This window comes from Eulemur rufifrons, chromosome 3 (assembly GCF_041146395.1).
Source record: "Eulemur rufifrons isolate Redbay chromosome 3, OSU_ERuf_1, whole genome shotgun sequence".
NCBI classification, from domain to species: Eukaryota; Metazoa; Chordata; class Mammalia; order Primates; family Lemuridae; genus Eulemur; species Eulemur rufifrons.
In genome coordinates this window covers 6964651-7035191 of record NC_090985.1, presented here as the reverse complement: position 1 = coordinate 7035191, position 70541 = coordinate 6964651, and the positions used below count along the sequence as shown (strand labels likewise).

General features: G+C 49.2%; 2 protein-coding genes across 2 annotated transcripts; both read left to right on the top strand.

The window, feature by feature from the left end:
• The first annotated feature begins 32468 nt into the window (after positions 1-32468).
• Positions 32469-41325, top strand: AEN (apoptosis enhancing nuclease). Its single transcript, XM_069465733.1, has 4 exons — positions 32469-32517; positions 36275-36878; positions 39440-39640; positions 40228-41325. The coding sequence occupies exons 2-4, from the start codon at positions 36339-36341 to the stop codon at positions 40462-40464; spliced, it is 978 nt and encodes a 325-aa protein (XP_069321834.1). The 5' UTR covers positions 32469-32517; positions 36275-36338; the 3' UTR covers positions 40465-41325.
• Positions 41326-48335: 7010 nt separating this feature from the next.
• Positions 48336-62357, top strand: ISG20 (interferon stimulated exonuclease gene 20). Its single transcript, XM_069465732.1, has 4 exons — positions 48336-48546; positions 48802-49051; positions 59301-59501; positions 62198-62357. The coding sequence occupies exons 2-4, from the start codon at positions 48824-48826 to the stop codon at positions 62282-62284; spliced, it is 516 nt and encodes a 171-aa protein (XP_069321833.1). The 5' UTR covers positions 48336-48546; positions 48802-48823; the 3' UTR covers positions 62285-62357.
• The last annotated feature ends 8184 nt before the right edge of the window (positions 62358-70541 follow it).

Here is a 70541-nt window from a genome sequence, read left to right as displayed (position 1 = left end):
TAGGTGAATGGACAAATAAACTGTGGTACATTCACAATATTATTTTGCACTGAATAATAAAGTTATAAAAAAAGAAGTGAGCTATCAAGCTATGAAAAGACACAGAGGAACTTCAAATGCATATTACTAAGTGAAAGAAGCCAATCTGAAAAGTATATATACTGTAGGAAAAGACAAAACTATGGAGACAGTAAAAAGGTCAATGGTTGCCAGTAGTTAGGGAACAAGGAGGGATGGACAGTGGAGCACAGAGGATTTTTAATACATTTGTCCAAACCCCATAGAATGTTGAAGGAGTGAAGGATGTGCCATCCCAAAATACGCTGACTTGGTATATCGATTATTGTGAGCAGAAAACATTGGAGAAATTGCGGTTTCAGAGAGGTCTAGCTGACCTGTCTCTTCCTGCATGCAGCAAGCCATAAAGTTTCCTCTGAATGGGACACCGTCTCCATCCCAGCGTGAGAAAATAGCCCTTATCACCAGACTGGGAAGTGCAGGCTGCAGTGGACCTGAATAAATGTACCTAGTGAAGTAACCCTTATCTTCCTCTGGTTTTACACCCTCCATAGATCTCCTAGTGACTCCTCCAGAAATGTACTGCCCCTGGCCAGACACCCTTTGTCCTGTCATTTCTTGTCAAGTTTATCATTCTTTGTCTAAGAATTATAAAAACATCTTGCTCCGGCCACTTTTTTGGACTTTCCCCTCTTACTAAGATCCCCATGTACATGTAAAACTAATGAAATATGTATGATTTTCTCTTGTTAACCTGCCTGGTGTCAGTTTGGTTTCTAGATCCAGCTGAAGGGGGCTTGGAGGTGATCTCTGGCTCCCCTACAATGCACATCACCAAGAGTGAACCCTAATGTAAACCATGGGCTCCGGGTGGCACGGGTGTGTCCATGCAGGTTCACCCATATAGCAAATGTACCCTGGAGTGCAGGATGTTGACGGTGGAGAAGGCTGTGTCCGTGCGGGGCAGGGAGTATATGGGAACTCTCCGTACCTTCTGCTTAAGTTTGCTGTGAGCCTAAAACTGCTCTAAATAATAAAGTCTATTTAAAAGGGGAAAAAAAAGATTTACTGTTATACATCTACTGCTAATTTTGAATTGTTGAATGGTGGCACTGTCATGATCGTCACAGCAGGAGTCCCCACCTCATCTTCTAAGAGATTACACGTAATGAGGGAACAAAGAGGGAGCAGAGGGGACAGATCAAACCGTGTCTGTGTGTGTGATTTGACATAAATTGCAAAGCTCCAGTTCACCCCTGGGTCTCCTGCAGTCAAAAACTCATGAAGGTCGTTGAGCCTCAGAGCCTGGAGCAACAAGACATTTTTTACGGAGAGGAAATGTTATTTTAGAATAAAATTCTAGCCAAGGCTGCTGGGGCTTTAGAACACAAACCCATAAAACTAAGGGTCCTTGGAGCACTTAACAAGATTTCCAACTGACGATGGGAAGACAATGATTCTATTGAGATTTCCCCAGGAAACTGGTTTCTCCCAATCAAATTGAAAGACTGAGATCATCTTAGTTATAATAGTGAGGCTCAGAAGCAATCAGTCTTCTCAGGACAGCCCTGCATCTCCTGTGCATATTAATTAACTCATCAATTACCTTCCCCAGAGTAGGAGAAGCTGAGCTGCTCAAAGGTGAGTCTTGCAAGTCTTCCCATCCCAGGACTGTCAAGATCTTACCTTTATCCTCTCTCAGATGATTTGCCTCAGTGACAAACTGACTGATGACTTTACAAGCTGCTTTTGGTTGCTGCCTCTGGCATTTTCCACTAAAAGGCTCCTCTGATGGATAGCATGGTAAACTGCCAAAGGAGTGATTTATGCTCACTGTTAAGCCCAGGACCTTCTCACCCAGCTCCATGGGCCAGCGGCCTTTATCTGCACTGCTTAGAACACCCTGGGGAAACATGAAGGGGAAATTGAGTACCTCCTCTTTATCTATAACCTAATTCAAAATTAGTGTGAGCCGTAGTTGTAAATCTCAGATTGAGCTGTTCTTAGCTCATTATGTTTTTGCCATTTCATTTTGTGTGATAACAATAGTATCAAGCATTAAGAAGAATTTATAGTTTTCAAAGTGCTCTCTTGTGGACAAGCATATTTGATTCTCACCAAAACCCTATCAGGTAGAAAAAGAAGGGTCACCATTCCCTTTTGAGTAAAGAGAATGTGTGAGGCAGAGGTTAAAAGACTCTCCAAGATCAAACATCAATTTCTACCATCAAACAAAGCAGAGATTGTGTCTCCTTTCTAAAATAAATTATTAAATATTTCAAAGTTATATAAGATACAGAAAATATAAAAAGATAGGTACCTATCTACCTCCCAGTTTTAACAGTTAACATATTTGCTTCGATTGCTTTTTAGGAAGAAATAAAACGATACAGATAACTGTTATCACCAACCTGTTTCCTCCCTTCCCTGCCAGAGATGATTACTATTCTGAAGTTGAAACATATCCTTCTATCAATGTTATTAAACATTTACTACATCTATATGTACCCATAACATCTATGTCAGTACTGTGTGTACTTTTCTTTTTCATATCCGTATCATAGTATTGTGAATCTTTTTGTAACTTGTTTTTCTCATTGTACATGATATTTTCTAGATATCCAAGTTAATACATGTAGAGCTACAGTTAATTGATCTATATATTTTTTCACTGAACTATGGTATTTTATTGCATAAATAGATCACAATTTATTTATCCATTCTCCTACCAATGGATATTTAGGCTGTTTCCATATCTTACTACTTACAAGCAGTGCTTCAGTGAACCTTCTTGCTCATGGAATATTATTCCATTTGACCATGGCATGAAATATTATTCCTGGTGACCGTATCTGAGAACTTCTTTTGGGTGTGTACCTAGAAAAAGGGTTGCTGGGTTGAAGGGTAAGCATACTTCCAAATTTATTGCCAAATTATTCTCCAAAGTGGCTTCAACAATTTATACTTCCAACAGCAATGTCTAAGAATTCCTGTTTCCCCACATCTTCACCAACACTTGGAATCATCAGTCCTGTCAATTTTTCCAGTTTGATAGATGCGATTCATTGCTATAATTATTTTCATTTGCGTTGCCCTCATGACTAGTCAGTTTGGGGGTCTTTCATAAGTTTATTGGCCATTTAGGCACCCTCTTATATGAATTTCTTGGTCATATCCCTTACTCAATTTTCAATATTTTTTGTCTTTTGTTTCCTTTTTTTTCTAGAGATGGGGGTCTCAGTCTGTTGCCTAGGCTGGAGTGCAGTGGCATGATCATAGCTCACTGTAGCCTCAAATTCCTGGCTTAGCAATCCTCCTGCCTCAGCCTCCTGAGCAGCTAGGACTATAGGCACATGCCACAAAACCCAGCTAGTTTTTTCTTATTTTATTTTTATAGACAGGGATCTCCCTATGTTACCCAGGTGGGGTTTTTCTTTTTTTTTTTTTTTCCTTTTTAAATTGATTTATATAAGTGCTTTAGGTATCTAGACAGTAGTTCCTCATTAATGATACGCTTTGCAAATATCTTTCCCAATTTTTAACTTTATTTTAACTTAGTCTATGTCTTTTGCACCCACTAAAGTTTTTAAGTTTAATGTTAATTGAATTTATCTTTTTATTTGTGCTTTTTGTGTCTTAAGAAATCATTTGTTGTCTGAGATTATAAAGATATTATCCTATATATTTTCCTGTTCTAAAGTTTTCTTACATTTTCGTGTTTAATCCAAAATGTGAATTTATTTTTGGATATGGTATGAGGTTAGAAACTATTAATAATTTTATTTGATTTTCTATGTAAATGTTTCAATTGCCAAATACCCATAGGCCAGTTGCCCTTATATCCATGGGTCTGTTTCTGGGCTCTCTATTCTGCTCTGTTAGTCCATTTCAACATCTCTGTGGCTGTTTCACACAGTATTAATTACTACAGCTTTATGACATGCCTTGGTATTTGTTAGGGAGACTCCCTACTTAGTTCTCGTAACTCTCTTGGCTATTCTTGTCTCTTTGTCTTCATATAAGGTTTAAATCAATTTGTCAAGGTCTCACACACACACAGACCCTGGCTTTCTATTAGAATTGCAATAAATTCCTAAATCAATTTAGGAGAATTAACATTGTAATATCATTGCCATAATCCACAGATATGCAACGCCTCTTCATTTATCTAGGTCTTCTTTTATGGCCTTCAATAAAATTTTAGAATCTTCTCAATAAGTAGTGAATCATAATTAGATTTATTTCTAGACACCTAAGAGTTTTTCTTGATGTTGTGAATAAGTTCATTTATTAAATTATCTTTTCAAGTAGGTGTTGCACAGGAATGCTATTGATTTTTTTAAATTGAGAAATAATTTTCATACCATATAATTCACCCTTTAAAGCATACAATTCAGTGGTTTTCAACATATTCACAAGGTTGGGCAACCATCACTACTATCTAATTCCAGCACATTTCATCACCCCAAAAAGAAAGCCTGTACCCCTGAGAAGTCATTCCCCATTTCCTCTTCCTCCTAGTCCCTGAAACCACTGATCTTCTCCCTGTCTCTATAGATTTGCCTACTCTGGAAATCATTTCATATGAATGAAATCATACAGTATGTGGCTTTTTGCATCTGACTTCTTTCACTTAGCATAATCTTTTCAGGGTTCATCCATGTTGTAGCATGTGTCAGGACTTCATTCATAAACATGGCTGAATAATATTCCATTATATGGATAAATACTTGTTCATCCATTTATCAGTTGATGGACATTTGAGTTGTTTCCACTTTTTAGCTATGATAATTAATGGTGCTATGAACATTTGTGTACAAATTCTTGCGCAAACATATGTTTTTAACTATCTTAGGTGTGTACCAAGATAAGACTGTAATTGTTGGGTCTTATGATAACTCTAGTTACATATTTGAGGAACTGCCAAACTGTTTTCCAAAGTGGCTACACCGTATTACATTCTTACTAGCAATGTCTGAGGGTTCCAATTTCCCCACATCTTCACCTTCACTTATTTATCATGCATTTTTTTGTTGTAGCCATCCTAGTGGATTTATCTCATTGTAGATTGGATTTGCATTTCCCTAATGATGAGTGACGTTGAGCATCTTTTCATGTGCTTGTTTTGGCCATTTGTATATGTTAGTTGAAGAATAGTATACTCAAATCCCCTTTTGAGTTGTAAGAGTTCTTTGTATATCCTGAACCCTACACCCCCATCAGATATATGATTTTCAAATATTTTCTCCCATTCTGTAACTTGTCTTTTCATATTCTTGGTAGTATTCTTGAAACACAAAAGTTTTCAATTTGGGTTAAGTTCAATATTTTCTTTGCTTGAACTTTAAAAACCACTGCCTAACCCCAAGTTCACGAAGACTTACACCTACATTTTGCTCTATCAGTTTTGTAGTTTTAGCTCTTACATTTTGGTCTTTGATCAACTTTGAGTAAATTTTTATATATGGTGTAAACTACAGGTCCAAGTTCATTTTTTTGTATATGGTTGTCCAGCACCATTTATTGAAGAGACTCTTCCTTCCTCACTGAATTGTCTTGGCACCCTTGTCAAGAATCAATTGACCATAGACGTATGAGTTTATCTCAGGATCCTCAGTTTTATTCCATTGATCTACATGTTTATCCTTATGTCAGTACCACACAGTCTTGATTACTATAGTTTTGTAATAAGTTTTGCAATGATGAAGTGTGAGTCCTCCAACTTTGTTCTTCATTTTCAACAATATTTTGGCTATTCTGGGTCCCTTACTTTTCCATATGACTTTTTTTTTTTTTTTTTTTGAGACAGAGTCTCACTCTGTTGCCCAGGCTAGAGTGCCATGGCATCAGCCTAGCTCACAGCAACCTCAAACTCCTGGGCTCAGGGCATCCTCCTGCCTCAGCCTCCCGAGTAGCTAGGACTACAGGCATGTGCCAACATGCCCAGCTAATTTTTTATATATATATTTTTAGTTGTCTGTATAATTTCTTTCTATTTTTAGTAGAGATGGGGTCTTGCTCTTGCTAAGGCTGGTCTCGAACTCCTGAGCTCAAACGATCCACCCGCCTCGGCCTCCCAGAATGCTAAGATTACAGGTGCCCAGCCTTTTCCATATGACTTTTAGGAACAACATGTTAATTTCTGCAAAAACAAAACAAAAGGCAGCTGGAATTTTGATATTGTGTTGGGATTTAGGATTGTGTCCAATCTGGAGATCAGTCTGGGGAGCATTGCCATCTTTACAATATTAAGTCTTCCAATACATGAACATGTGATATCTTTCCATTTATTTCGATCTTCTTTAATTTCTTTTGGTGATGCTTTGTAGCTTCCAATGTGTAAGTCTTGCACTTCTTTCATTAAATTTATTTGTAAGTATTTTATTTTTCTGATGCTGTTACGAATGGAATTGTTTTCTCAGTTTCACTTTAAGATTATTCATTGCTAGTGTATAAAACTAGAACTGATTTTGTATATCCTGCAAACTGGCTGAATTTGTTTATTAGCTCTAATAGTTTGTGGATTCCTTAGTATTTTCTATATACAAAACCATGTTATCTGCCAATAGAGAAGTTTTACTTCTTATTTTTCAATCCTTTTATTTCTTTTCCTTGAATATAGAATAGAATACAGAATTGAAGTCATGAGAATGTACATCCTCTTCTTGTGCCTAATCTATGGGGAAATTTTCAGTCTTTCACCATTCAGTATTATGTTAGTTGTGGGGTTTTTGCAGATGCCTTCTATCAGGTTGAAGAAATTCCTTTCTATTCCTAGTTTGTTGAGTGGTTTTGTTATGAAAAGGCGCTGGATTTTGCTAAAAGCTATTTCTTTTCTATTGAGTTGATTGTGTGGGTTTTGTCCTTTATTCTATTAATACAGGGTGTTATTTTATTGATTTCTAGACTTTAAAACAGGCTTGCATTCCTGGAATAAATCCCTCTTGCTCATGGTGTATAATTTTTTTTTAAATATTCTTCTGGATTTGCTTTTCCGGTATTTCATTGAGGATTTTTGCATTTATATTCATAAGAGGGCTATTGGTCTGTAGTTTTCTTCTCTTGTGATGTTTTTGTCTGATTTTGATATCAGGGTAATACTGGACTCAGAGAATGAATTTGGAAATGTTTCCTGCTCTTATTTTTTGGACGGATTTGTGAAGGATTGGTGTTAATTCTTTTTGAAACATTTGGTAGAATTCAACAGTGAAGCCATCTGGCCCCTCAATTTTCTTTGCAAGAAGTTTTTGATTACTGATTGAACCTCTTTACTTGCTATGATCTGTTTAGATTTTCTGTTTCTCCTTGAGTCACTTTTATTAATTTGTGTGTTTCTAAGAATTTGCCAATTTCATTTAGGTTATCTAATTTGTTAGCATATAATTGTTTGTAGTACCTTCTTACAGTGTTTTTTATTTCTATAATGTTGGTAAAAATGTTCCCTTTTTCACTCCCAATTTTAGTCATTTGAATCTTCTCTTTTTTTTCTTGATCAGTCTAACTAGAGTATTGTTAATCTGGATGTCTTTTCAAAGAAACAACTTTCAGTTTCACTGATTTTCTCAATGATGCTATCAATTTTTTAACGCTAATATTATATAAAAAACATTAGTTTATGGCACTTGTCTATAGATTCTCTTACATTTTTAGTAGATGATTTTATTATCTGAAATGAGGACAACTTGGTATCTTCATGTTCAGTACAGTACCACGTTGATTACAAGCAGTCACATTCCTGACTTCAGAGAGAACGCTTCTCATATTTCAGTGTTAAATGTGGTGCTAGCTGTGAATAGGTATCCTTTATTAAGGACAGGCAATCTCCTTTCATCCCAGATTTGCTAAAGGTTTTATCTTAAATCAATATTGAATCTTAGCAAATGCTTTTTAGATTTATTCAGTGCCCATAAGACTTTTTTCTTTTAATCTATTAAAATTGAACTAATTTACATGAATAGATTTCCAAATGTTAAAAATCCCTACATTTCTACAAGACTTACTTGCTTATTATGTACATGTGGCTTACTAAAAATTGATTTAGGATTCTTTACATCTATGTTTATAAATGGATTGGCCCATACATTCATTTCCCATATTCCTTGTGATTTGTTGTTATTTCTTTCTTTTCTTTTTTTTTTTTGTCATAGTTGTTTTGTAATATAGAGATATTCTGTTCCTCAAAGTTGTAGAATTTGTGTATAAAAGAATCTAAATCTGATTATGTGTGTGTTTTAGGGCAGGAGTGGTAAACTTTTATTAAAGATTTACCAATTTTTTAAATTTTTTTTTAGAGATGGGGTCTCACTCTGTTGCCCAGGCTGGAGTATAGTAGTGTCATCATACCTTACTGTAACCTCAAATACCTGGGCTCAGGTAATTCTCCTGCCTCAGCCTGCCAAGTAGCTGGGACTACAGGCATGCATGACCATGCCTGGATAATATTTTTTATTTTTGTAGAGACAGGGTCTTTCTATGTTGTCCAATCAGGTCTCAAACTCCTGGCCTCAAGCGATCCTCCCATGTTGGCCTCCCAAAGTGCTGGTATTACAAGTGTGAGCCACCATGCCTAGCCAAATTTACTATTTTTAATTGTTACAGGCCTATTAAGATTTTCTACATCTTCTTGAATCAGTTTTGTTAATTTACATTTTTCTACAAAATTGTCCATTTTATCTAAATTTTCAAATGTATTGGCACAAGGTTTTTCATTATAATTTCATATAATTTTTAAATCTTTACTCTTTCTACACATATGGTCTCTTTTCATTCTTAAGATTATGGCCGGGTGTGATGGCTCACGCCTGGAATCCTAGCACTCTGGGAGGTGGAGGCGGGCTGATTGTTTGAGCTCAGGAGTTCAAGACCAGCCTAAGCAAGAGTGAGACCCCTGTCTCTACTAAAAATAGAAAGAAATTAGCTGGACAACTAAAAAACATATAGAAAAATGAGCTGGGCATGGTGGCACATGCCGTAGTCCCAGCTACTTGGGAGGCTGAGGCAGAAGGATTGCTTAAGCCCAGGAGTTTGAGGTTGCTGTGAGCTAGGCTGACACCACGGCACTCTAGCCTGGGCAACAGAGTGAGCCTCTGTCTCAAAAAAAAAAAAAAAGATTGTTTATTATTTTCTCTCTTCCCTCTCCCCTCCATATTTCCAGAGATTTATCTATTTTAATAAGCTTATCAAAGACAAAGCATTCAGCTTGGTTGATCTTTTTGTTGGTTCTTTGTTTTTTATTTTGTTAATCTTTATTGCTAACATTATATCTTCCTACTTTCTTTGAGTTTACGCTAGCTTTTAAAAAATTAATTTAATGATTAGGCCAGGTGTGGTGGCTCACGCCTGTAATCCTAGCACTCTGGGAGGCCAAGGCGGGAGGATCACTTGAGGTCAGGAGTTTGAGACCAGCCTGAGAAAGAGTGCGACCCCATCTCTACTAAAAATAGAAAAAATGAGCCAGGCGTGTTAGCACATGTCTGTAGTCCCCGCTACTCAGGAGGCCGAGGAAGGAGGATCGCTTGAGCCCAGGAGTTTGAGGTTGCTGTGAACTAGGCTGATGCCACTGCACTCTAGTCCAGGCAACAGAGTGAGACTCTGTCTCAAAAAAAAAAAAAAAAATTAATTTAATGATTAGCTTTGTATTTTTAAAAGTTTTTACTTTAGCTTCCAAATATATGGAGTCCTTTGGTTATATTTTTAGTCTTGAGTTCTACTTTTAATACTGATTTTTTTGTTTTATCTAAATAATATTGATTCTTTGGTATTTTTTGAGATTTCCTTTATGACGTAGTATTTGACAATTTTTACAAATGTTCCACATGTGCTAGAAAAGGATATGCATCTTGTATTTATTGAACACAGATACATACACACACACACACACACACACAGAGGAGAGGGGAATCAATTTACTGAGAGTGTTGTTCAAATAGTCTATATTCATACTAATATTTTTATGCTTTATCCATCAGTTTCTGATAAAGGTGTGTTAAAAGTATCCCAATATAATTGTGAATATTTGGGGTCTATTTATCTATAAAATCCTGCCTATTTTTCTTTTTTCTATTTTGATGCTGTGCTATTGGTTCTATTAAGGCTCAGAATTGCTCTACCTTCCTGGCCAATTACTTCTTTTACCATTAAGATCATGAAGACATGCCCTCATTTAATGCTTTTTGCTTTAAATTCTAATTGGTTGTTATACAAGGTCTGCCTTGGTTAGTATTGCCTGCTATATTTTTTCTCACTTCTTGACTTTCAATGTCTGTGTCCATGTGATTTTATATATATATACATATATATATACACACATATGTCTTTTACAATTGGGTTATTGTTGAATTTTGAAATATCTGAAAATATCCTTTAACTGAAAAATGTAGTACACTTAAATTTATTGTGATTAGTAATATTAAAATTACTTCTGCCATTTTATTTATTGTTTTGTATTTACCTTTGTTGTTTTTCTTCTTTTTCCTTTCCAGTCTTCCACTTGATTGATCGCATTTTCTTTATTCTTTCTTTTCCCCTACTGGTTTGGAAGTTAAACTTAAAATTTCTATCAGTTTAAGTGTTTTCTTAAGATACTAACATAGGCACTGATGTAGCACAACATAAAGTTAATATTTGTAAAACGTACTGGAATAAAACAAAAAATTTAGAACTCAAGCCCTACAATCCCATTTTCCATGTGGTCTGTAGGATACTGATTCATCAAAATTTCTTGAGATTTATTGTCTCATTTTTGGCTCCACCTTCCAAATTAGATATTATTATTATTGTATTTTATAATCATTTTTCTTTGCATTTATCAATATATTTTTCAATTTTATTCTCATTATTGCTTCTTTCATCTCATTCTTTCCATTTGGGTTCAATTTTCTTGCTGTCAAAGACCATCCCTTTGTGGTCTTTTCTTGCAATGAAAAAGAGTGTTACACTCTATTTTAGGCTATTTAAAATGGTCTTTATTTTTAATCCACTCTTGAATAATAGTTTAATTGGGTATGGAATTCTGGGTTGACATTTCTTTCACTGTGGCATTTTGAAGATGTCATCTTGACCTTAATTGTAGCTAGTGAAAAACAATATTGATTCATCTATTATTGTCTATTATTAGTTAATAATAGATGACATACCCAGTATCTCATATGAGTGGAATCATACAGTATTTGCCTTTTTTGTGACTGGCTTATTTCACTTAGCATGAAAGGAGTTCATTCATTTTGTAGCAAGTGTCAGAATTCGCTTCCTTTTTAAGGCTGATTAATACTCCATTGTATGTATATACCACATTTTATCCATTCATCCATCAATGGACAGTTGAGTAGCTTCCATCTTTTGGCTATTGTGAATAGTGCTGCTGTGAACATGGGTGTACAAATATATAATCGCCTCCTTTTTAACTTTTAAAAATCTCCTGCTGGCCGGGCGCGGTGGCTCACGCCTGTAATCCTAGCACTCTGGGAGGCCGAGGTGGGCGGATCGTTTGAGCTCAGGAGTTCGAGACCAGCCTGAGCAAGAGCGAGACCCCATCTCTACTAAAAATAGAAAGAAATTATATGGACAGCTAAAAATATATATAGAAAAAATTAGCCGGGCATGGTGGCACATGCCTGTAGTCCCAGCTACTCGGGAGGCTGAGGCAGTAGGATTGCTTAAGCCCAGGAGTTTGAGGTTGCTGTGAGCTAGGCTGACGCCACGGCACTCACTCTAGCCCGGGCAACAAAACAAGACTCTGTCTCAAAAAAAAAAAAAAAAAAAAAAAAAAAATCTCCTGATTAGGTGCTGAATATGGTGGCACATGCCTATAGTCCCAGCTTCTTGGGAGGCTGAGGCAGGAGAATCACTTGAGCCCAGGAGTTCAAGGCTACAGTGCCCTATGATTGTGCCTGTGAATAACCCCTGCACTCCAGCCTGGGCAACATAGTGGGACCTCCCCCAATCCCCACCCCCCCAAAATCTCCTGATCATATAACATGCACAGTTTTATGCACTAGGCTCAAAGGATGAATTTTTCATTCCTTGAGATGATTACATTATTCAGGAAAAACGCTGTATCAGTTTTAGAATCTCCCAGATTAGTTGAACCATCCAAAGTACCCCAGGAACCAACAATCAAATATATTTGTAATTCTTCATTATTGGATTTTAATTTCTCAGAGTTAAGTTATAGTCTAAATTCTAAAAGCACTGCTTTCTGAACTGGTGTCACTATTGCCAAAACATATTTTTTTCTAAGAGAACAGTCTTCTGTGATTTTCAGATATGGCAAAATCCACCAGGTGCTGGGTTAGTCCTTGAACTTAAGTTTTAAAACTCTCTTGGTAATCTGGCAAGGGCCAAAAATTACTTGCTGCTCAATTGGGAGGAAAGATGAGAGACCCGAACTTCCTTGGAATGCCCAACACATGTGGGAAGTGGCCACAATGACTGTGTTCACTACACTGTTCCCTAATTCCACATTTGGGGTGTGCGGCTGTTGGCATGAGACTGGTTCCTCCTTGGCCACCTCCAGCAAGCCAGTCTCTTAGTCCAGTTTCCTTTCCAGAAAAGCTTCATTCTGAAATGTCAACCAGCTGGAAATTCAATAACACCTGCAAAATGCCTGACCCTCACAGACTCTTTTGACATCTGGTCCAGGGTTTGTAAATTCTAATAAATAAATGGATGAGAATATTGAGGAAACTGGCAGTGCCCAGGATTATCTTTATTTGGCTAATGACGGTGAAAGTAAGGTCCGCTGAGCTGCCAAGCTGGCCTCCTATTAAATTCCAGTCTGAAGAATTGTCACCCATAGTGAAGCTGCCCCTTTCCTGTAATGTGGGAGTGTCTAGAAGCCAAACATGGATAGATCCACCACTTAGCCGTATGGCTTCCGGGAAGTTACTTAAACATAAATTAAACAGAAGTGGAGAAAATAACACCTACTCTCACAGGGTTGTTGTGATAATTAAATGATGCAACATTTAAGCGTTTATTTTTTTTAGTAGTAGTTGTTACGAAGTTATGTAAAACATTGTGAGAGTACAAAAAATGTGAAGTGCTATTAAAATGCACAGGAAATAAATATTATTATCATTATCATTATTACTTTGTGTTTGGAAGGAAGTATGGTTAGGAAGTGGATGCCAGGAACAGAAGCAAGCTTATTGGAGAGGAGGACAAGGCCAGCTGGGCTGATGGTGTATCCAAGTCGACTAACAACCAAATGTCCCTTATCAGCTCTTTACTGATAAGCTCAAACCATCTCATGGTCACTGAATACTCCAGGCAAGATCTGAAGCAACCTGCAGAGGTCTGAGACTCAGGCTCCACACCTGTCTCAATTATGCCCATCTGGAACAGTGCCAGGTAAGTAATAGATGCCTAGTAAATACTGTCTACTCCCATCTTTGTATTATATTACATTTTAATCATAGAAACTACATAATTACATTGCAGAAAATGTGGTAAACATGATAAAAAACTTAAAAGCCACCTGTGATCTCTTTACTTTAGCAGAAACGATCAGATTTTGATTTACCTACATTCTAATTTTTTCTATATGCATGCTTTTTAAAGCCATTATTTTAATTGTAACTGTAAAGGCCGTTTTATATTCTGCTCATTTCTTTCCTTAACATTATACCATGAGTACTTTCTTTTCTCCTGTTTCAGCATAAACGTAGATTTTAGAGTTGGTAGAACATTCCATCCATTCACTAGATGATGTGCCAGTTCCCTATTATTGGCCATGTATGTTGCTTCCATTTTAAAAAAAATATTAAGCAATGCAACAATGGACACCCTTATGCATTTAGCATTTCCTGTATTTAAGATTATTTTATTAGGATACCCAGAAGAAGACCTGGACCAAAGGGTGTAAACATGTTTTTGACTCTTGATACAATTTGCAAAATTGCTTTCCAAAGAATTTAACCAAGTTACAATCTCCACTAGGTATGAGTGCCTATTTTACTCCATTCTCTCCAACATTGGGAAATAGGCTTTTTGATGTTGTTAATTCAGTATGTGGAAAATAGTGCCCCATATTGTATAATTTACATTTCTATTTCAAATACAGCAGAAAGAAAGTCCAAATGTTTGAATATCAGTTATTTTTCCACTTGCGTAAATTATCTGTTTAACTCTCTTAACTATTTGACAAATAATTTTGATGATCAGATAAGAGAGACAATGGGTCTTTCCAGCAGAAAGAGCACTGGTGGCGGGGTGTAATCCCAGCATTTTGGGAGGCCAAAGTGAGAAGATTGCTTGAACCCAGGAGTTCGAGGCTGCAGTGAGCTATGATTGCACCACTGCACTCCAGCCTGGGCAACAAGTGAGATCTCATCTCTTAAAAAAATAAATAAATAAAATTAGGGGGGAAAAAAGAAAACAAAGAACACTGGTAACTCAAGGTGAAGTCTAAGCTCTGCTTCTTCATCTATAAAATAGGCAGCTTCTAGAATCAAGTGAGATACACCAGTAAAATGCTCAGTGAAATAGCAAGTGTTTTATAAAGATAATGAATGGAGCGTTAATATTGTTACTCTCATTTTATCTATACCCTAGAGCTCTGAGACTCACAACTAGAATGGCTCCAGAAAAACTGTGCTGTGTTAAGGGGTAAACCAAGTCAAATGAAGAAGAGTTGGAGGACTTCACACACTACCTAGAAACCTGACAGTTTCCCACCAAGAGAAGAATATGGAAACTTTGCCCTGCCCTAATTTTTCTGTATGGGCTAAAAACAGTCCATAATGTAGATTTGGAGTGGATCTAGTTACCTTTGCTTTCAACCAAAATTTCCAGACACTTGGATAGGAGAGCAAGTCCATATAAATAAAAGCCTGGTTTTCCCCTAGGGGGAATTCTATGGCTATGGGGGAAAGAAAATAATCCTTCTCCTATATTGTTGCATTATGATATTCCAAATGCACATCTAATGTCTGTCCTGCTAAGTGTGACTTTGTGAGAGAGAATGCATGAGATGCGTGAGACACAACTATACGTCTGTGTTGTCGGTAATGTTTTTTTTTTTTTTTTTTTTTTTTTTTTTTTTTGAGACAGAGTCTCACTTTGTTGCCCAGGCTAGAGTGAGTGCCGTGGCATCAGCTTAGCTCACAGCAACCTCAGACTCCTCGGCTTAAGCGATCCTACTGCCTCAGCCTCCCGAGTAGCTGGGACTACAGGCATGCGCCACCATGCCCGGCTAATTTTTTCTATATAGATTTTTAGTTGACCATATAATTTCTTTCTATTTTTAGTAGAGACGGGGTCTCGCTCAGGCTGGTCTCGAACTCCTGACCTTGAGTGATCCACCCGCCTCGGCCTCCCAGAGTGCTAGGATTACAGGCGTGAGCCACCGCGCCCGGCCGGTAATGTTTTTTATTTGTATGTTGGTTGGTTGGTTGTGTTCACAAGAATATTTTTTACAGTTGTATTTAAACTGTCAGTAAGAAAATGCAAAACATTGTTATGAATATATTTTTATATTTATGAATAAGATATTATTCCTTACATTAAAAAATGTAAAGAATGTTCTGTGTGATCAAATATATGGGTGATATATGAAAATATGGTATTTAACACATTGACTGCCACATTAGAAAAAAATTTTTCCTCAGGGCCACAGTGTTTTATTACGAAAATAGAATGAAAACTTTGAGAACAAAACAGTCCTTTCTAATTTAATGAAAAATGTACTGAAAAATAAAGTTTATTAACTTCTATTCATTTAATCCATGTTTTTAGAATTAATCTGTCAATATTAATTGTAACAATAAGAACATCAACAAGCAAGATTTTCAAGAACCAACGGCAGGGTTTGTGCCCAGGTTTTGCTTCACGACGCCCCGCGCTCAGAACTAGCCTGAGTTAAATACAACTCATGTGGCAGTTAATGTGTTAAAATGTTTCCAAATACCTGCATGTTTTGAAATGTGAAAATGGAAAAAGAAAAACACAAAAGCAACTAACCTTCCTAGGAGGAACCACCACGCTGCCTGTGTCGTGGGGATGTGGGCGGCACAGACGTTTGTGTGTCAATGCAGGGCTGGCCCTGAAGGCCACCAGCCCCCGCGGAAGCAAGACTTGCCCCCGACTGAAGCCATTACCCGGTCCTGCCGGACAGAGTGCGGGGTGCCCAGGAGCCGAAAACTCACAGGCTTCCAGGGCCCCACAGGTAAAAAGAATGAAGTTAGCATGTGACACAGGGACTAAATATTCGCTTTCTTTTTTACTATAGAAAAAAAAAAGGAAGAGGATAAGGTTGATGGTAAATAGCCTTTTGACACTGACAGAAAGGAGAGAAGGCCTAGGTCGGCCTGGACCTCGGCCTTGTCCCCAGTGGTCAGGTCTTCGCAGCATGCAGAACGCCGCTCCTATTCAAGACACATGGGAACTCCAGGTTTCTGTGTGAACTCTCCCAATCTTCTTGACAAATACCTCAAAATTTTAAAATACTGTGGGAGCGCAGTAAACACTTCTGTGTCCCATTTAGTTCGCTGGCCACCAGTTTTCGATCCTTAGGTGTGCACTAGATCCATGGAAGGTTTGTCGATTTCGTCAGGTGGCTGTTTTCGGAAGCACTAGGGCAGCTCCGGAGCCTCATTTTTGTCTGTGTATACAGGGGGGACCGGGCAGGTGGGCGGATCCCGTGTGGCCGCTGCCCCGGGGTGCACGAGTCGGGAAAGAGTCGGGGAAGAGTCGGGGAGAAGCGTGCGCGCCCACATCCTCGAGTTCGAGGAGAACACGTCCGTGTGTGGCCAGGTGGACACGGTCTGACCGGCCAAGGTGGGGTGGCGGGAGAAGAGCAAATATCCCAAGGTTTCTGAGTGGTCGACTGCTGTCTCCCTCGGTCGCTTCTGTGGGATAAGCACCCCCTCCCGCTCTAATCAGCCCCGGCAGCGGGACAAGGACGAGGACAGAGCGGGGACCAGGACCGGCTCCAGCACTAATGCTGCACGACTCCAGCCTGGAGCGGAATCCCGGCCGGGGAGACGGAGACTGGGTGGATCCCTCTCCCTACCCGGCTCCCCCGGCTGTTGCCATGGCCACGGGGGACTTTTGACGTGGCGCGCAGTGACCGCCCCCTTCTCCACTCGCCTTCAGGATGACGTCATGAACATCCGAAGCCCTGACAGGCCACCTGTGAGCTGGTCTCCGCTTTAAAGCAGCGGTTCTTCCCTGGCCCGCACCCGCGGCGACCGCATCTGCACCGGGAGGACCAAGTCGGGACTCTGAACCCGCCTCCAGCGCTGGCGACGAGGCCAGGGCTCCGGACACAACTGGTGGCTCGAAAGAGGCAAGTATTCAAGGGTAACTTCACAAAATAGCTTCCTCAAATCCCTCCCCACTCCCCGCGCCCTGCTGTGCAGCCTGCTCTTGCCGGAGAAGCGATGGGCTGGCGGCTGGGTGGTGAGGGGGCTTTCTTCCAGAAAGAAGTGGAGAGCAAGTGGACTTCCTCTCTGGCCGTGGCGACCCAGGCCAGGTAAAACCCCGGCCAAGGTTCCCCATCCAGACCCTCCCCCTGGTCAAGGGCTTGGATGGGAGGAGCAGCCGACCGGAGCTTAGATCCGAGAGGCTGAGCCTGGGGCTGCTCTGCAGGGCCAGGGAGGGGTGGCCAGGCTGGCGCTCACCAAAGGGACCCTGCCTGCTGCCGAACTGGAGGCCAAGGCGGCTCCGGACACGCAACTGTGCGCTCCGGACCGGCTCCTGTGCGCTCCTAGCGGGTGCTCAGCCAGCTGGAGTCCTGGGGACGTCAGGCTCTGGTTCTGTACCCACCTGCGGGCGACGCCAAAGCCCAGCTTGCAGTTTGTCTCGTTTGGTCCGGTGTCCCCTCAGAGAAAGGGGATAGCTGGCTGTCGTGACCAAGCCGCCAAGCCCACCACTGCCGCCGCATCTCGGGCGCCGCTCTACGCTCAGATTTCAGAAGCAGCAGACCTGTTGCACGCAGAAGGGGCCGGATTCAGCGTTCCAGGCCTCTCCTCCCTGCTTTGTGCCGCCAGATCCGGGCGCCAGGAGTGTGGGTTCCCTGCTTGCGAGCAGCCAGAGAGCCCAGAGACGAAGGAAAAACTGTGGGCTGTGCCAGAAGACAACTGGGTAATCACCCCAGTGCGAAGGGCACTTCTTGCTCCCCTGTTCGAATGCGGCAAATGGTGCCGGGAAGGGAAGGGAGAGGCGCAAGGGATTGCGCCCCAAGGGAGCCCGATCTGCTGAAAAAGTGCATCTAGCGCAGTTGTGTCCCAGCCTCACCTTTCCACCCAGCGCTCCGAGAGCTTCCCCTTCGGTTCGCTACTCCGCTCAGAACCACGCTACGGAAGGGCCCTGGAGCGAATCCGAGCCTCCAGCTTCAGCACCCCAGGCTGGACAGCGCCTCCGCCTGAGCGAGCCCGCGGTCGGTGCCCACGGTCGGTGCCCACGGTCGGGGCCCACGCGCGGCTCCGCGTCCCAGCCCCATGCCGCGCGCTCCTGCAGTCGCTTGGACCCCACGCGAAGCAGACGACGAGGTGAGATAAGGAGGGTTTCATTTTCCGCATTTCTCCAGGGGTTTAGGTGTCAAGTTCTAGGAGGGCATTCTATCTCGCCTTTGCGAGACAAACTTGGCGCCAAGTGCGGGCAGGAGGCCGGGACGAGAAGCGCGTCTGCAGAGGTGAGCGCAGGGGCCGGCCAGACCGGCTCAACCCGAGCCCCACGCGCCGCTTTGCCGCGAGAAATCGCCACCTCTACGCCCTGCGCGCGCTCTGCCTCCCCACCTCCCCGCCCGCCCCCCAGCCGACCCCAACCCTCCGCACAACCTCTGTGCGCCCTAATGGGAGGGAACGAAGGGAAAGCGTGAGGTGGAGGGGCAAGACTGAAGCCGAGGTCAGAAGGCCATTTTATCCCGTCCCAACATTTGGGCGTAGATGAAATCTGTCCAAAATGAACACCAAGATACTCATTTTTTACTCAAAGCAGCCCAAAGTGGCCTTTGTATGAGGAGCAGAGATGATTGTTTGGCCGGGGAGGGAAAAGCTGCGGATGGGGAGTCGCTATCACAAAAGAGTTAACGGAGGTGGGGGAGGAGGAGAGCGGACGGGACCCCGGCACTAACGTGGTTTCCAAGCAACCAGTGGCAGCCCCTGCCTCCTGTTGCCTTGGTTACGGTGAGTGGAGGGGCTTTGGTTACTGATTATCCGTGAGCACCTTGGTTCTTTAAAATATTTCCCGAAGGCCCCCTTCCTTCTCCGGGCTTGGTGGACGTCACAGCCACTCCGGCATGATCCCCCCACCGCCCCCACAGGAAATCCTGAAAGGTGAATTTTTCCTTTTAAGCCAAGGAACTTGGCAAAGCAACTACTTTCTACCACTGGAATTCCCCCCACCCCGGTCCGCACTTCCGTCAGAGAGGTAGTCATATCCTACTCTGCCATTTCTCTGGTATTTGCAATTTGGGCTTTTTTTTTTTTTTTTCCTTTCATTTGGTCCTTATACTGAAGGAGCTGATATTCTAGCCCCATTTGCCCCCTCCCTTCTTCCCCCTTCAAATGAGAAAAACACACTTGCTTTTCTTGGATGAACAGGAGAGAGACCGGGAAATGGGCCCCGGGTGCGTGCTGTACACAGAGGCTTTCTCCTGGGTTGGACAGTCACCCTCAGGGTGGTCTACTGTAGAGAGAGGGGAGGGGGGATTCAGGATCGCCCCCACTTGAGGGTGGGAGCTGAATTCTGGATCCCCCACTTCTCACCTTGCTCTACAGACCCACAAACAGCACAAGTAGGTAGAGACATGTCTCCCTTAGCAAATAGCCACTAGCGTCACCGGCATTTGATTCTTCAAGATTCTCTTTTCTTCCTCCCCAGCACTGCCTTGGTAATTAGCAGACGCAGCACTTAAAGCTTCTAATCATCTGATCTTTCCCATTTCCTCTGATTGGCAAATATTGACTCCGCTTTTCACCTGTCAGCCGTGCCCTGCCTGTTTTCATTTGTAACATCTGGGTGGGAAATTATTTTACCCATAATTTTCCAAAAGCAGCTATAATGTTCTCAGAATGATTTAAGAGGAAATTGTTACTAGAACAACCTGTGTTCTGTGCACGAGTTCATCTGGAATACTTCTTGTTGAGAGCCATGAACTTTATCTTTCCAAAACAAAAACCTTGTTTTAAACTGACCTAACACTTGGCAACACGAGAATGGAGAAAATCTCCACGTTTCAGGCAGTGAGTGTTGAATCTTTATCTGTGATGCCCCGCATTAGTAAACACACATATCCCCCTTTCTCTTCTTTGCGTTCTTCCTTCACCCATTGCTAATATAAGTTTTTTTCTAAAAAAAAAAATCATTATAATTTCAATCTAAGTTTAAGGTCAAAAATGCTCTCAGTGGACAGGCTAGATATAGTTTGGGGGGCATTTTATTTACATTAAAATGCTTTTCTCTCATACATTACTCTAGAAATTTCCCTTTGGACTAGACCAGGCAACTGGTCTGCTTTTTGTACTTTTCTTGCCAAAGAAGTGCTTTCTGTTATGAATTCTCTGGGGCATCTATCATTGATCACATCAATAATGTCCCATAGCAACAGTAGGTTTTTTTTTTAAATTATCATTCCCTTCTGCTTATTTTCTTCGTGTACAAAGGGTCTACTTTCCCTTCAAGAAGATAACTGAGCTCTTACTTGCCAAAAAGGAAGAAGCATTCTCTCATTGGTTGGTGTGTGTTGCCTTGCCAACCAATAAGAGAATGCCATTTATCCTTTTCTGACTAGCTGAGTGAGCAGGGTACCCAGAATGATTGAATCTGCCTTAGTTCCATTCAGTGGCAAAGGATAGAACTCAGAGTCCAGGGGCCCGAGACCTGGGATTTACACTGGCTAATCCAGATTGCATTAACTTGTAAGGATGACCCTTTCTACCTAGCTATTTGTAGCATTCTTGAGCATACCTGCATAATACATTGTTATATATATATTTTTCATCTTAGGATATATTGGGCAGGTTATTGTTATCAGCACGCTGAGGGTCTAGGGATTTCTGTGATTTCCCCTAGAAGTGTAGAATTGGTCCTCACTGTTAGGGATTTGGTGAAAACTTTGGAGGATGCAGATGGAAAGCTAGAAGCTGGAAGAGCTGCATTACCTGTGATGAAAGGATATCTCCACTTTTGGATTCACTCCGCTCAGCTTTGCTGTCTCCTGGTGTTTTAGTTGTTTGTTTTTCCACTTTCATTCTTCACAGCTGCCCTTTTGGCCTGAATTTTCAGTGACAAGTAGAAAGCTGGCTGGCTGGAGATGACGACCCTCTAATCCAGTATAAGAGCAGACCCCTTGCTCCCCAAGAAGGCTTGTTGAAGGTAAGGTGATGGTGATCCTGGAACTAGAGATTATCCCAGTCCTTCACGGCATTAGAATTTGGCAGGTCTGCTGGTGGTGGTTTTGTTGTTTCATTTCTCCCTCCACCAGATGGTCCTATCTAAGGATGCTGGCATTGGTCCCCACTTCTCTAAAAGGAAGGGAGTCAAAGTTCTTTCCTTTCCAGGACAGAAACTCTCTGACCACAGCCTGGAAGAAGCCTTAACGTGAGTACAGACCCCCTTGGTCAGTCTTTTCTTAGTTCTTGGCTGGAGGGGATAGATGCCTGATCATGATGGTGCTATCAAGAGCTGCCCTCCCACCTGTCATCCCAGCACTTTGAGAGGCCGAGGCAGGAGGACGGCTTGAGGTCAGGAGTTGGAGACTGGCCTGGGCCACATAGTGAGACCCCATCTCTACAAAATAAAATAGCTGGGCATGGTGGTGTGTGCCTTTAGTATCCTAACTACTCAGGAGGCTGAGGTGGGGAATTGATTGAACCTAGGAGTTCGAGGCTGCAGTGAGCTAGGATCACACCACTGCAGTCTAGCCTGGGTTACAAAGTGAGACCTTGTCTCTAAAAAAGAAAGGAGCCACCTCCTTTATTGGCCCCATCTGTGTCAGAGTTCACATTGAGACTGTGAGTCCCAATGCTAGACTATAAGCCCTTCAATATTAGGAGCAATATCTTGTACAGCTTTGGTTCTGCAGAGCTCCGTTGTGCTTAGAGTAGGCGCCCAACAAATGTTTGAACTAAATCCCACTGACTACTGTTAGGATAAGTCCCTTAACTTCCTATGCGGACCGCGGCTCTAGGCCTGGAACCCTCCCCCTCCAAATCCAAGCTTCATATTCCCTAGCCCTCTTCACAAAAGATAAATGAAGGCTCAGTTAATTGTTACCATGGTTACGTGGAGTGGCCACACTGAGGATCCTGATCACCCATTACTGTCACGAGGTAAAAGAGAGGAGGGGTTTGGGGATCATTGTCATGAAGGAAACCATGGAAACAAGCGTTGCTAAGGGGACAGCTCTAAATTCAGAGGAGAGGAACCAGAAGTGGGGAGTGGGAGTTGGTGGGCTCAAGGGCAGGTCATTTTTTCCAGGTACATTTCTCTGAGACTATAGCAGCTTTTTTTTTTTTTCTTTTCTTTCTTTCTTTTTTTTTTTTTTTTTTTTTTTGCTACTTGCATCTTCTCCCAATTCAGACCGAGTCCAGAGTTAAAGAATTTTAGAAACCTGGGGCCACAGTCAGCTCAAGCCCATCTTCATTGGATCTGTACAGAAAAAGCCAATGAAAGGATTTATCCTGTTCACACCTCACAATCCTACTCTCTCTCTGAACACTGCCTGTTTGCCAACCCATTTCGTATATTTTGGGCCAGGCTGTGTGCTGGGCACTAGGAGGAATGACAAGCAAGGATCCTGCTCTCCTGGTGAGCTTTCAGCAGGGCAGTGACTTGCGTGGTGGCTTTATAGCCAGGGTTGCTCACAGACACTCCTGCAAGGTGGTGTCCAGAGAGATGCCAGGATTCTCCCCAAACTGTGATACATTTTAGCTTGTCTATTACTACCTGAAGTTTACTTGCAAGCTCCCTAAGAAAGACCTCTCCTGTTAACACCTTTTGCCTTAGTTAGCCTGGTTCTCTAATATTACCCTCAGGTCCTTGTCTCTGAAACAGTGGACCAAGAATGATGGACTAGCTCTCTCTCAACAGTGGCAAAGAGACTTTGCCACTTATTTTTTATTTTAAAAGAAATTAAAAACAACAAATCCATCCCTGTTATGTGATGGGTTAAATGAGTGAGGATGGGGTGGGATGGGTGGTCTCAGCTCCCTGCAGCTTGGAGTTGTAGAGCCAGCACCCCACTAGGGGGTGGATTGAAGAGGGTCTCAACAGCCTCCTGGGGAAGGACACCTCTGCCTTACGTCCTCCATAAAAGAATTCCCTGGGTTTCTCAGGCCCATGGCAGGACTGTGTCCTGTCTCAGCTGACAGCTAAAGGCACCGGGCCTCAGGGCTGGGTCCTGCCCCTGGACTCTGTCCATCTGCAGGCAAGCCCTTTCCACTTTGGACAGAGAAAACAAACCCAAGGATGGAAGGGTGGGCTAAAGAGGAAGAGTTGGCAATTAAAAAGAAAAAGAATTAAAAGCAGCACCAGTAGGGAAGGGTAATTATCCTTTAGCTGCTGCAGAAATACAATTAGGGCTGTGCTCTCTGAGCCACCAGGATATTGTGGCTTTTGCTAATTAAGGAGCGGATGTGTCCTACCAGTGCAATTAGCGGCTAGCCCAGGCATCAGGGACTCGCCTCTCCTCCACCAGTGCCACGCTGCAGGGAAATTAACCAGGGAGCCCAGTCCCATGCCTGGGGAGAGGGGGTGACTGGGCCGGGATTCCACCCTGCCCCTGCCCACAACCATCTCTTCTTTTCCTCTCCTTTCTATTCCGCTGGCCCGGCACCACCACCCAACTGCGTTCTGAGCTGTGGCTCAGTAAGCCCTGGGAGAATTTTCACCTTGGCCATGACTGTAGACTTCCAGGAGCGGGAGGCTGGGACCTGTAGGCAGGGGTCACCATTACCTGAAGCTCTTTCTTCTTACCCTTCTCCATGATGGTACATGCTTTATGATTAATGAAGAAAAGGTAATGAGCTGCCTGCCTGCTTCCCTTTAAAAATAAAATCCCCCTATTATTAAAGGAATCCCAATCATTATGGAAAATAGAATGCTTCAGAAAAAAAGAAAAGAGAGAAAATAATTTCTCTATCATCCCGAGCAGAGACTCCAGGGAAGTCCGAGGTGAGGGGGTGGGGAGAGGAGCTGGACTTGGTGATGGGAGAGGGGACAAAGGCTGGCTCTCCAGCAGCGTCCAGCCGGCGACCTGCCAGGGGAGCGTGGCGGTCACCAAACGCCTTGCAGAACTGGCCTGCATGCGGGGTGGACCGGCTCGCCCCGTCTGGAAGACTAGTGATTTTGTTGTTGTCTTGCTGCGCTCAACAACAAGTCGCAGTCTGCCGCACGGTGCGGGCCACCGCAACGGACCGCAGCAGGGGAGTTGTCCTTCCAGGTGTTCTTTTCTGTTTCCTAGAAAACATCTCAGGAAACCAACCTGATCATCCCTCCGCAGACTCTTCCAGAAACCTGGACAGACAACAGTGAGGGGGATGCGAGGGTAGGGTCTCCGTCATCACAGAGCGGTGGGCTGCTTCCTCACCACTGACCGCAGGGGGAGGGGAGAGAATCCTCCTTAATTACTCACTCCTTCACCCAAAACCATCTCTGGGCACCTGTAATGGGATGTGCTTGTGACCCCACACCTGGGGGCTCAGAGCCTGGTCTCTGGCCCAAAAGAGCCACAGTGTGTGTAGACACGAAGGGGCATGTGTTCGTGGCTGGGGTGCCCAGATGCGTGGCGCCTGGGCAGCAAGGTGGAGGACACACCTGACCCTGGCCTGCCTGGAGCTCATCGGTCGCGCCCCAGAGCAGAGGTAGTGGACTTGTGTGTATGGAACTTCTTCTTGGCCCTAGAATCTGCCTCAGTGCTGCTGGGTCCAGAGGTGTCACCAAAATGAGCAGAAAGCCCAGTCCCCTGACTGTGCTTGGGGGCCATCCCCCACTGCGGCAGAAGTAGTGATCAGAAAAAGCATTTCCCAGCCTTTCTTGATGCCTCTGCCCGTGGGGTCTGGGGAGGCACCTTGCCCTAAGTTGGGCACCGAGTCCCAATGACGAGACCCTCAGTGGAGATAATTTTTCAAGCAACAAACTCAAATGCCCTCTGTATTCTTTTCCAAGCATATTCTCACCCTCCTCCTCCATCCACACGGCAGAGAACACTAACACCTTACAAACTGAAATTGGGTTGGGAGCTGTACTTCAGGGAATGCTAACCATTAGCTGTGCTCACCTTGCCTCCACCACTGGCTAGCTGTGTGACCTCTGGCTAGGCACTTGCCTTCTCTGAACCAAGTCAGCCTTTCACTTCCACCCAGACGCTGCAGCTGTGGCTGCCTCAGCTGCTCTCTTCTTCCCCATTTCCAGCCTTTTAAATTTCTCTTTATTCCTGACCCTGCCTGAAGCCAGTGGGCAGCCAGTCCTATTAGAAATCTCATTCACACTTGAAAAGTGTGCAAATTGGTGTCACTCTGCGGGTGCTTGTCCTTGACAGGCGAGAGGGGCCCAGGCTGGGCAGGAGGAGCAGAGCTGGAGAGCAGGGGAGGAGGGGAGTCGAGTGTGAGTGTCTCCCAGGCAGCCCTCAGGACGGGGAGAGACCCTCCTTCAGTGAACACATCTGGGGAGGGAAGTAGGGTACACTCCTGATTCGAGAGATGGATAAGAGAGCGCCTGTTGATACGCAGTGGGGGCAGTCCTGGTTCTGAAGTTAAAGACACCCTGGTTTCACTTGGCTTCGCCATTTACTAGTTGTGTGACTTTGAAACAGTCACTTAACATCTCTGAGCCTCAGATTCCTCAATTGTAAAATGGAATTAATCACATCTACTTTGCTAGGTTGTTAGATAATTAGGCAAGTGAAGTGTCATAATACACAATGACAAATGTACACGGTCAGCATTGGTCCCTTTGGCCTCTTCTTTCATAGTGTTCATGGTTGTCCACTTCACCAGCCGTGGGTACGCACAGACCTAAGTCCCTGAAGTAAGAACGAATGGAAAACACCGTCTTCCTGTTGGTCTCCTCTCTCATGTAGGAGTTTTATCCCATTTAAATGTTTATCCTTCCCCTCCCCAGATCAGTATCTTTCCCATCTCGGGGTGGGGGGGCTCAATATATATAGAAAGAATGAATACAGCCCAAGTCCCTCCCCATTTAAAAAATGCAGAAATCAAGGCCTAGGAGGTTGCGACCTACCTCTAGCTCACTCAGCAAGATAGACAACTTACTACTTCTTCAGGTAACTTTCTAGGAGTCTCAGAACACAAAAGGATCAGCGAGCCAAGGGTCAAGGCATGGGCCCCCGCTCACCTTAACTGCATCAACCAGGTTTGTGCAGCAGCCGGGGTTGCAGCCGGCACTTCCTAACTGCAGCAGCTGTGGGTTTCTCTGCTCCCGCCTGTTTCCCTGGATGAACGGGGAGGCAGCGCCCCCTGCTGGGCCCTCTAGGTAACTCTCTTTTAGCCGCAGTTCTCATCCTGGGGACAAACTACTAACACCTGCGGAGGTTAATAAACCTCCAGGTTCAGGTCCCACCCAGATCAATTAAATCAACATCTCGGGCTGTGATCCAAGCATCTGCAGTTTTCACAGCTCCACACGTTCAGTCAAGACTGATGATCACTGATTGAAGGATTAATTTTACATGTGAAGGAACTGTAGCCTAGAATGGAACAAGCAACGGCAGAGAATAAAATTAACCTGGATCAATTCCCTCCAATCTCCCATTAAAAAAAAAAAAATTAGCTGTGTGAGACTTTACCTGGGCCTAAGAATCCTGGAAATTTTCAGGAGTTGGGGGAAGGAATAAAGGTGTCATAACTTCGGTGATAGGCTGTGTCCTGGCAGGTCCAAAGTCCAGCCACTGTTGGATCAAGAGTGCTGCTTTAATAAAATTAGTAAATTATTCACATTTAGCATTCGGAGTTTTCTCAGCCTCAAAGCCTCTAATGCAATGGATCTTAAACTTGAGTGTGCACCAGGATCAGCTATTAGTCAGCTGTTAATCAGCTTGTTAAAATACTGCCCACCCCCTGCAAATTATCTGATTCAGTAGGTCCAACAAATTCCCAGGTATTGCCTATGCTGCTGGCCTAGGACCACAGTTAGAGAACAATTACTCTAAAAATTGAGCAGATCCACACTCCCTTTCAAGTCTACACCTGGTCCAGCACCATGGGAATCCCCAAACACCCCAAATAGTCCTCAAACAGGTACACATGGCAGGCAGAATGCCACTTCATGACATGATGTGTAAGTGCAAAACAGATCAAGTTCTATGTCTCAAGTGCTTCTGGATGAAAATATTGGAGGGGGGCCAGGTGCAGTGGCTCACACCTGTAATCCCAGCACTTTCTGAGGCCAAGGTGGGAGGATTGCTTGAGGCAAGAGTTCAAAACCCACCTGGGACAATAAACACTATTCGAGTAATAGCACTGACTTAAGCATTATAAAAGCTATCAATGTAACAAAGATATTTGTAACCCCTTAATACCTTAAAAATAAAAAAAAGACCAGCTTGGGCAACATAGCAAGATCCCAACTCTACAAATTTTTTTTTTAATTTTTAAAAAATTTTCTGAACATGGTGGCATGCACCTGTAGTCCTAGCTACTCAGAAGGCTGAGGCAGGAGGATATCTTGAGCCCAGGAATTCAAGGCTACAGGGAGCAGTTACAGTGAGCTATGACTGTGCCACTGGACTCTAGCCTGAGTGACAGAGTGAGACCCTGTCTCTAATAAAATTAAAAATAAAGGAAAATATGGAAGGGGAATGGAAGGGGTTCATAAGGTCAGGATTTGGATTGTTGACAGAAAAAAAAAAACCAAAAACCTCTGTAAAATAACTTAAAGAGGTTTATTCTGAGCCAGTGTCAGTGTGAGTAACCATGGCCAGAAGATACACAAGCCCAAAAAGCTTTGACTCAGTGTGATCTATTAAGCAAATTGATTGCTGGTAGGTGTGATTTATCCTTTGCCTTGTATGGCCTTAGATCCAGTTTGCAATTATAGGCAGTCCCCAGGTTATCGACAAGGTACGTTCCTGAAAATGTCTTTAGGTCGGACTTGTATGTAACTCGGATCCCTGATGGACAGTGCCTATATGGTAATAATAATAATAACAACCATACTATAATGGCTCACATGTGGCAATAATAATATAGTGCAATACTGTAATAATAATATTTCTGTACTATAATAATGTTACAGAAACTATCGTGCTCTTTCTTTTAATTCACACAGAACATAAAAACAAACTCACACAAAAATTTTAGATGGGAAGTAGATGAAATTTCAAAAAAGAATATTAAAGGTTAACACTAACGTAATGTCGCATCAATGCTAGGTTAATAGGAGTGTTACACTCATTTTGATCTTCTAAGCAAATCAATAGTAACCTTTCTGCTTCAGTAATGAATCCACTGTGCTGCTTAGTGATAACCGATGCTTTCATTGGAGCACTGCCTGTCACACGTTCCACTGTTCTCACGTTATCCTTTATAATTGTTTCCACAGCTGAGCTACGGAAGCCTAACGCTTTCCCAGTGAATGGTGGCATCTGGCCTTTCTCTGACCGCGTAATCACTTCTACTTTCATTTCCATTGTCATCACCTTTCTCTTCACTGCAGGCTCACCTGGACGTGCAGGGGACTTCCCTTTGGAGGCGTGGTCATAAGGGGAAACAGATTTACATAATCGAATAAAAAAGTTAAAACAAAAGAGATGCTGTATGTAAGTGACCGTATAAACATAAGACTAGGCACTAGGATAAAGATGCTGCACTAATTAATCACTTACACCAGTCGTGTTTGTTTACATGAGCGGTAGAAACTAACTGTTCCCACATTATTAATTTAACTATTTAATTATAAATTATCCTTACAGGGAGCCTGTTCATAAATACAGAACACCATAAATTGGGTTATCTGTAGCCTGCGGACTGCCTGTCATTTAAACTTCAAATGCGAGGGGGCATAACAAGGCCTGTCTGACCTCCCTTCCTTTCATGGCCCGGAACTCAGTTTTAAGATTTTTCTGTGGTCCCCTTGGCCAAGAGGGAGTCCATTCAGTTGGCAGGGGGCTTAGACTTTTATTTTTAGTTTATTGTACTTTTTTTTATAAAATTTGCGTTAGATGATTTTGCTCAACTGTAGGCTACTGTAAATGCTATATGATGTTCAGTAGGCTAGACGTTTATATTAAGCACATTTTCAACTTGCGAATTGTAATAGGTTTATCAGGATGTAACCCCATTGTAAGTCAAGGATCATCTGTAGTATCAAAGGATATATCATAAATATGGACATCTTAAAAAATGTGTCATTGAATGCAATAGAGTCTAAAATATCATAGTGACTTGATACCAACATTATTCACTTTTAAAGTACATGAAGAAACTCCTTTTACTGACAGTGTTGAATTCTACCTCAGCATTGTGCTCCCAGAAAATAACAATGGTTCCCCCCCAACCCCCATCCCCCCACCCCCTTGTGTTCTGAAAATGACTTACAGCCAAGAAACGCTCTTCCCCATATGACTGAGATAAACCTCATGGATTCCCCACTACAGGATTCCCCGCTGTGCCCCCTGGCAGGGCCAGACACCAATTCCCCCTCCTTGCCTTGAAAGTGTTTGGCTGAACTGCCTGGCTCCTTGGTCACTTGGGACAAAATGCTTGTTAACCAAACTTTAGTTAAGCTTTTGTCCTTCCCCAAGGTCCCTGAATTCTGGCCCACCCTCTGCCTAAGCCAGCACAAATCCCTTCCTAAAGCCCTCTGGAGAATAGGCTAGCCTCAGGATAAAACATTCTCTGATCCCCTGCCCCTTCCTAACCCTCCCGTTGATCCCACCTCCCCACACCCGGCTCTGTCTAGCCTGGTTAACTCTTCCCTGTAAAAGAAAAATCCTTTTTGCCTGACTCTTGAGAGCTTATAGATTTTATGGCCAGAGTGTTCTCCCTATTTTGACAGTCTTACCACCCCTGCAAGAATCCTTTCAAATAAAATCTCCCTTAACTGAATCTGGATTTGTTTAATATTATATGCAACATTCTTTTTTCTCCTTGAGTTTGTATTTCCATTCAGCTTCTGCTATGGTGTTTTATTCAAGCATAATATATTTTCATGCTTGGCAATCTTTTACAGAGCACTCTATCGTATTGTTCTGTCCCCAAATTTTGTAAATAAGTTTGAATTTGTTAAAGCTTTTTAAAAAAATTGTCCGTGACCAGGAGGTTCTCAGTGTTAATTTTTTTGTGTTTTTGTTTTTTGTTGCCCGGGCTATAGTGCCATGGCATCAGCCTAGCTCACAGCAACCTCAAACTCCTGGGCTCAAGTGATCCTTCTGCCTCAGCCTCCCTAGTAGCTGGGACTACAGGCACTCACCACAACGCCTGGCTAATTTTTTGTTTGTATTTTTAGTTGCCTGGCTAATTTTTTCTATTTTTAGTAGAGATGGGGTCTCGCTCTTGCTCAGGCTGGTCTCGAACTCCTGTCCTCAAGCAATCCTACCTCGGCCTCCCAGAGTGCTATAGGATTACAGGCATGAGCCACTGCACGCCCCCCCCCCCACCTCTCAGTGTTAATTTTTTTCCTTCTGGATTGAGGTATTGTTGCCATTATTAGTAGTATACATAATCAAAATAAATACATAGAATTTCATTGTGAAAATCTTTAAACTTAAAAAGTTAATTTCCATTAAAAATACCATGGAAAATATATCTTTTAAGGAGATGGATTGGGCCAGTTATTTTTCTGTAAGTTTGTAAATCCAGAGACAAATACTACTTTTTGTAAGAATGAGACCTTGACTTTATGGATGTAAGCACTGATAAACATTGTTTATATGAAAAGCAGATAGGAGTAAAAGGGGGTTTATTCTGGCAATGTCTCTCAGTTCTTTACATTTCTGATAATTACCTACACTCAAATATTTTTAGTCACCTATTAGCTAACAATATGATTAGATCCTCCTTGGATCTTAGTGAGAGCAAAGAATAAGAAACCTGTTGATTTGCAGAAGGACTTCTTGTCCAGTCCTCAGCAGTAACCCATAATTTAGAATTGCCCTATTGTTTTTCCACCCTGAAGACTTTTATTTCCCAGGGTAACGTAGCAGAGCATGATTTAGAATGGGTGTGGATAAAGTGAGAGACAAAATGTTATAAGAGAGGGAGGGAAGCTGAACCCCAAAGACCCCAGGCCTGTTCTCAGGCCCAGTCCACGGGAGTTGAGGATCTGAATACTGACTCTCTTAAAACTCTCCTTGTCCCAGAGTTACCTCTCACAGTCTCCATGCCTGAAGACCACTGTTCTATAACCCTTCTCCTTCTGCTTTCTGATCAACACTGCCTCCTAAGTAACTTTTGAATCTGTGTGGAGCTTTTTATCCTCGCCACCACTCTGGCCACCACAATCTCCCAAATTCCCACAACCATTCCCCAAATCCTCTTCCTCCAGGCCTTATCCATTCCTCTCTATGCTCCACTCAGAATGAGCTTTCCAAAATGCAAATCCACTGGTGAACCATCTCTGGCTCCCCAAAGCCTTCTGGGGTCCTGGTAAAAGGATATACCTCTTGTGGCCCTAATGCCTTGTCCTGCTTCCCTCAAATCTATACCCCTCCCATCAGAAACAGCTAGCCTATTCCTAGATACAGGTACCCCTGGCTTTCTGGGCACCTTTGCAATGCCACTCCTGCTTGCAAAATGGGAACTTAAAGGAGTCAGGCTGCTTAGGTAAGGGTCTCTGGACCCTAGGTGGTTCCCCTTAATGTCTTTAAGTGTCAATTTCCTTAAATGTAAAACTGTACATACCTCATGGGGTTCTTGTGCACATTACATGAGTATCTTACCTGGCGCATACCTAGTGCTCACACAGTAAATGTGAACTGTCAACTATTGTTCTTACTCAGGTTGCACTGAATTGTCTGTTACCTGTTGTTGCACAAGCAACTCAAGGTGTTCAGTGCTTATTCTGTGTATCCCAGTGCCAAGCCTGCAGCAGGAACTTAATGCTTATGAGTATTATTGAAAAAGAATAAATTAAAAAGTAGCGCCGAAGGAGAAAACCTGACTTTAAAAATCTTTATTTATTGCCCAGTGAATCCTCAGAACACCACCCAAGGAGGCAGGGGCCACTGTTCCCTTTCTGCAGGCCCGGGTGTACTCTGTCACTCGGCCTTTGGTGGTACGGAGTTCACGGGATGGAGGACAAAGGCGGGAGCCGGCGGGGAGGACAGGAGGCCACACTCCCCACTGGTCTCTTTAAAACTTCCCGCCGGTGCGGCCGGTTCGGGCGCAAGCCACGCCCCCTTAGCCAGTCCCTCCCCTTCTGTTCTCGCTCGCGTTCCCTCAGCGAGGCAGGCGCGGCCAATCTGAGGAGGCAATGGGCGGGCCCTGTCGTCCAGCGAGCCAATAGGGGGGCGGCCGGAGCCCGGCTTGCCCCGGCAAATGGGAGCCGCCCGCAGACTGGACGCCACGTGCGGCCCTGAAGAGACGCTTGGGGCTTCCGGTGAGCTCGGGGATGCTGCTCCGGGACGGCGGGGACAGGCAGGGACAGACGGGGTCGGGCGGGACGGGATGGGGCGTCGGGCTGCAAGGACCCCCGGCCTGCGGCGGGGGACGCCCGGGCTCGGCTGACCCGGCTCTTCAGGCCGACAGGTGTGCGGGCCGGGCCCCGGGCGCCGCCCCAGCCCTGTATCCGCCCTACTTGGGGGTCGCGAGCCAGAGAGGGCGGCTCTGGGCTGTGGGCTTTGCCCGCCGCCGCCGCCAGTGAGTGACCAGCGCTGAGTCCTCCGGAGAGGTCAGGCCGCCCGCGTCACGCTTGGGAGGACGCCAGCCGGCGGGCGCGCGGCTTTCCGCAGACTTAGTGTCCCGGGAACTGTCGGACCACAAGGGGTCCGCATCGAGCCAGGCTCCCTCAAATTTGGGCGATTAGCAGAATCACGGCTCGAAGGGGGGGGGGTGGTCGCGTGGTCTTTTTAAAAATACAGATTCTGGGGCCCGGTTCCCTAACATGGCAGTTAAGACGGTGTGGGGGTGGGTCCGAAAGTCGGCCTTTTAGTAACGGCCTGTTTCTGGTAATTAACTACTTTCGGGAAGCCCTAACCTAATTCAGAGCCCTGGGTTTATGGGCAGGGACGGTGACTTGCCTCGGGTCGTCTAGCCGTTTAGTGTAGGGCAGGGTCTGGAGCTGCCCGCTGCCTTCCTGACCAGCCAGCAGATCCGCGGCCCTGGCGCCACTGGCGATTCTGACTGCGTGGTTCCTTTGGGGCCTCTGTGGACTGTGCTGCTGGGGCCCTTCTTCTAGGCCAGGGACCCCTACCTGAAAGCCCGGTGTCTGGTGTGCTGACCCCCGGAGCGCTGGGTCCGGGCTAGGGAAAGAAATTTGTATCTGTCCTTGTTGAAAGGGTTGTGCTGTTTGAGCGAAACTTCTCCCCTGCTTCCCTGAGCTCCATCTGGGTCCCCAGGATGGGGGAGCTGTGCCCTTGGTAATTGTTGGTTCTGACTTGTCGGCAAAGGTCAGGGAATATGTCTCAAAACATGAGGCCACAGACACCCTTTCTCAGAGGACCTAATTTCTGGCTGGTTTTTTGTTTTTGTCCCCCCCCCCCCCCCCCCCCGCTCTCTTGCGTAGGGTGGTCGCGAACTCCTGGCCCCAAGAGATCCTCCCTACCTCCAAAGTGCTAGGATTACAGCTGTGAGCCACGACCCAGCAATTTCTGGCTTTAAAACTTTGCCAACAGGTCAGGAAACCCACTCACTCTGTCCTGGCCTCAGCCTCTCAGAGAAGGAAAGCCCCCCAAACCGAATCAGTTATCAGTAGGGTCAGCATTGATCATCTGAGGCCTTGTTCTCCCATTGCTGGGAGCTGAGACAAACTGAGGGTTCCTGAATTTGTTAGTTCTGAGATAATGAATTGTCAAATGAGGGAACTGGTTACAGCTTTTTAAAAGGGGGAGGGTTTCTCCAGGAAGAGATGGGATGAGCAAGCAGAGGGTAGATGAGTCAGGATGGGTCACAGTGCCTTGTCCTGGCCCGGGTGCTGGGAGTCCTCATGCACATGCTGACGTCACCAGACCTGGCATGTTACTCCACCTCTCACTCCCTTCCCATATCTCTTAATCTCTGCTGCTACTGCTCAGGTTCTTCTCCAGAACTCTTCCTATAAGGGAGTTTTGATCATTCTACTCACTCCCTAAAACCTTTCGATGGTTCCCCATCAATCTCTGGATTAAGCCCAGACTTGTGCCCGCCCTCCAGGAGCAGTTCCCTCTGGCTCTCCCGACTCCACCTGTCTCCTGGCCTGCCTCTCCTTACCCTTCAGTTGCTGCACCACACTCCTTGCCCTCCCTGGGTGGACATGCTTTGCTTCCTGGGCTTTGTGTCTGCTCTTTTGTTCTGGATGCCCTTCCCTAGCCCAGTGCTTCTGCCTGTCCCAATGCCTGTCTGAGCCAAATCGGGTGTCCTTCCTCTTAGTCCTATCGCTTTATCCTGGGCACACCCTTGTAATTGTGCTGTATATAAGAGCACAGAGGGCTGAATTTCTTTGCTCCCCAGCCAGACTGTCAATGTCCCGGGTGAGGGCTACTGTGGGATATCTCAGTGACCTCCGTAGGTGCCTCTAGGACTCTTAGAGATCAGTCTGGGGACACCAGCTTGGGATAGGGGTGGCCTGTGGAAGGGCCACCAGAGTGGGGGGCAGACGGTGAAGTGGCACAGAGGAGAAAGAAGCAGAGCCTCCGACCATCAGCCACCTTGGGCTCTACACCCAGCCACATCAGGCTGCCGGTGGCCCCTCTTTCTCCACCCTGAGTTATTCCTCTTTTCAGTCCTTTGCCCCTAACATGGCCGCTGATTCCTCACCCTTCCACCTGGGGGGCCACTGTTCTGCCTTCACGCAGACTTAGCCTCTTCCAGGAAGCCTCAGGAGAATTGTCCTCCAGACTCTTCTGCCTCCCTAGCACCTCTAATCCAATGCTTAATGCCCTTTCTGGTTCATTTCTCCGTGGTGAGACTAAACTTCATGGAGCCTAGGATCTGTCTTTATAACTGGACACGTGGCACAGTGGGGGCCCCAGAGAACTTCAGTGTGGCGTTGGCCTATGCAAGCCAGTGGGATGAAGGGGTTCCAGGAGGCATTGCTCTGGGTGATGGCTGATGTCTGAAAGGGTAGGAGGGGTGTGAGTGGGAAGGGAGGCAAGGGAAGGCCTGTGTGTGGGAGAGGGCGTGAGTCCAGGCAGAGGCTGCTCTGGCCTGGGAAGAGCTGGTTACCAACCACAGGCAAGAGTCGTAAGCTCTCTGTGGGGAAGGGAACAGATAGTTGTTGAGCCCCTACTATGTATAATATATGCAGCACACATTGTGTCGTTTCTTCTTCATTCAGAAAAGGAAGTGCTGGGACCATTTTACACGCTGGGAAAACTGAAACTCAGCAGGTTAGGAAACTTTAAAGAGCCCAGTTAAACCGGCCTCTGCCTGACTTCAAAGCTTTGGGGTTTTGGTCTGTTAAAAATGTACAGACTGACTTAGCATAACAAATGAGATGAAGTTTTCCAAGTGAGGGCCTTGGCTGCTGGGAAGATTCTGGCCTTATGGGCTTTGCAGACTCCCATGAACATCAAACGCTTTCTGTAGCAGTGGTGTTCGCAAGCATCTCTTATCCCAGCATTCATGAGAGCTTACAGTGAACTGGGTGGGAGCGCACCACAGAAATCTGCCTGCGCTTTAGATCAGGGCTTTCAAATGTTTGTAGATGCTGTTGTGATGAATGAGTTACAAAGTCATTTAGATAAATTACCTCATTGGTCAACACATAACAAAAAATACAACTATTGTGGGCCTCCTGTGAAATTTTTTCTCCAGGTTCTGCTGAGCGAGTACGCCTTTGTATTTCATAAAGGGATTTTATTTTTTAAGGGGATATACTGTTTCTGTAACCTTTATTTTCCTATAACCATAACTCAAAAGTGAGGTTGGGAATATGGATTCTGGGTTCATATCAGCCTTTGTTCCTTACTAGTTGAGCAAGTTTGTTATCCTTTGTGCCTCAGTTTCTTACCTGTAAAATGAGGGTAATACTTTGTTCAGGTCGTTGGATAGACTGATTTGCGGATGGTGTTTATGGTTGTGAGTGCAGTTATTAGTGAAATAGGTCACGGACAGCCTGGGAGCCGTGAGCTACAATGCAGGGCTCTAGGGCAGCCCCACAGTGGAGCACTGCAGGAGGACGACGTGGCTCAGTCCTCACCTGTGTGTTCTCTCTGCAGGCTGCTGCCCCCCTGGGAGAGTATCTACCTGGCTTCCCTTGCCCCGAGCAGTGAACTGACTGGGATGGTATCCCGGGAAGCCCCCGAGCCTGCCCAGTGCCTGTGCCCTTCCCTTGCCAGCCTGAATGCCAAGGATGTGCTTCGGAGACGGCACAAGAGGAGGAGCCGACAGCACCAGCGGTTCATGGCGCGAAAGGCCTTGTTGCAGGAGCAGGGGCTGCTGAGCATGCCTCCAGAGCCAGGGGCCTCCCCGCTGCCCAGCCCTTCGGGGACAACACCGGCTACAGCAGCTGCCAGCAGCCGGAGGCAGCGTCCAAGGGCTGGATCTGGCAGTGCCCCATGCAGCAGAAGGCCCACCCGCACGGAAGCCTCTGGGCCCTTGCCCAGCAAGTACGTGGCTATTGATTGTGAGATGGTGGGCACAGGACCCCGAGGGCGGGTCAGTGAGCTGGCCCGCTGCTCCGTGGTCAGTTACCACGGCGACGTCCTCTATGACAAGTACATCCGGCCTGAGATGCCCATCGTTGACTACCGTACCCGCTGGAGCGGTATCACTCGGCAGCACATGCGCAAGGCCATCCCCTTCCAGGTGGCCCAGAAAGAGGTGAGGGCAGGGTCGGGGGCTTGTTTGGGAGGTGTGTTGGTCTGGGAAGAGCAACCCTGGGAGAGTTGCCACTTTGCCCCTGGGGGAGAGACACTTGGGAAAGTACTTGACTGCTCCAAACAGTAGGTTCCTTCTCCATTAAGTAGGGTGAATAAAAATCTTGACTCTACCTCCGTATGAGGATCACTGGGGTGTTACACAGTACGATGTTTACAGAAAGGCTATATGCCAGTTGTAAGGAGATGAACAGCTAACATTTTAAGTGTGTTTTCTGTTATAAAAGTTTTTCATATCCATATAAAATTTGTAAGGCCCACAGTCCTATCACCTTCAGGTGTTAATGTTTTGGCATATTTTATTGTTTTTCAGGGCTTTGAAAATTAGTTAGTGGTTGGGACCACACTAACGTACCAGGAATTGCCAAATGTGCTTGACCACAGGAAACACCTAAAGCCTTGTTAACAGTCTAGGATCCTTGTCCCCAGATTGCTCCGTGGAGACTGATCCAGTAGGTCCATAGGCTTGGGGAGAGCTCTGATTTCCTAAAAATCGTTACAGTCAACAAACCACAGGGCTAAAGGGGAAATGGGGTAGGGGGCAACACTCAAGAGACTTTGACAGTGACACTGTAATAAAAATGGTAGCACAGTTTCGCACATGTTAAATGGTTAAGAAATGCATAACACACCAATAAGTATGGCAGTTTACCTTGAAAAAGACCTGAAGTTTGTTTGTGGAAGCAGGAGTCAGAAAGGTTGCAGCTTGAGTGAGGTGGGGTGGGAGGAGAGTTACTTGAAGTCGGACAGGAAGTGGAAACAGCAGGTGTGAGGGGGTGTGGTCCCTGGCACGGGTGAACTGAGGTTGCTGGGTAGTGTTTGAGGTGTGTGCGTATTGTGTGCTCCCACTTGGCTCGGTTCAGCTGGGTGCAGTTTTCTGCATTCACTAGGTGTTTCCCAAGGACGACATCATACATAAGCTGAGGTGAAATTTGCATTATTCTCAAATTATGCCCTAATAAATAAATTGAGTTGGAACAAACGTGCATTTTCAAAACAAGCATTAGAACTACCTTTTAATGTTTCTGGGTTATTCTTGGGATTAGGCAAGTTTGGGAAATATTGGCATACATCATCTAGTGTCCTACTTTTTCACATAACATTGTGGCCTAAGTATTCCTCTGAAATGATTTGGAGATAATTTATCAAGCAGGCCAGTCAGGAGTAGAAGCATCAGGAGGAGGAGGTCTGTGGTAAACCCTCTGGTCCTCAGTCCTTCTGTTGATCTGCTGGGTGGTGGTCCCAAGAGCAGGACCACTTTTTGTCTGTCCAGACTCTGAGCAGTGTTGGGTGTGCTTGGTCTCTTCCCACTTTGTGTGATGGTAGGGAAGGGGAGTTTGGCATGTGACCGGTGGCATGTCCCTACCATAAAGTCTCTTTCTTTTTTGACCATAAAGTCTTAATGCATCTAATTTATCCTCCATGAAAGCTGGGGTCAGCGCTAACCTGCATGCGGCCAGCAGAGGTAAGCTGTGGAAGCCAGCAGCTGGTGGTAGGGAGAGCCCAAGGCCAGCTAAGAGGGTTGGAGGGGGCTTGTGGGCCCGTGGCCCTGGACATGGCCTCCACGGGTGTGAGGAAGGTGCCAGGCAGAGAGGGGAGGGGCACATTGTGCAGGTGACCAGGGCTGAGCGAGAGAGCAGGCTTAGAAGGCGAGAAGTAGTCATCGGTTTGCAGAGGGACAAAGGGACAGAGTCCTGAAGACAGGGACTGTGTCCCTTAATACTACCAAGAGCTGCCGCTTATGGTATGTCCACCAGTGCCAGGCATGGTTCTGTTTGACTTCACCCAACAGGTCTTTATTGATCACCTCCTGCAATCGATAATCAATGAGTGTGGTGCTTTCATTGGAGCATCACTGAGTCAAATGTTCTCGGTTCATATCGGCCTTTGTCTCTTACTAGTTAAGCAAGTTTATTATCCTTTGTGCCTCAGTTTCTTACCTGTAAAATGAGGATAATACTCCTGAACTCACGGAGCTTACAGTGGGGCAGGGGGTGGCTAGACCACGTGCACGTAGAAAATGAGATGAGTCTGCTGAAGGAGAGTACAGGGTGCCGAGAGAGCGCAATGGGGGTCTTAATGTAGCCGGGGGAGGCCTCCGGAGGGGGTGGCAGTGGAGCTGAGACCTGCAGCGTGATAGGAGCTGGGAAGAGTCTGGTGGGGTGGGAGGGCTGGTGACGTCTTCAAGCTGGGAGAAGAGCCTGTGCCAGTAGCAGAGCTGCTTGTATCCTGTAACTGATAGACTTCTTCCACTGTGACCGCCTTTCGTCCTCCAGCCACCCCACGGAATGCTCTTGTAAGTCCTCCGCATCTTGCGCCTGGTTGTAGTCTCAATAAAAGGGCCTGGATGCAAATGTGGGGCAGCATGTTGACTGTGGAGCACATGGTCTCCCCACTCTGTGCTGCCTTTTCCAGAGGGATCCGGGCCCTCTTGGCCAGGGAACTTGGGATGTGTCTCCGCCAGCCTGACAGTGGGGCCTTCCTGGCTCCTCTCTCCACTCACAGATCCTTAAGCTCCTGAAGGGCAAGGTGGTGGTGGGGCACGCACTGCACAATGACTTCCAGGCCCTCAAGTACGTCCACCCTCGGAGCCAGACCCGGGATACCACCTGCGTCCCAAACCTCCTCAACCCGCCCGGCCTCCACACCCGGGCCCGCGTCTCTCTGAAGGAGCTGGCCCTGCAGCTGCTGCACAAGAAGATCCAGGTGTGTGGTATGAGAGCAGCTGGTCCACGGGTAGGGCTATGGGCTGTGCCTCCAGCCTCCTTGTCATTCTTCCTTCCTCAGTCCAGGTCCAGGGCCCTTGTGTAAAGCACAGGTCTCCCACTGGTACAGACAGCCCTGGGTGTTTCTCTCCGTGATCGTTCTTCCCCAGCGTGTATTGCGACAGCCACATTCTCCCAGCCTTATCTCTTCTAGATCTGCCCCCACCTAAGTCCAGGCTCTGTCCCTGCACCCCTGCAGGATGGTCTCCCATCTCCTGCAGCCAGACAGAGAGCCTTTGAGCAGGGCAGCCTGTAACTCTTGCCTCTCCCGGGTGAATTCAGCATTCACCTGGACTGCAAACCTTCGAAGCAGGAGATGTTTACCATGTCTTATGCTTGCGGAAAACAGGCTTAGGGAAGCTAGATGTCTCGTGTATGGCTGAGGCTGTAACTCTTTTCTCTGTACCCCTATCCTGGGGGAATGTGTTCTTGAGTCTGTACAAAGAGCTCTGGGAGGCAGGCCTTGCTTCCTGGGGTGGCCCTTCTCACCAGGACTGCAGGCAGTGACGTACCGGCTTTGATCTGCAGGTGGGCAAGCAAGGGCACTCGTCAGTGGAAGATGCCATGACAGCCATGGAGCTGTACCGTCTGGTGGAAGTGCAATGGGAACAGCAGGAGGCCAGTAGCCCCCGGGCCCGCCCGGAGGACAGAGAGCCTGACAGCAACACAGACATGGAGCAGTACATGGAGGACCAGTACTGGCCTGAGGACTTGGCCCAGGGCAGCAGCGGAGGAAGGAAGCAGACACAGGATGGAAGGGAGTGAGAGGGAGGTGGAGCTCCCAGGCTGGCCTTCCCAGTGTTGGGGGAGGGGAATAAGGGCCAGGAGAGCCCTGGGCACTTCACCCTGGGCAGGGCAGGGCAGGGCAGCATACAGCCAGCCCCAGGGCCAGAGGCATGAGGACCATCTGTCCCCTTACTGCCCTCTGCCCACAGCACAGCCTTCTGTCTCTCCAGGGCTCTTGTTGGTTATGTATCCTGATGCCTGTGGTTTTGCTAATGGCACTTTATAGGTTCCATGGAGAAGTCAAGTGGACTATCTCCTAGGGCCCAACAGATTGTCCCGGGTTGTCACTGGCCTTCCCCACTCCCAACTCTCCTGAGTCATATGCTGTGCTATCTACAGGGATAATGCCTTCTCAGGGGATGGCGGGTGGGGGTGTCAATATCCTGGAGCTCCCTTTTCTCAACTCAGTGACTTGGGATAAAGTTCTGTAGATGTTGTCGCCACCTACCTCTTCCTCCAGAGTCACTTTCATGTTCAGAATAAATATGCCCTGAAGTAATGTTAAGGTCTCTAAAAGAGACAGTTCTTCCCCATCTCTCTGACCTCAAACTCTGGCTACAGCCATTGTAGCAACGTGGTGTTCCACGTGGCCCGTCACCTCCCTGCTAGGCTATGACAGAATAGCAGGCCCCACGGGCCTCCCGTGCAGAGCTGGGCCCTTCATGTACTTGACATCACCAGGCTCAACTCAGGGAGGAGGGAAGGTAGATAAACTTGGGATAAGAACTGGCATATTTGTTTTGACCCAAATCGGGGATGCCCCCTGCCCACCCAGCACTAGGCTCTCTTAAGCAAAAGCTGGGGAAACAAGGCAGTGGTTTGAATTCTGGGGCGCTTGTGCAGAAATGGGCCTGACCTTTATTATTTATTAAGAGCAGGGCCACTGGTCTCTAGGGGGGCAGCATCCACAAGTCCCCTGGGTGTGCTGTGTCCCTGAACATCATGTGGTGCCCCCTCAGCTCTTTGTGGCTGTTGGGTTTTCTCCTAATTTCTAAAAATGTTCTCTTTCCTTATTTCTTAAGGGATAATTTTGAGATATGGGAGGAACCAAAAGCTCAGGTCACAAAGACCTTTGAGTCCCATCTTTGCTTGCCACTTAGCTTTGAGACTTTAGGCAAGCATGTGACTTCCTCTTGAGCCTGTTTCTTCCTCTGTAAAATGGGGACAGTGCTACAGCCTACCTCGTAGAGTTGACAAGAGCGTTAAATGTTAAGTGCTTATCACGGTGCCTTGCACATGGCAGCCACAGCCAGTGGGAGCTGCTATTTATTCTTCACGGATTGGTTTCAACCCCTGCAGGCTAACCCCTGAAACTGAGCCCTCAGGTTGAGCAGCCGTGGCCCACACAGAACTGTCCTTGCTTGGCTGTTCCAGCAGGTGGGTTGGGGCAGGGGTGAGGAGGACACAGCAGAGAGGTTCAGGGTTTCTCCCTGTGTCTCCCAGGTGCTGGCTTCTCGTCAGTGTCCTAGCACTGTGTAGTGACAATGGAGCAAAGCAGCGCAGGGGTCAGGGAAACAGGGACACTGCTGAAATCACACTACCCCACCCTTCAGCAGAGGCTCCCACTCTGCACAGACTCGGAGTCATAGATTGTTGAGTCACTGGCTCCCTCCCTGTGGGCACAGAGTGAGGAGCTGGCTGAGTCATTTACCACTTCTGGCCTGGCTCCAGGACTTTGTTCTGGATTCCTTAAAAGTCTGTAGCTGACGCCAAACTCAAAGCTGAGCAGTAGCTCCAATTCCTTGGGTCAAAGGGTTGAAGGAAGATGGAGCTGTTACCAGTAGTGTGCTGTTTAAAATTAGCTTTATTGTAAAACCATTTGGTCTGGAATAAAATTCAATTGGAAAAGTGAGAGAAGTAGTCCTTTCTGTGAATTTTCAAGCTGGGGTTGGAGGTGGCTTATTGGGAGTGTGCGGGGGGGGGGGGGGGGGGGGGGGTTGGGGCACTAAGCCTTGCTGGGGGCTTCGGCCTTTGAGATGGCAGCTTCCAAGATGATGCTTTGGGATGTGGCAAGAAAATAACAGAGCTATAGAATTATATAATTTATCTTTTGTAACTTCCCTATTATAGAGCACAAGTTTACTTGTTTCTGGAGGTATGTACTCACTTTAAATATTATTTTAATTGTAAAATATACATAAAATTTACCACGTTAACCATTTTTAGATATAGTTCAGTAAAGTATCTTCACATTTTTGTGCAGCAGGTCTCTAGAACTTTTTCATTTTACGAAACTGAAACTCCTCATATCCCCTCCCCCATCGCCTAGCAACCACTGTTCTTTCTGTTTCTAGGAATTTGACTAGATAGTTCATGTAAGTGGAATCATAGTATTTGTCTCTTTGTGACTTGTTTATGTAGCATAATGTCCGCAAGGCTCATCCATGTTGTAGCATGTCAGAATTTTCTTTTTTAAGGCTGACTAACCCTTTGTATGTAAATACCATGTTTTGTTTTTCCACTCATCTGTTGGTGGACAACACAGGTTACTTCCCCCTCTTGGTTATTGTGAATAATGCAGCTATGAACATGGGTGTACAAACAATCTCTTCAAGACCCTGTTTTCAATTCATTTGGATATTTACCCAGTAAGGTAATTGCTGTATCATATGGTAATTCTATGTTTAATTTTTTGAGGAGCCACTGTACTGTTTTCCGTAATGGCTGGACCATTTTACATTCCCACCAACAGTGCACAAGGGTTTCAGTTTCAACACACCCTTGCCAACACTTGTTATTTTATCGTTTTTGATAGTAGCTATCCTAATGGGTATGAAGTGATATTGTGGTTTAGATTTGCATTTCCCTAATCATTAGTAATGTTGAGCATCTTTTATATGCTTTTTGGTATATAGTTTGTTTTTAATTCATTTAATTTATTATATCTGTGTTTTATAATATGTATTCAGTTAGCACAGTTTTACAGTATTAAGTTGAACCACATGAAATTGCTGATATTTGACTGTTTCATATGGTTCATCCCATAGTATATACAGTTGCTCCTGAGACAACACTGGGGTTGGGGGTGCCGACCCTCCCCCATAGTCAAAAATCCAAGCATAATGTTAACTCCCCCAAAATTTAATAGCCTACTATTGACTAGAGCCTTACCAATAACAAACAATTAACACATTTTGTATGTTATATGTATTGTATTCTTAAGCTAGAGAAAAGATGTTATTAAATGATAAGGAAGAGAAAATACATTTATGATACTGTAGTGTACTTACTGATACTGTAAGTTTCCATGGTCTGTTTGCAAGCTGAACCACCTGAAATGGCAGCAGCCGCAGCTGCAGACTTCTGTTTACTGTATTAATAATACCGAGCAATTCAGCTTTCTCTAGTAATACCATGACTTTGCTTCTTGGGAGCGATTCCAGCATCACTAGTGGCACCTTGTATGGGTCGTATGGTGTTATTCAAGGTTTATGGTGTTGCACTAAACATGAAGAAAAATATTCAAGAACCAAGAGAGCTCACTTGCTCCTGTGGTACGCAATTTACTGAAGAGACAAACCGCTCGCACCGACTGGCGTTTGCAGTGGATACTTGCATCCCGTGCGCTCACTGCAGGAACAACAGGAGGTGGCTGCGAACTTATTACAGTAGTATGTGCTGCAGTTAATTTTATACAGTTATGAGTTAACACTGTATCTTCACATTTGTTTACATTTCTCTTGACTGAGAATGGCGCCATGTAAGGTGGGTAGGTTTTGATAAATTTTACCTTTTAATAATAGATTTGTATATATTTTATGGTAGTAAATGATAAAAATAGGCCAGGTGCAGTGGCTCACACCTGTAATCCCAGCACTTTGGGAGGCCAAGGCAGGAGGATTGAGGCCAGGAGTTTGAGCCCAGCCTAGGCAACATAGTGCAACCCCCATCTCTGCAAAAATATTTTTAAAATTATCCAGCAATGGTGGAACGTACCTATAGTCCTAGCTACTCAGGAAACTGAGGCCGGAGGGTAACTTGAGCCCAGGAATTCGAGGCTGCAGTGAGCTATGATTGTACCACTGCATTCATTCCAGCCTGGGAGGCAGAGTAAGACAAGACCCTGTCCCTTAAAAAAAAAAGAAAAAAAATAGACTAATGTCAACATCTGTTTTGTGCATTCATGACATACCTAAAGTTTTCTTAATTTCTTCAGTATTTCTAGGTTATATGGTTCATCTGCAAGTTTTTTCAAATTGTCAAAAATCTCCAAAAAATTTCCCAATTTATTGAATGAAAAAAAATCTATATACAAGTGGACCCAAGCAATTCAAACCCGTGTTGTTCAAGGATCAACTTAGAGGTGCACATACACATTTTAGGGGTACATGCCCAGCAAGGTTGGAGGCAGCTGGGCTGGAAGAGCAGGTTGCCTGCTGGGAGAGCTGCCTCTGACCCTCCACCGCGAGTCATCCACTCCGCTTGTGTCCTCAGCCCAGTGCTGGGGATTCAGAGACGGCCACAGACTGGCAGACTTCATACCTGCTATAGTCATTATAGGTGGTCACCTGTGGCTGGATGTGTGTCTTTAAGGCTGGCAAGTTTGCCCTGAGTGACACTTCCCTGCCGTCACCTGATCCAGAAATGTTTGTGGGTGTGACCTGCTGATGTCTGATGGCAGTTAAAGCTGGAGTGTCAACACCAAGAACCCCCTGGCTGGGGTGGGGGCTCCTCTCTAGGTGCTGTTAGTTACGGTGCCTGGGTCCAACGGCAGAGCACACAATACATTTGAAAAAAAATTTGGCCTGACCCAGAAGAGGTTCTGAGTGCTGGGGGCCCAGCAGTGATCCAAACAGATGGTAGGGGAACAATAAATCAACAAGTAGATGGTATTTCAGATGGTGCTAATTCGTATAGAAAAAGGCCAGGAAGGGGCTAGGAAGTGCAGTTGTAAATAAAGAGGTCAGGGAAGGCCTGAGGGAATGGGAGCAAATTAGGTAGATGAGCTAGAGAAAGAGCTTTCCAGACTGAGGAGATGGCAAACAGTCGGAGATGGGAACATGCCCTGAGTGTTGGAGAAACAGGAAGAGCCAGCTGGAAGGAGGTGGGCGAGGGGGCAGTGGCGAGGGCCTGGGAGAGCGAGCACTACTGCCTTGTCTCTTCCACCTGGTCCCTGTGGCCATCCGACCTAGCCCTTGGGGGATGCAAGGGTTTAGGAACCACCACCATCATCTGAAGGAGGCGGCAGGACCTGCTGAGGGTTCAGGCATGGTCACGTGCATAACTAAGGACCTGATGTGGGTTTAAACCTTAAAGAGAGTCCTTAGATTGGATAGTGGTGCAAGAAGATTGGAAAGGCCAGTGGGCAGATGAAACATCTGGGATTTGAGGTTTGCCTTTCTTTTTCCCTAAATTATAAGAGAGTATAATTCAAGGTTTCATTTAACAGCCACTTCTTACACACCAGCATGTACACTGGAGTACAATAAAACCATTCTCTTTAGACATAGGTTCGTAGTTGTAAGTTGACCATTCAGCCAAAATTTTTCCAAGGGACCTTCAGATAGAACTTCCTTACGTTGCAATAAAACTTTACAAACAAACACACACAGACAATACAGGGAATCCCCCAACGTAAAATACCACGGACAACCAAACAGGAACCACAAAACGAGAACTGAATTGTAATCCAAAGGGGGCAAACCGAGAACCAAATTCTCTCAGAGGAAAGAACCAACATCTCCCAATCCCCCCCCCGGGAACCAGGTACACCACACCTAGTACCACAAATCCAACGGGGCGGGCTCTGAAACACTCCCCCCATAGGAAACAGGGTCTTGGCATCCCAGGGAACTTTACTTACAAATGGCTGTGGCACCTGGACATTTCCCAAATCCATTTCCTTCCCCTCAACTCAGTTCAGGTTGGTTGGAGCTGTGTCCATTCAGGGAGAAAGAGACGGGACTTCCCGGAGCTAAACAGGCCCTGGCACCCGCGGGGAGAATCTTTTTCTTACCCGAAAAGGGGATGCTCCCTGCCTCCTGCAGCAGTCACCGGGTGCCAATCTACCGGGAAGCTGATGGGCCCACCCAGGGACACCACATCTGTTCCTGAAAGTTTGGCACTTGTCCCTGAGACTGCATAGGAAGAACAAGCAAGTGGTTTGAGGAGAAGGAAAGAGGAGTTTATTAATTTGCTGGCAAATGAGGAGGTTCGGCAGACTCCTGTCTCAAAGTACCAGTGTCCTTTCTTCTTTTTGACAACAGGAAATGATTATTAAATATTTGAGCAGAGAAGTGCTGTGACAAACAGTACAAGAGATTAGGCTTTTGGGAAACTTAATCGCTAGGACTCAAAAAGTCATTTAGAGCAGAGCATGAAGGTAGAGGCGGGAGACCCAGGCTGGCGGGCGAGGACTAGGCTAGGTTGTGCCCGGGAAAGGGAAGTGGCACGCTCAGAGGCAGCTCGGGGAAGACTGGCAGATGCAGATTTGGAGTTGAATCCATGAAGCGGGCACAGGACCACGTGGTAAGAATTGGAGGGGTAGGGCCAGGCATGGTGGCTCACGCCTGTAATCCCAGCACTCTGGGAGACTGAGGCGGGAGGATCGCTTTAGGCCAGAAGTTCAAGACCAGCCTAAGCAAGAGAGAGAGCCCATCTCTACTAAAAAAAAAAAAAAAAGAAAAGAAAAGAAAGAAACAAACAAACAAAAGAATTGGAGGGGCAGGATGTGTTCTGCCTGAGACCTGAGGAGGCGGGGAGAGGCGAGGGTCCAGGGCCTGCGGGGAGGCCACTGGATTGGTGTCCGGGGATCACAGGGCGCTTGGGGCCGTGTGGATTGCAGAAGCAATCCTCCAATTGGATCTCTAGGGGTTACTTTTTAAGTATGTGTTCCCGGAAAGTAACAGGAATGTTGCTTCATTTCCTCCTACATCAGGGTAACAGATCTTTATGCATTTGCAGAGCAGGAAGTCCCCAGTCTGAATTCAAGCAAAAGTTGCTTATTCAGGATGAGAACCAAAAATACTCTGTTATACCTCAAATTCAAACCCACCAAACAACAAACGGGAGCGATGCCTTCTCATTAAGACATATTTCAGTATTTCATTTTATTTTTGAGGTCTCTTAAAAGTCGGGCATCCCACTTGGTGAAAACACCACAGATTTGGGGAAGTTCCTTTCCAGACCACAAACCTTTGTGACAATGAGGGGCAATCAGATCAGACTGACCAATGTTCACTGCACATGGATCCGGGGAAGGAAGCAAGCGTGGGCAGCTCTCAGCTCACGCTTGCTGAATCTCACCACAGTATACTACAGGCCTTTTCCTCATTGAAGCTGATTCTTGTTTTGCCCCAGTTATAAGTCATTGGTTATTCACATGCCAGGCACTGATCTAAGAGTTCAAAGTTCCAGCCCGAGAGAGTGCAGACCCCAGGAAGTGTGGCCATGCTGGCGGGGGCTCCCTCAAGGCCTGCTTCTCTTTGTCCCCAGACAGTGTCCGCCCAGCTGGGAGCGGAGCGGCTGAAGCGCCCCTGGACCCATGGAGGCCCCAGGGGCTCCCTCGCTGCCTCCTTGCTGTCCCTGGGCTGGAGGTAGGGGCTGGCCCCCTCCCGCCGCAACCCTCTGCCCATCCCACTGAATAGCCCCAGTGTCCCAGGAGCCAGTTTCCCTGCCCGCATAAAAGACCTTAGAGTATCAGACTGGTAGTGGGTCCCAGAAGTTGTGGGACACTCCCTGGGCACCAGTCCTGGGGATGTTTATTCTCTGGGCAGAGAGTGAGAAAGGAAAGAAAGATGTCGCAATCCACTTCATCCACTTTAGATTCGTCATCTAAAAAGGGGGAGGGAAAGGGGCAAAGGACGGACACCCCGACACGCCTGCCGGCTCCGTCAGGGCTGACTCAGGCCTTGAGCTGAACTCCCCACCTGCTGGCAGTAGCCTAGACGGGCAGCCCAGCCCAGTGCCCGGCCTCCCGCCCCTCACTTGATAAAAAACCAGGAACTGAAACGGAGTGGGGATGCCGGCTGGGAGGCGGAGATGACTCACTGCTGAGAGTGACTGCTGGCGCTGAGCGGGGCAGCAGAGAGGCAGACGGAAGTGGAGGACTCAGGCCGGCAGGTGAGAGCTGGGACAAGCCGCAGGGTGGCAAAGGGAGGGGGCCTCCCGGTCCCCAGGCGGCACGGCAGGACCAGAGGCCCTGGGACCCGTGGGCAGGGGAAGCCAGGTGGGGTGGCAAGAGGCCAGCTTCCTCTGTGGCCAGGTGGTGTTGGAGATAAAGGGCAGGGCGGAAGGTGCAGGCTGCCTGGGAGTGGCTGAGGACATCTGGAGGCTTGGTTTGCCCTAGAGTGAGGTCCCCCATGCCCCTCTCTCCAGCATCTGAGGGTCCCTGAGGAGCATGGCTGGCAATCGAGCGGCCGTGGCCATGGACTGTGAGATGGTGGGGCTGGGGCCCCACCGGGAGAGCGGCCTGGCTCGTTGCAGCATCGTGAACTTCTACGGTGAAGTGCTCTACGACAAGTTCATCCGGCCCGAGGGGGACATCACGGATTACAGAACCCGGGTCAGCGGGGTCACCCCTCAGCACATGGCAGGGGCCACACCATTTGCTGTGGCCAGGCAAGAGGTGAGTAAAGGGCCGTGTGCCAGCCAGGCCAAGGGGGCTGCAGAAAACCCCCTTCCACTTCCCAGCTCCTTCCCCCAGTGCCTATCTGTGACCTGTGACCTAACCATGTGAGAGTCCCCAAGCTGCTTTGCCACTTTGGGGAGAAACCCCTGGGTGTCTCCATCACTTCCCTAAGGCTTCCCACCGTCAGAGAACCGTAGACTCACATCTGGGAGTCACCTTCAGGGTAGCTGGGCCAACTTGCTGGTCTTATGATGGGGAAGCTCAGCCCCACCTGATGCTCCCACAGAGCGACTTGGGTCTACACTCCCTCTTCTTCCCTGTGCTCCAGGCTGCCCCTGGTGAGCGATGTGGGGAAGCAGCTCATTGTGATGCCTTCTCCAGGTCTAACTTTCTGTTTCTCTAAATTGGTAAATGGAAAGCAAAACTTAAAGGTGACATCAGGTTTAGTCACTTCTGGGAAGTCTCAGAAGGGCCAGCAAACTCATCAGTTTCTCAGCTAATGGGGCCTGGGGAAGTCCAGGAAGAACACAGGTTCCTCTCAACTGCACACACACAATGCGTGCCAGGCTCCAGGTGCTGGAGATAAAATCACAACAATAGCTACGATTTACTGAGCTCTGGCTACGCCCCGGACGCTCTCCTAAGCATTGGCCGTCTCTGAGCTCGTTCGATCCTAACCAACAGCCCTGCCAGTTGGGTTCTCAGGGGCTGTTAACTCAGAGTTAAGAGGGCTGGTTTGAATCCCGGCTCCTTGACTTAGCAGCTAAGTTACCTTGGGCAAGTTACTCCACCTCTCTGTGCTCAGTTTCCCCATCCATGAAGGAAAACAGGGATAGTGGTGGCAGCAACTTCACAGGGTTATCGTAGGATTGAGAAAGTGCCTTGAGAGGGTGCCTAAATAAGCCCTCAAAAAATGTTAGCTATTATGATCGTTTACCTCATTATCCCGTATTACAGATGAGGAAACTGAGGCTCGCTTGAACTAAGTGTATTGGTCTCTTAGGGCTGCCATAACGGAGCACCCCAGACTGGGTGGCCTAAACTGTAGGTATTTATTGTCTGACGCTCTAGAGACGAGAAGTCTGAAATGCAGGTGTTGGCAGGGGTGGTTCCCTCCGAGGGCTCCATGCCTCTCTCCCAGCTTCTGGGGCTTCTTGGCAATCTCTGCGGTTCCTTGGCTTGTGAACGCATCACCCTGATCTCCGCTTTCAAGTTCCCATGGTGTTCTCCTGTGTGTGTCTCTATCCAAACTTCCTCTTTTTAAAAGGACAGCAGTCACATAGGATTAGGAGCCCATCCTGCTCCAGTGTGACCTCATCTTGCTTAACTAATTATATCTGCAATGACCCTATTTCCAAATGTCACATTCTGGGGTACTGGAGGTTAGCATTTTAACATTGAACTTGGCAGGAGGTGAGGGGCACAGTTTAACCCCTAACAGTGAGGAGCTTGCGCGGTGCAGATAGCAGACACGTGCAAGGGCTGGTCAGGAATCAGAACCCGGCTTAAAGCCCCTAGAGCTGTGCTGTGCAGTGGGGTCACTGCTAGCCACATGCTGTAGCGGGCACCTGGAGTGGCTGCTCTCAACTGAGATGCGCTGTGCAGTGGGGTCACTGCTAGCCACATGCTGTAGCGGGGACCTGGAGTGGCTGCTCTCAACTGAGATGCGCTGGTAAGTGTAAAATCCACACTGGATTTGGTAGACTTGTATTTCAACAGGAACCATAAAATGCCTCAATAATTTTTTATATTGATTACATGTTGAAATGATAATATTTTAGATATATCAGGTTAAATAAAACATTAAAATTAATTTCACCTGCTTTTTACCTTTTTAAATACAGCTATTGGGTAATTTAGAATTGTATCTGTGGCTCGCTCACATTATATTTCTATTGGACAGTGCTGTTCTAGAAGTGCAGGTTGAGGGTCCTGAAAGTGGACCAGAAGTGTTTTCAATTTTGAATTTGTTCAGATTTTGGAATATTTGCATTATACTTACTGGTCGAGCATCCCAAATCTGAAAAATCAAAAATTGGAAATGTTCCAATGAGCATTTCCTTTGAGTATCATGTCAGCATTCAAAACATTTCAGATTTTAGAGCATTTGCGATTTTGGATTTTTGGATTTGGAATGCTCAACATATATTAAAAATATACTGGGAGAACCCTAGGGAGGGGCACAGTATGTCCTGGTGGTTCCGGAAGACTCCATGAGGCTGGTGGTATTTGAAAGAGGTGGAGAGAGTCTGTGTAGGCAATTAAGCAGGCCATAGGGAGCCACCAAAGATTCTTGAGCAAGGGCATGGCAGGATAAAAACCAGTTTCAAGAAAGCTAGAATAGGGGTACTGCAGAGGAGAGAGAGGGGCGAGAAAAGAGATGACAATAGGGAGAAGAGTCAGAGGCCCTCGGCAACAGTAAAGGGCCTGAGTGGTCGGTCACCAGCAGAGGATTGGAAAGAAGAAAATGTTAGGAAGGAGGAGACCAAAGGAGAGTCACCAAGAAGGGGAGGGCAACGTAAAGAAGAGGTGAAGAGGTGGGGTCTGTTAAGGTGCTGAGAGGAGGCCCAGGGGTAGTGTGAGGAGCTCCCCACCAAGCAGTCAGGGTGGACAGTATTGACACAGGAAGTGACTCCCGATGTTGGCAGCCAGAAGTTCAACTGGGTCCCTGGCTTCGTGCAAGGAGGAATTTAGGAGCCAGTCGATGGTATAAAGTGTAAGCGAGATTTATCTAGCAACTACAGAAAGTCTACTCCACAGACACACAGAGGCAAGTTCTCCCTGCAGAAGAAAATGGCGCCCTGGTTTCTGTGGCCTTTCTATTTAAGCTATGGCCTAATTAACAAGGGGAGGAATATTCATGAAGGGGCGGTATTTTGTTGGAATGAGGGTGACACCCTCTATTCCTCCACCATCTTGGCTCTAACTGATTTGATTGGAACTTGCTCTGCCTCCATCCTGTTTTCATCAGGGCAGTTTGAAACTTTGTTTTGAGACTTCCTGACCCCAGTAATGCTGCAGCCATGCCCAATGCAATGCCCACAGCAATGCCTGCAGCAATGCCCGAAAGCAATGCCAAGCAGTACCCAAAGCGCTACCTGCCAGTTCCTGTCTCAGTTTGTCCCTAGCTTTCCTCCATTGTCCCCAGCTTTCCTCCTTGTCCCCAGCTCCCTCCCCATCACAAAGACGGAAAGGGGTAGAAGAGCCCAGAGCAGGGGATGAGGAGGCAGTAGAGAAGCGCTCCTCTGGCGCCCTGGACATCCAGGCCCGGGAAGCTACAACTCTCTGGACGGGCTTGAGCGCCGGCCTGGGAGCCGGAACACCTCGGTCTCCATGCAGACTTGGTGCGGAACAGCTTTTGTTTCTCAGTTAAAGGTTCCGCCAAACCCAGTGCCTCAAGTGCACAACATAAGGCCCCATCCAGGGTGGGCACTTGGTAGGCCCTGAGGGAAGGAGGGAGGCGGCTTAAGACCAGGCAAGTCTGGGGAGCACGTCCAGGTTCCCCGGCTCCTGCATCGCCTCCCGCTGGGTTGTGTGGCCTTCGGCAAATAAGGGAAACTTTCTGAGGCTCAGTTTCCTCATCATAAAAGGAGAGTGGTAACGCCTCCTGCCTGCTCTCCAGTGGGTTGGATGCAGTGACATGGGCTGTGGCCCTGAGCGCAGCACCTGGTTCACAGCTGGTGTTCACTAATTGTGCCCGCTTGGGGACGGAGGGGCAGAAACCTGGAGTACACATCGCAGTCCCCTCTCCGACTTCCCTTGAGCACTTCTGTCATCTCAGATGCCGGCCCTCATTTTCTGCCTGCTGCACCTGGTACGCTTGCTGCCAGCCTCTCCCACCCTGCTGCCAGGGAATCTTCCCCAGGCCTGGCTCAGGCCGTAGCCACCCTGCCCCCTTCAAACACCTCCCGTGGCTGCCCATGGCCTAAGGACCCCATCCCAGCAGCCAGACTCTCCAAACCACTGTCCACCCACCTGCCTTTCCTGCTTTCTGCCATAGCTCACCCACTGCAGCCCTGTGCTTCAGCCAAACCCTACTCTCCCCGGTCCCCCAAACCCGCCCTGAGAAAGGCCTCGGTTCTGGCAGCCCCAGGCCAGAGGAGTCCTTTACGATGCCTCTGCCCCACGGGACCCGGCTCTCTGGCCCTCCTTGCTGTTGCCCACGCAGTCCTAGCTTGTCCATCCACACACGGTCTGCCTAGTCCGCAGCTCCTGCCATAGCTTTACCTGCCCCCAGGCCAGAGGCTGTACTTTGCACATAGAAGGTGATTTGAGAATGTTTGTGGGATTGAAGTTGAACTGATTTTCATAAAATGCAAAAGAGTTCTCGCAGCTGGGTGGAGTAAAATTGCCTCTGCCCCTGTGCTGGCCTTTGCCATGGCGATGCGATACACACAGCCCTGGCGGGGGGAGCAGGCGCACTGCCCTTAGACTCTGCCAGTCCCAGCTTTGCCACCTGAATGCTCTGTGTCCTCTGGCTTGTTTCTCAACCTCTCTGTGCTCCCCTCAGTAGGATCCTCTGTAACACAGGGCTGATAAAAATAGCGCAGGTGTATCCACATCTGGCACGGTGTCCCACTGCCTTTACTCCCTGCCACAGCCCTGGGAGGTCGTGAACTAGACCAGCACTTCCCAGGCGAGGAAACCGAGGTACAAGGCCGAGTGAACTACCCAAGGCCAGGGGGGAGCAGAGACCCAGATTCTGGCTGCAGAGCTGGAGTTGTGATGTGCAGACCCTGTGCTCAGTGTGCGTAAATGCCACGAGTCCAGCGTGTGCAAGGACGGTGGCATGGCCTGTGAGTGAACATGTGGTACAAGGTAGCAGCCATCATTTGTTTCCGTGAACAAGGACCCTGTGGGTCAAGTTGCCGGAGGCCCCTGAGGTGGCTCGATCCCACTTCATCGTCCACAGTGTTTCATTATAGTCCCCAAGAGACAGCAGGCTCATGGGCCCAAAATGTGCTGGGGTCCCCCAAAGGGCAGAAAGCTCACAGCCCTCTCTGAGGCCCCACAGGGCCAGGTGACACTCACAGGTGAGTCTAGGGCTTGCCAGGCCTTGCTTTCACGCAGGTGTTTTTCAAAGCCCCTCACCTGCCTGTCTCTCCCTCCCCAGGGGAGCAGTGAGTGGGCCCAGCCAGCCGCGGGCAGTAACCCTCCCAAGGCAGTGGGCAAGGCCGTGGGGGTCGCTGAGCCCCCTGAGTCCACCGGCGAGTGCTGGTGCTGCAGGGCACTGAGACGGAGTGGGCCCCCACCCCCTTTCTCTCATCCATTTTTTATAACATGATGACATTACTTTTAGGACGTAAAGTAAGTGCCTCTGATGTCCTGACACCTCTGTGTCTGACCATTATCTAAAGCAGTGGTTCTCAACACCGTGGGATTTTGCTCCTCCTGGCACATTGAGCAACATCAGGAGACATTTGTGGCTGTCACAGTGTGGGGACTGTGGTGCTACCGGCATCTAGTGGGTAGGGCCCAGGGATGCTGCCAAACACCCCACAATGCACAGCACGCACGGCGCAGCTGCCTCCCCAGCCACGCACACAAAGACGTCTGCGGCCCCAGATGTGAACAGTGCCGAAGCCGAGGAACCCTACTGCATGGAGAGTCCCACACATCAGATTGTTGGCACAGGAGGGAATCCATGTGCTGGGGGCTGGGGTCCAGAGAGGGGTAGCAACTTGCCTAAGGACACACAGGAACTGTGATACAAATCGGTGCACAGATTTAGGACTCCCACCTGGTCGGTTAATGTTCTTCTTTTTTTAATTGAGCAGTCATTTTTAATAGCTTGAAACTCACTTTTATGAGTTAATGCTCTTTTAATGTCAACTCAGCATGATGAGTGGCATCTGCTCCGTGAAGCACTGTGGTTCCGGGGGAGACACAGGCAGGGGCGGGGGGGAGGCAGGCACAGTAGCTTGTGAGCAGGGAGTGATTGCAGCTGTAGCCAGCAGGCCTTGCGTGGACCGGAGTGTCCTGTTGGGGCCCTGCCACCTGGCAGTCCTCCCTGGGGCCCGGCCAGATGGAGGAGGAAGGCTTCATCATCCAGATTTGCCCCAGGGCAGGAGCCCTGTGGGAACCAGGCACAAGCCGGAGGCAGGGGCACCTGGAGAGCTTGGCAGAGGACAAGAGCAAAGAGGGGGCTGGGACCACTCCGGAAAATGACAGTAAGGGACTCTGTCCTCTGTGAGGACAACATCCTTCAGGTCCCCTTACTCACGGCCACTGCTCCTGGCAGCCAAGAATGAATGAATGGATACATGAATTAATGAAGGGCAGATGGGCCGATAGCGGGAGCAGCAAGCTCTGAGCTGCTCAAGGGGCTTCGGTGCAGAGATTTCCGAACGTGTCAGACAGGGAGGATCCCCTGGAACGTTTGCTAACGCCCCTCCCTCGAGATTCTGATCAGAAGGTGGGGAGTAGGGGCCGACCCTCCTGAACTTTTGGGTCAGGCACATCTGAGAAATACTTGGAAATAGAGTGGAAGCTCAGGACGGAGCACGCAGGCTGCGAGCGCACCTGGCCTGTCACTCCCCTGCTTGGGACCTGGGTACACACCGCTCTGCACCCCCTCCGCGGCTTGGTCAGAGGGTACGACAATCCCCACCTTGCAGGGCTACATTCCCAGTTCCGAACTCCTCGCTGAGTGCCATACTGTACCCGGCAATGCTCTCTGCCCCTCGGTTCTCAGTGGGTGGCAATAATGACGACTGTCACAACAATGACAAGGTCAGGTGGAACCAGACACTGCATGGTGGCTTTCAACTCACCAGCTGTGTGAGCTGGGCGAGCCCTCACCTCCCTGATCCTCGGCTCCCTCCTCTGTAAAATGGAACTGAGGACAATCTTGTCCAGGAGCCTGGTGAGGGGGTCAGGAAAGTGCCGGCACGGTGCTGGAGCCAGGCCGCTAAGAAGAGGTAGGTGTGTCCTTCCCCCACAGCCTGCCCCAGGTCTTTCCAGGAATCTGAGAGTCTCCGCCCCCGTGTTTGACAGTGGCAATGTCTGACACACCTGCCTGGTGACACTGACTCAAGGCAGGTCAGGTGGCCGGCAGGTGGCACAGCCCTGAGGCCCGGCCTACTCCTGCCTCTCCGCCCCTCCTGGGCCCCAGTGTTCCCCACTGCGTCCCCCCTAGCCCTGCCTCGGAAAGTCGGTGGAGCCCTGGCTGCTAATGGGCCCCTCAAGCCTCACCAGTCCAGGCCCTCACCTTGCAAATGGGAAAGCTGAGGCCCAGAGAGGGTCTTTGGCATCCCTGAGGACACACAGCAAGTCCCAGCAGGCTTTCCCTGTCCAGTGCCTGCACCTTTGTCCTGAAGAGCTGTTGGCCTCCCTCTAAGTAGACTGCTCTCTCCTTTCCTCCTCTTCCTCCCTCTGCTTGTCTTCTCCCTCTTATTTTATTTGTCCTCTCATGATGAGTCCTGAGTGCCCAATGTGGTCCCCCTCCCCCGCCACCAGGGACTGTCGGGCTCAGGAAGTGAGGAATTTCCCAGGAATCCACGTGACCATGACTTGGCCCTCTCACATCTGGGAGCAGCTGTGGCTGCCTGTGGGACGGCAGACGAGCTCCTTCAGGGCCCTGCGTGAACTGGGCCTGGGCCAAACTCCAGACGGGAAAACAGGCACATTGTTGAGAAGCACAGGGGATGCCAGCGAGAACAGGCACGTGACCCGCAGCCACCCAGCACCGCAGCATCTGCCACCCCCGCGCCCTCTCTCCCCACGCACCAGCACGTCTCCTCCACGCAGACGGCTCCCCCGAGCCGCTGCTCTGAGAGCGTGTGCCTGAGTTGTCATCTCTTAAAGCCTCACTGTGACGCCCCGGCCAGCAGCGTTGCATCGCCTGCAGAAATGCAGAATCCCAGGCCCCGCCCCGGACCTCCTGAATCCGAATCTGTTGCACGGACACTCCCCAGGTGGCTGGGAAGCACACGCAGGTGTGAGCCGCGCTGGCGCAGTTCTGGAGCAGCCTGCGCCGGCACACTCTCCCCGTCCCGTGTTGAGCACGGGCTCTGTCCAGAGAAGGCCTCCAACAAAACCACGTGGACGGCGGAGTAGGTCGATGGACAGACCCTGCTTCCAACACCGTGACCCCGGACAAGTCACCGCACCTCTCTGAGCCGTGGTTTTCTGTGGTCACGAGACAAGAATGTGTAAACGGACCACATGATGTCCCAGGAGGCCACTCGCCATCTAGAAGGAGAAGCAGGCTGTGGGGAGGGTGCGAGTCATCCAGAAAGCTCCATCCCAGGGCTCAGATGAAGGTCAGGGCCGCATAAAGGGAGAGAGATGAGGGCGTCGGAGAGCTGTCCAAAGTGGGCGCTACACAGCCGCGAGCTGCCCCTTCAGCCCGGGCCTGGTGCAGCTCAGCCCAATGCTGTTCTCAGGTCCCCTTCCCGTCCCCTGCAACACAGCCGAGTGCAAGAAAGCTGCCTGGCCGTGTGGCCACAGCATAGGAGGCTGTGCATGTGCGAGAGGAGGTCAGAGGGGACGCCGGGCTGGGGGCACTCTCGGGCTTGTCCCCCCCATAGCTCGGCTCCTGGGCTGCTGGAGGCCTGGAGTGGCCTGCTCTGCCGGCTCAGTGTGGTGGTGACAAGCAGGCCCTGGAGCCAGCCTGCTGGCTGTGTGACCGCCCCAGTTATCTAATGGTGCCTAGCAAATCACCCCAAAACTTAATGGTTAAGACAATGTCAATATTTTGCTCATGTACCTATAATTTGGGCAGGTGCTCGTCGGTGGGGACAGCTCGTCAGCGGAGGCATCTTCAAGGCTGGGGGCTAGACTTGTCAGAAGGCCCCTCACCCGCGGGGCTGGTGCTGGCATTCCTCAGGCACGTCTCTGTCTCTGTGTGACCTCTCCTCCTGGTCTCTTCAGCCTGGTGGCTGGACTTCTTACATGTCAGCTCAAGGCTCCTGGGACTCTGATCCCAGAGAGAAGCCAGAGGTCACCAGAGCCGGCCCACATGCAAAGGAAGGGGAACTAGATTCCATTTCCTTTGAGAATAGTTAAGGAATTTGCTAACTTGGTTAAAATTATCAGAGCGACCTTGGGCACATTACTTCACTTCTCTGGGCTTCAGATTTTTCCATTTGTAAAATTCAGTTAAATGCAGCCCTCCCTCCTAGCTGTATTAGTTTGTTTTTGTTTTGTTTTTTTTGAAACAGGGTCTTGCCCCAGCTAGAGTGCAGTGGCATCATCACAGCTCACTGCAACCTCAAACTCCTGGGCTCAAGGGATCCTCCTGCCTCAGCTTCCTGAGTAGCTGGGACTACAGGTGCCACAATGCCAGTTAATTTTTCTATTTTTAGTAGAGATGGGGTCTTGCTCTTGCTCAGGCTGGTCTTGAAATCCTGGCTTCAAGTCATCCTCCTGCCTCGGCCTCCCAAAGTGCTTGGATTACAGGCGTGAGCCACCAGGCCCAGCCATGTGTTAGTTTTCTATGGCTGCTGTAACAAAGCCACCAACTCAGTGGCAAAACAACACAAATGTATTATCTTACACTTCTGCAGTTGAGAAGTCCAACATGGGTGTCCCTGGGCTACAGTCAGGGTGTCAGCAGGGCTGGGTCCCTTCTGGAGGCTCTGGGGGGGTCCACTCTCTTATCCTTTCCAGCCTCCAGAGGCGGTGGCCCAGATACCTTGACTCTTGGCCCCTTCCCCCACCTTCAAAGCCAGCTGTGGCATGTCCAGACCTTCTCACACGGAATCCCTCTGCCCTCCACAAACAAGGACCCTTGTGATTATGTCGTGCCCACCCGAATAATCCAGGAAATCTCCCTACTTTAAGGTCCTCTGATTAGCAATCTAAATTCCACCTGCAACTTTAATTCCTCTTTGCCATGTGACATATTTGCAGGTCCTGGGCATTAGGGCACAGACATCTTTGGGAGGTCGTTATTCTGCCTGTCACAATACGGTTGTTGAGAAGATTAAACAACATAATACATGTGACATATTTTGATGCATGCTTGGCACGTGGGAAGTGTCCAGTGTGTACTAGCCACTGCTACTGCACGTCTGGGCCTTTGGCACAGACTGACACCATCATGAGGAGGGACATGTCCAATCTCCTCTTTTCATAGATGATATGATTGAAGCCCAGAGAGGGATGATAATTTGCCCAAGGTCACACAGCAAGTCAAGCAGGGGCTGCTCCCTGCCAACCCCATGACTGTACTAAGTTGCCCCAGACCCACCCAGAGGCCCCTGGGTGATACGGTCGGGGGTGCCCATGTCTTCCCGGACAGATCCTGCAGCTCCTGAAAGGCAAGCTGGTGGTGGGTCATGACCTGAAGCATGACTTCAGGGCGCTAAAAGAGGACATGAGCGGCTACGCCATCTACGACACGTCCACCGACAGGCTGCTGTGTCGCGAGGCCAGACTGGACTACTGCAGGCGCGTCTCCCTGCGGGTGCTGAGCGAGCGCCTCCTGCACAGGAACATCCAGGTGAGGCCTCCTCCTCCTGCCAGGTGGGAGCACACCAGGCGGCAGTCCTGACGCACTGCTCCTCGGTCCTGCCCTGGGGGCCGGGCCATCCCCCCAGGAAGCTAAAAACCCGCGGTGGCTCCAGTGCAAATAGTCAGTTCAAAGACTCTATTCCCTCTACTTCGGAGAGGCCCTGTGCTGTGAGAGAGGGAGGGTGTGTTTGCTTGGCTGTCCCCAGATTGCAAGCAGTTTATCTGAGAGGTGACCCCAGGAAGCGCTGGAGTGAGGATGGGGACAGGAAGGGAAAACACCCAGTTAAGGTCTGTTTTGTTGTTGACATCAGCCAGTCACCCTGTAGATAATGAAGCTTAGTCCTGCTGCAGAACTCTGGGAGACGGTGTAGAGCACGCACCTCCCGTATGTCCCGGGGTATGTGTACCCGCCTCCGGCAGCCTCTGGCTGACGCAGCTCCTGGGGCGAAGCAGGCTCCAGCAAAGCCACCAAGGAGAGCGTGCACGTGTAGGGGATGTAAGCACCTGCTCTGGGTCAGACTGGGCAAGGTGATGGGTGCTGGGGACACGGGGCTGAGCAGGACTTGTCCTTGTCCTTGAGGAACTCTCGGTTGGATGGGAGGTGGCCCGTAACCAGGTCATTAGCACACGTGGTGGGGAACGTCCGACGGAGGGAAGGGCAGTACCCTTGCTCTGGGAGCAGGAAGGAAGGGGGGGAGCGCTGGCAGGGCAGGAGTCCAGATCTGAACAGAGTCTGAAGGTGAGTCTTAGCCAAGGAGAGGGGGACGGGGTGGGGATCACGTCGCTGGGGGAGGGGCTTAGGACCATGGGCCCCCCCCCCACCCCCCGCCAGCAGGAACTTGTCTGGAGCAGGGAACAGGCCTGAGTCTGGGCCTCTCTGTTAGCCGCCAGGCACACAAGGACCAGTCTGGGCTTTCCCTGGAGCCCTTGTCACTCTGTGGCTATCAGCCTCAGGCCTTGAGCCTGACACAGGCCCCTCCCCAGGCTGTGTCCCTGGGCTCGCTAAGCCTGGTTGTTCCAGGGGCGCAGCACCCACCCACCAGCTCCTGCCCGCACTGATGCTCCTAGAAACCCGTGCCCAAGCATCCCCGAGTGTGGACAGTGGTGCGGCTGATCACCTGTGCCCACCAGGACACAAGGAGCTAACGTGGGGGGATCGTCACAGAGGGGCAGTGGTGTTACCTCCCCTCAGTGGAAGGAATGGCAGTCCTGTGGGTTCTCCATCCCAAGCTGCTGGCACAGGGGACTGGGCCACACAGGAAGGGAAGGGCCCTCCCGGGTATCAGCCTCTGGGAGGGTGCTGGGCATTTGACTTCTCTCATTGCATCCTCTGGGGCAGATGTGCTCAGGCCCATTTTACAGGAGAGTAAACAGAGCACCAGAGATGGAAAGTGGCTTGCCCAGGGTCACAGAGCTCGTAAGCAGGGGAGCTGGAATTTGAGCCTGGGTCTGTCTGATTCCAAATCCAGGGCCCTCCATCTCCCCGTGCTGGTGAGCAGAGGATGCTCGTGGCATTTCTGCTCTGTCCTTGGCGTCCTTCCCCACAGAGCACAGTGGTAGAGCATGTGACCTCTCTGTGCCTTGGTTTCCTCATCTGTCAGTCAAGGGGAGTGATGGGGCAGTGTGCCCGGGGCCTCCCTGCTACCCACCTCTTACTAACAACATGGAGTAAAGCCTCCCTGAGCTGGGCTGTATCACCCGGCATCCCCAGCACCCGCTCTGGGGGTCTGGGAAAGGAGCCTTGCGGGGGAAGGGAGGCCTTTCTCGACAGAGGAACACCGTGAAAACACAGCCGGGCCAATGGCCCGCTGACCCCATGCTGGGTCCTGGCCAGGGTGCCGGGGCCGGGCAGGAGATGTGAAGGTGCCAGCAGTGGGAATTTGCCTGGCATGGAGGGCTCCATGAGGCCTAAATCCCAGCTCCACAACTTGCCGGCTGGTGTGTGAACCTCAGTGTCACCGTCAGTAAAATGGGGGAATAGTCGTATCCAGCTTGGAAGTTTAACTCAATAACCGGAGCCTCGGGCTGGCACAGAAGGAGGCGGCAAATGGCAGTCGCTTCTTTGAGTGGACTGAGTGGCCCCCAACTCCCATCACCACCCCCATAAAGTCTAGACTCCCCACCACGGCATTCAAGGCCTCCGCTGATGGGTCCCGGCCCACCACCCCCTCCCAGCACCGTCTCTCAGGCTCCCCCTCTCGGAGCTCTTATTCTAGCTGCACACGCGCTCCCGTGTCCCACACGGCCTGCGGCATTTGGTCTCCACTCACTTACATCCCTGCCTTCTCCAAGCAGCCTTTACCACGTCCCCAGCTGGACTCCCTCCTCCACGTCCCGGTGCTCCTCGCCACTGGGCCGCGCTGCGTGTCTGACGGCGAGTCTGCAGCCTCCGGTCCCCCCACCAGGCTGCAGGCACCTTGAGGGCACAGCCTGGGTCTCCAGATGCTGGATTTTGTGCCTGGGCTCGGTGCCTCTGGCCCCGGGGCTGAGGGGGTGAAGCCAGGCCAGCCGCAGCCACCTGCTGAGTCTCCCAAGCCCAGGGAGGGGGTCAGAGGCCTGAGTGAGACTCACCCACGGGCCCACCTGGAGCCCCCAGAAATCGGGGCGTGAGCAGGGGGAGCCCTGGTTACTGGGGCTGTGGATTCGGCCCCGCCCCAAGTCCCCACCCTGTGCCTGTGCCCACAGAACAGCCGGCTGGGACACAGCTCCGTGGAGGACGCGCGGGCGACGATGGAGCTCTACCGCCTCTCGCAGCGGCTTCGTGCCCGCTGACGCCGGCCGGCGCCTTCCCCAGGGACCAGCAGTTTCATCTCTTCAGGACAACTCCTTTGTTTTGGAAAATGTATCTTTCATAGTAAAGTGGCTCTATATTTTGTCTACTCCATCACTGGATTTTCTTATCTTTTCCCTTTTTTTCTCGGAGCCGGGTTAGCGGCGGACAGGACCCCGCTGCGTGACGCTGGCGGGGAATGAAGACTCAGGCCAGGGGCTGGGCAGGTCCGTCTCCTTCACACCTTGAGTCCTGGGGGTCCAGGATTGAGTTTGGGGTAATTAATAACCGCCCCCTCCGCCTCCCTGCTCCTGTGGCTTTATGCCCGGAGGGGCGGCATTATTTCCTGCGTGCGCCCTGCTCAGGGATCCACCGTCTCCGCTCGACATCGGTGCCGCAGCGCTTGTGAGCTTCAAGCAACCGCACAGGAAATGCGATGGGTGCCACCCCTGGGGACCTTGAGGTCACCCGTCCTCCTATTTGTAAAATGAGGAAGCGAAGGTAGTAAACCCTGGAGTCAGAGAAAACTAGGTCGGAATCCTGGCTTTTCCGTTTAGTAGCCGTGTAAACTCTCAGTTTCTCCATCTGGGAAATGGGGAACGGTAACGACTTGCGGGGTACTTGGGAGATGTTGCGTGCAAAGCCCCTGCACCATGCCTGTCCTACGGAAGCACCCAGCACATGTCAATAACTGCTACTCCCTGGACCACCTGCAGATCTAGAGGACCCCGGCGAGGGCTGCTGCACTCTGCTCCGGGGGCTGGGCTCCCTGAGGGCAGGGCGGAGTGCGTCCCTGCTCCTTAGAGGCGACTGCATAGTTGTTATTTTAACCTGGGTCCCACTTCAGATCCACTAGAGGAGAATCACTAGGGAGGGGCCCAGGCGTCTGTTCATTTCTTAACTTCCACGGGGTGAGTCTGATCCTACGATATTTGAATCACCTGAGGTGCTTTCTAAGCAATCCCGGTGTCTGAGCACAGCGCTCTCACGCCACAGCCAACATCAGCATCACCTGGAGTTGCTGATTGGGCCGGTCTGGGGTGAGCTTGAGAACGTGTCTTTCTAACCAGTTCCCCGTGGATGCGGATGCTGCTGGTCCGGGGACCACGCCTTGAGAGGCACTGCCTAAGCATCAGGGGAGTACAATGTGCAGCCACAGGGGCGCGCCGGCCCCCGGGCTGAGCACCCCGGCGTGGACTGCGTCACAGGTCCAGCCTGTCCCCGTGCCATCTCCCTTGGCTGCCTGCTCATGCAGAGGGAGGTCTGCAGCCCTGGAAGATGGATCCCAAATAGCCCCACTGCACAGAGGAGGGACTCGAGCTAAGGCTAGGAACCCAAGGGATTCAGGTGCAGCCCTGCCTGGCCCCAGACTCAAGTTGTTTTTTCTCAGCTGCTTTACAGTGGCAATGCCTCCCACCTGCGCCACTGGCCTCTGGGAACCTGGCGGGTTCCCTCCCACGTCTGGAAAGGGAGGAGCAGAAAGCCTGCTCTCTCAGGGTTCTCTCCTGCCCTGTCCCCCAGTTTCAGGGTAGTGACCCAGCCCTCTGCTGTTTGATGGTTTCCTAAAAACCTTCAAAGCCGCTGAATGCGTCGGCCTTGTCTGGCTGTGGCTGGCCACCAGGTGGTGCCCTTGGGCCGTCTGTCTGAGAACACGGGGGTGAGGGGCGAGGGGCAGCGTCTTCCAACATGCCTAGGGAGCTGCTCCCGGGACCCTCTGGGCTGTCCACACTCAGCCACAGAAGCCGAGGCTCAGAGAGGGGCTGGGACGGAATGCAACCTGGTCTGGGAGGTGAGCCAGGGCTCCCCGACTCTCAGCCCAAGGTTCAGGCTTCCTTGAAAGGAGGGACAAACCAGGAGCCCCAGAGGCTGAGCATTTTCAAAGGAAATCTCTAACCCAGCTTCCTGCTTCAGGCTGTGATGCTTGGAAACCCCACGGGGAGGAGAATCCTGGGAGGCGCCCACCCCTCCTCCTAGGCAGTGCAGAGGGAGGGTCAGGACCCCCGAGGGCAGCAGGTGCCTTGGGCTCCAGCCCCACCATGCGTCCCCGCCTCCTGTGCAGCCAGTTTTTCGGTTGAGTGTCAAGGGCTCTAGAAAGAACACCAGCTTTAGTGTCAGGCCGACCAGGGCTGCGGACCTGTCTGGAGTCACACCCAGCGTCCCCATCCGTCACGAGGGATTTCCTGCCACGCGGTGCTGACGGGAGGGCTGAGGTCTTGTTGGTGGGGTGCCCAGCACCAGGCTGGGGGGACGGCAGGACTGTTAAATAGCATCCGCCACTCCCGATGCTGATAAAGATGGAGCTGGCTACAAATGTGGGCTTGTTCCCAGGGGGCTTTCGAGGTTGGGGAAGGGAAGATGGTGTTTACTGGCTGCCTGTGACAAGTTCTGTGTTCAGTGTGACATACATAATTTCATATAGTCCCCCACAACCCTGCGTGGGGGTTACTAATGTCCCATCTTGCCGATAGGGAAACAAGCCTGGCTCCTGAGCCCAAGCTCCACCACTCCCCGCAGACCCCTCTCGGTGGCCTGGAGCAGCACGGCCGGAGCCTGCTGTCACCGGGTGGCTAGGCTCACGCCTGGGCAACTTCTGCTTCAGCCTCTTCATCTGCAAAATGGGAATATCTGTCCCAACTTCCAGAGCTGTACTAGAAGCAAATGGGGCCCGGGAAGTAACACCACTGGGAGATCGGCCCTGGCCTGTCCCAGCAGCAGGTGCCATCTTGGTGCCTGGGGACGCCCTGGCCTCCCCGCTCTGCCCTCCCCGCTCTGCCCTGGGTTCTGAAGAGTGCAAGGCAGGGCCAGCCGGCACGGGGGCAGGAGGCAGGGCTAGGCTTCTTAGCACTGTCTTGCCTTCGGTCCCTCCCCTCCAGACCCTTTAGCGTCCCCAGGACAGTGTCTGCGCCCCTACCCTCAGGCCTCTCCACCTTCCCCACCCGCTGTGTTCTCGGTCCAGGTGGGGGGGCGGGGGGGGGGCTCCTTTCTCACTTGTCCCTTCTCACTTAGTTCACAGCGGCCCTGACCTGGGTGCCCTCCCCCAGGCTCTGGACACCCTGGGGGACTGTGTCTGCTCCAGGGCAGGAAGGTCAGTGAATGACCCGCTGTCCTGGGTGGTAACCACCAGTCTCTAGAGACGACAACGACAGACCCTGCAGTGGCAGCGTGAGGACGGGAGAGGGCGGTGGCGGTTTCTAGCCCACTGGGAGCTCTACCCAGCATCCCAGTCGGGGCAGGGAAGCGTGGGCCGTCCAGTCTGCCCTGAGCCCAGGGGACAGGCCTTACCAGGTACTGCCCCTGCCTGCCTGCAGGCCGCACCCAGAGCGGGGAGGGCGAGTGCATTCAGGGCTCTGCTGCAAGGCCACAGACGTAAATGCCTCCACGGCCGGTCCCATAAAATAAACGAGTGAACTAGACCGCTGTGCTGCGGAGAGCTGGGAGTGCCCGCCCGGCCTGGGCAGCTGCCGTTCACCCCAGCTGACGGTGGCCACGCAGAAATGCTGGCCAGTGGGCACATCGTCAGGGCTGTCTGGCCCCCGGGCCACCAGTTTGAGACCCAAACTCCAGTCCACCTCCCAGCCAATACTGGACTCCTTCCAACAGGGGCCAGACACCCTTGGCCTGGATGTGTCCAAGGACAGAAAATGTAAAAATCTCTCCTCGGAGAGTGGGGTCCTGCCTCATACACAGCTGTGTTTGTCCCCCAAGGCTCTCGCCCCAGATAAGTCCAATCCCACGTTGACCTGGTGACCTGTCACACATTCTTCAGATGGTTTTCCTGTCTCCCCCTCCGCCACCCTGAGCCTTCGACTTTCCAGGTTAAACGTCCCAATTTCTTCAGTGTTTGACTCCTATGTGGAGCACCCCATTTCTCCTCTGCCCCCACCAGCTGAACCCCACCCCACCCCCTGGCTTCCCTGTCCCTTCCCTCCCCACCCCCCTCATCCACTCTCAGTGGATCCTTAACAGATGGGGGAAGGCGGGAAGAGAACCAGGACCCAGCTGAGCCCAGGGCAGGGGAACCGAGGCGCTGGGGAAAGGAGTCCCCCGACACCTGGCCCTCAGGACATCAAGGAAGATTTGGGGGTGCCTGGAAATTCCAGTCTAGAAATGGCCGCACCTTGCCGAGCACACCTGACTCACCTCTGACTCAGCCCCAGACTCCAGGGCCCACGACCGAGTGAGGGGATTGGAGAGGCCGCCCCACCCCGCTCCGCCCGGGGCCTTCCGTCCACCCTTACCCGGCCGGCCGGGAGGCAGAAAGGCGCTTCCATCCCGGGAAGAGGGCCTTCCGGTGCCTCTTGCTCCCCTCCCCTGAATTGCTAAGTGTCCCCAGGCACATCCTGGCCCTGCTCCCCCACGGTCTCCCAGCCCCATCCGAGGGCCGTTGTCTGCGAGGGTGTCAGCCAGCCGGTCCCGGGTCCAAGAGTGGTCAGGAGCGCTGCCCAGCTTCCTGCCCGGTGTTCTGCGGGCTGGGCCGGGCTCCGCGGCCAAGAGGCTTACTCACTCGTGGAACAATTTCTCCTCTATATGGAAAGAACATATGCTTTTCCTGCTGGGGGATGAGAGGTTTCGAGTCGCTCTGCCGAGACGGGGAGGAAAAGGCAAACGCTGGCCCGGCCCCAGCACCCTGCTTTCCAGCACTGTGTGTTCTGTGGCAGAACGTGCAGGCCTCTGGTTCCGGGCACAAGGGAGGCCCCAGGGACACTGGCTGGAAGCCCTGGTTTTAGGACACCGAACTGGTCCCCTCTCTCTGTTCTGGATGTCCTCGGCTCCTCATTCTCCTCTTCCATTCCCCCAGTTTAGGGCTGGGACAGAGGGGAAGGGCTGGACGCAGCTCTGCCAGCCTGTCCCAGCTCAGGGGGCCGGTTGTGTGCTCCAGGGGGGCGCCGGGGCAGCTCTGCTCAGCTGACCCACGCCCAAGACCCTCTGTCTGGCAGAAGAGAGCTGGGGCAGAGGGGAGGCCAGTAGGGCTGGCTGAGGGGCAGATTTAAAATAAACATTCTTTCTACTAAGCTAGCGTCTTTCCCCCGAGGGACGTGAAAAGGCTAGAATTCAGGGCAAAGGCCGGCTTGCTTCTGGGAGGAGGCAGCCCCAGGAGCCGGCTGGGGCACAGCCCGGGGAAGGAGACTGGCCGTCCTCCAGGGAGGGGGCACCAGCCGGGAAACGCTGGGTACAGACCCGCTGTTTCTGGGTCCTCAGCCCTGGCTGAGCCGCCCCTGAGGCTGCCATTGGAAGACACACTCCGACTGGACAAATTGTGTGTCCTGTGCGCTGCCAGGGACCCGGCATTGAGAACAGTCCCCTGCTGGGTTTGAAGTTTTGTGGAAAAGCTCTTGAACTTGGGGCTCCCCTGCTCCTTACCTTCAAGTCCAGGGCTTGGGTCATGAACCGAGAGGGATCTGTGGTTCTGGTCAGATTCTGCCAGTGAAAAGCTGTTTGACCTTGGGCAGGTCAGTTCACCTCTCTGAGCCTGTCTCAGGCAAGCTGAATCTCTGAGAGCCCCTCCAGCCCCGAGGTCCCTCCGAATGGGAGTATCAGGGCCCACTGCAGGAGGGGGCTGTGGGGTTGCAGTGACAATAGCCGTTGTGTTGCTATTAATGTTGTTCTCCACGCAAAACACCTTTGCCCAGCACCTCCCGAGCGCTGTGGGCTCTACTAGGCTCTGAGGACCAAGGATGGGGAAGAGCTGGCTCTCGCCCCAAGCTCCCCCCACCCCTGCTTGGCTGCCCCATGTCAGAGTTGTGAACAGCGGGCCTCTTGTCCCTCCTGTACTGTCCTGTGACATCCCTGAGAACAGGACCCTCCACCCGTCATGTCATCATCCCCAGCCCTAGCCCCGGTGCTCCTCCAGTGAGTGAATGAGGCGGAAGAGATGGACAGAGTGATGGAGGGAAGGACGGAGTGGGGGTGGATTCATTCTTACCCAGTATTGGGCTAAGGTCTGTGTTGACATAAACATTCTTTTCTCCTTAAGCTCTTCCCCCAGAAGTTGCTTTCCTTCCCAAGCATGCTCGAGTGCACACAGCGGCATAGTACGGGCACAAGTCACACACTGGCCAACGCTGATCACGCGTTCACTATGCACCAGGCACAGGTCTAGGTGCTTTAGATGCATTATCTCATGCATCGTGGGGACTGTTACTCAGCTCATTTTATGAATGAGGAAACTGAGTCACAGAGAAGTGAAGGAACTTGTCCAAAGTTATGCAGGGATTAAGTGGTAGATCCAGGACTTGAATTCATATTAAGGCAAAAGATACTTGGGAATTCCTCACCCGTGTAGGGTAACTGTCAATCAAATGTCGTCTCCTTCTAGAGCAGCATGAGCCCCCAGGCCTGGCTTGGAGATGACAGTATCCCAGGCCAGTGGGAGGGTGGGGTCAGTGCTCAGAGGTCCTGGCTTTTGGCACTCGGCAGAAAAAAACAGAATTTAGTGCCTACCATGTGCAAGGTGTGCTATAGCATCTCTGAGCTTAGGACAAAACAAAAGGAGACTCTGGATCCTACACCCTCTCCAGCTATTGTCTTATGTCACCACCACTTTTCTCCACCAAGCATCTTAAACGTGATCGACACCCTCCCTCCCCATCATCTCACCTTCATCCACTGGAAACCCAGCTCTGCCTACTGGTCCCACCTCTCCACGGAAAGTCTTCTCACCAATCACCAGTGAGCTCCATGGTGGCAAACTCAAGACGCGTGTAAGTTCTCACCTTCTAGATCTCTCAGTGGAATTCAGTTGAGTTGAGGAGACTCCTCCGGAGTGAGTTTCCTCCTGCTCTGCTCTCTGGAGTCTCTTTCTTCCTCTTCCTCCTCCTCCTCCGCCCTCTGAGAGCTGCAGTCCCTCGGGACCTCTCTGTGCACCCTCTCTCCAGTCAAATGGCTTTCAGTTTCCGTTCAGTCCATAAATAGTCATTGTACACCTGCTATGTGCCAGGCACTGTTTCTAGACACTGAGGAGAGAGCAGAGAACAAGGCTACAAAATCTCTGCCCTTGTGGAGCTTATGTTCTTGTACAGGAAGATTGACAACATGCAAATAATACAGGATGACATGTCAGCGGGGGATAGGTGCTATGACAAGATTAAAGCAGTAAAGAGAGTGCGCATGTCACTGGAGGGTGGCCAAGGCTGCTCTCTTAGGTGGGTGGCCCTGTAAGAAGACGCCCCCCGTGTCTAATCCACCTCTCAAGTCCCCGCACCCGCACTCTGATCCTTCCTCATCCTTCCCCTTTCAGTCCGTGGCGTCCCCTCCGCTGATGCACTGCACGGAGCCCTGTGCCTCCACCCCCTGGGCCCGAATCCACCAGTCTCTCTCACCTGGACTCGTGCCATAATCTTTTGACTGATTTCTCTGTTCCCATTCATGCACTTTTCCCCTGCTGCTCCACTCTGCAGCCAGACTGACTTTTCTTCCAACAGGCATCACATCATGCCCTCCCCCTGTTTAAAATCCTTTGTGGAGACGCTGCTAATGCCTTATTCAACCCCCTTCAGCCCTTACTGTCTTCAGATGTGGCTGCCTGACTGCCAAGTGCCGGCACCTGCCTCTCTGCCCACAGGTTTTCTTGCTCACCTGAGAATACCACGCACCTTTCCTCTCCCTGGAGCAGCGCTCAGCAGTGACCCGTGGGTGCTGGTGGATAAGCACCCCAGCTCCTCCACCCTCGGGTGGGACCGTTCTGGGGCGTGTGTATGGCCTTGCTCCCGGGCTCCCCACTGAGGTCGCGCTTCAGTTGCCCACAGTGCTAACTGGTTTGATAACTCACTTTTAAGTGGCTTCCTTTACATCCCTGCCTCACTTCCCCCGTCCCCTAATGGTGTTTTCTGGGACCACTTTTCAAATAAACCACTTCCACTCAGATCCTTGTCCCAGGTCTGCTTTGGAGCAAACCCAAACTAGGATACCTTTGAAGGCTTCTCTTTGGCCACGGAGGATAAATTGCAGACTCCAAAACCTGCAAGCTCAGACCCCGTTCTACCTCTCCCGCCCTGTCGCTGCCCTCTCTCCAGGCGCTGAAAACTTCTTCCAATTCCTGTTTGTCACCTCAGGGCCTTTGCACTTGTAGCTCCCACTGCTTGGAATGTTCTGCCCCCAGCTCTTCACCTGCCTGAGTCATTCTTCAAGCTACTTATCAGAGAAGCCCTTCCTGAGCTCAGGTTGTGATCACAAATTTAGTTGTCAGTGACAAGAGGGACCCCGTGTGCTTTCCTCACCTCTTCATCCTTTAGCACTCAGAGCCATGCCCAGCTAGTGTCA

What these genes read in the sequence shown, in the direction of transcription:
- AEN (XM_069465733.1), top strand. Translation starts at nt 36,339, where the DNA reads ATGGTATCCCGGGAAGCCCCCGAGCCTGCCCAGTGCCTGTGCCCTTCC. An exon ending in TCCAGGTGGCCCAGAAAGAG is followed by an intron (nt 36,879 to 39,439) that starts GTGAGGGCAGGG and finishes CTCCACTCACAG; the next exon opens with ATCCTTAAGCTCCTGAAGGG. An exon ending in TGCTGCACAAGAAGATCCAG is followed by an intron (nt 39,641 to 40,227) that starts GTGTGTGGTATG and finishes TTTGATCTGCAG; the next exon opens with GTGGGCAAGCAAGGGCACTC.
- ISG20 (XM_069465732.1), top strand. Translation starts at nt 48,824, where the DNA reads ATGGCTGGCAATCGAGCGGCCGTGGCCATGGACTGTGAGATGGTGGGG. An exon ending in TTGCTGTGGCCAGGCAAGAG is followed by an intron (nt 49,052 to 59,300) that starts GTGAGTAAAGGG and finishes CTTCCCGGACAG; the next exon opens with ATCCTGCAGCTCCTGAAAGG. An exon ending in TCCTGCACAGGAACATCCAG is followed by an intron (nt 59,502 to 62,197) that starts GTGAGGCCTCCT and finishes CTGTGCCCACAG; the next exon opens with AACAGCCGGCTGGGACACAG.